Source organism: Triticum aestivum, chromosome 5D (genome assembly GCF_018294505.1).
Source record: "Triticum aestivum cultivar Chinese Spring chromosome 5D, IWGSC CS RefSeq v2.1, whole genome shotgun sequence".
Taxonomy (NCBI): Eukaryota; Viridiplantae; Streptophyta; class Magnoliopsida; order Poales; family Poaceae; genus Triticum; species Triticum aestivum.
Window position 1 is genome coordinate 541,805,663 of NC_057808.1, and position 72,089 is coordinate 541,877,751.

General features: G+C 46.2%; 2 protein-coding genes across 3 annotated transcripts; one reads left to right on the plus strand and one right to left on the minus strand.

Annotated features, from left to right (window-relative positions):
- The first annotated feature begins 10,369 nt into the window (after positions 1-10,369).
- Positions 10,370-12,156, plus strand: LOC123123648 (cytochrome P450 71A1). The gene has a single exon (XM_044544199.1). The coding sequence runs from the start codon at positions 10,513-10,515 to the stop codon at positions 12,058-12,060; it is 1,548 nt and encodes a 515-aa protein (XP_044400134.1). The 5' UTR covers positions 10,370-10,512; the 3' UTR covers positions 12,061-12,156.
- A 1,801-nt stretch (positions 12,157-13,957) lies between these two features.
- On the minus strand, positions 13,958-26,497 carry LOC123123649 (probable ubiquitin-like-specific protease 2B). Of its 2 annotated transcripts, none has more exons than XM_044544201.1 (16): positions 26,027-26,497; positions 23,680-23,950; positions 23,506-23,575; positions 23,374-23,423; positions 22,923-23,126; positions 22,785-22,842; positions 22,021-22,129; positions 21,099-21,167; positions 19,900-20,028; positions 19,127-19,327; positions 18,996-19,051; positions 18,825-18,918; positions 18,244-18,334; positions 17,157-17,276; positions 15,742-16,092; positions 13,958-15,583 (listed from the first exon to the last, which is right to left on the minus strand). In XM_044544201.1, the coding sequence occupies exons 2-16, from the start codon at positions 23,941-23,943 to the stop codon at positions 14,168-14,170; spliced, it is 3,282 nt and encodes a 1,093-aa protein (XP_044400136.1). In that variant the 5' UTR covers positions 23,944-23,950; positions 26,027-26,497; the 3' UTR covers positions 13,958-14,167. The 2 variants fall into 2 exon arrangements, with proteins under 2 accessions (XP_044400136.1, XP_044400135.1); XM_044544200.1 differs by having other exon boundaries at positions 13,958-15,628; positions 26,027-26,491.
- Positions 26,498-72,089: the final 45,592 nt, after the last annotated feature.

The window sequence follows — 72,089 nt, forward strand, 5'->3', positions numbered from 1 at the left end:
GTGAGTCCAAAGATCCATCAACATGGAGCTTCTTCATGCGTTTTATACCAATATGACTCAAATGGCAGTGCCACAAGTATGTGGTACTATCATTACTATCTTATATCTTTTGGCATGAACATGTGTATCACTACGATCGAGATTCAATAAACCATTCATTTTAGGTGCAAGACCATTGAAGGTATTATTCAAATAAACAGAGTAACCATTATTCTCCTTAAATGAATAACCGTACTGCGATAAACATAATCCAATCATGTCTATGCTCAACGCAAACACCAAATAACAATTATTTAGGTTTAACACCAATCTCGATGGTAGAGGGAGCATGCGATGCTTGATCACATCAACCTTGGAAACACTTCCAACACATATCGTCAGCTCACCTTCAGCTAGTCTCCGTTTATTCCGTAGCTTTTTATTTCGAGTTACTAACACTTAGCAACCGAACCGGTATTTTAATACCCTGGTGCTACTAGGAGTACTAGTAAAGTACACATTATAATGTATATCCAATATACTTCTATTGGCCTTGCCAGCCTTCTCATCTACCAAGTATCTAGGGTAGTTCTGCTTCAGTGACCGTTCCCCTTATTTCAGAAGCACTTAGTCTCGGGTTTGGGTTTAACCTTGGGTTTCTTCACTAGAGCAGCAACTGATTTGCTGTTTCATGAAGTATCCCTTTCTTGCCCTTGCCCTTCTTGAAACTACTGGTTTTACTAACCATCAACAATTGATGCTCCTATTTGATTTCTACTTTTGCGGTGTCACGAATAGCTCAAGGATCATCATATCTATCCCTGATATGTTATAGTTCATCATGAAGCTCTAGCAGCTTGGTGGCAGTGACTTTGGAGAACCATCACTATCTCATCTGGAAGATTAACTCCCACTCGATTCAAGCGATTGTAGTACTCATACAATCTGAGCACATGCTCAACGATTGAGCTTTTCTCCTTAGTTTGCAGGCTTAAGTAACTTGTCAGAGGTCTCATACCTCTTGACGTGGGCACTAGCCTGAAATCCCAATTTCACTCCTTGGAACATCTCATATGTTCTGCAATGTTTCAAAAACATCTTTGGTGCCTGAATTCTAAACTATTTAGCATTACGCACTGAACTATCATGTAGTCATCAAAATGTGTATGTCAGATGTTCGCAACATCCACAACCGACGCTCGAGGTTTAGCACACTGAGCGGTGCATTAAGGACATAATCCTTCTGCGCAGCAATGAGGACAATCCTCAGTTTACGGACCCAGCCCGCATAATTGCTACTGTCAACTCTCAACTAAATTTTCTCTAGGAACATATCTAAAACAGTAGAACCAAAGCGTGAGCTACGACATAATTTGCAAAGACCTTTTGACTATGTTCATGATAATTAAGTTCATCTAATCAAATTATTTAATGAACTCCCACTCAGATAGACATCCCTCTAGTCATCTAAGTGATACATGATCCGAGTCAACTAGGCCGTGTCCGATCATCACGTGAGACGGACTAGTCATCATCGGTGAACATCTTCATGTTGATCGTATCCACTATACGACTCATGTTCGACCTTTCGGTCTCTTGTGTTCCGAGGCCATGTCTGTACGTGCTAGGCTCGTCAAGTCAACCTAAGTGTTTTGCATGTGTAAGTCTGGCTTACACCCGTTGTATGCGAACGTTAGAATCTATCACACCCGATCATCACGTGGTGCTTCGAAACAACGAAATTTCGCAACGGTGCACAGTTAGGGGGAACACTTTCTTGAAATTTTATGAGGGATCATCTTATTTATGCTACCGTCGTTCTAAGCAAATAAGATGTAAACATGACAAACATCACATGCAAATCATAGAGTGACATGATATGGCCAATATCATCTCGCGCCTTTGATCTTCATCTTTGAGGCGCGGCATGATCACCTTCGTCACCGGCATGACACCATGATCTCCATCATCGTGTCTTCATGAAGTTGTCTCGCCAGCTATTACTTCTACTACTATGGCTAACGGTTAGCAATAAAGTAAAGTAATTACATGGCGTTTTCAATGACACGCAGGTCATACAATAAATTAAGACAACTCCTATGGCTCCTGCCGGTTGTCATACTCATCGACATGCAAGTCATGATTCCTATTACAAGAACATGATCAATCTCATACATCACATATATATAATTCATCACATCCTTTTGGTCATATCATATCACATAGCATACCCTGCAAAAACAAGTTAGACGTCCTCTAATTGTTGTTGCATGTTTTACGTGCCTGCTACGGGTTTCTAGCAAGAACGTTTCTTACATACGCAAAAGCCACAACGTGATATGCCAATTTCTATTTACCCTTCATAAGGACCCTTTTCATAGAATCCGATCCGACTAAAGTGAGAGAGACAGACACTCGCTAGCCACCTTATGCAACTAGTGCATGTCAGTCGGTGGAACCTGTCTCACGTAAGCGTACGTGTAAGGTCGGTCCGGGCCGCTTCATCCCACGATGCCGCTGAATCAAGATAATACTAGTAACGGCAAGTACATTGACAAAATCGACGCCCACAACAACTTGTGTTCTACTCGTGCATAGAAACTACGCATAGACCTAGCTCATGATGCCACTGTTGGGGATCGTTGCAGAAATTAAAAAAATTCTACGCATCACCAAGATCAATCTATGGAGAGACTAGCAACGAGAGAGAGGGGAGTGCATCTTCATACCCTTGAAGATCGCGATGCGGAAGCGTTACAAGAATACAGATGAAGTAGTCGTACTCGCAGTGATTCAGATCGCGGTTGATTCCAATCTAAGCGCCGAACAACGGCGCCTCCGCGTTCAACACACATACAGCCCGGGGACGTCTCCTCCTTCTTGATCCAGCAAGGGGAGAGGAGAAGTTGAGGGAGAGCTCCGGCAGCACGACGGCGTGGTGGTGGAGCTTGCAGTTCTCCGGCAGGGCTTCGCCAAGCACTACGGAGGAGGAGGAGGTGTTGGGGAGGGAGAGGGCCGCGCCAGGGGAAGGGGTGCGGCTCCCATGCGCCTCCCCACTATATATAGGGTGGAGGGGGCTGGTTTCTTGCCCTCCAAGTCCATTGGGGCGTTGGCAAAGGTGGGGGAAAGAAATCCCATCATTTCCCTTCCCCACCGATTGTTATCCCCCCTTTTTAGGGATCTTGATCTTATCCCTTCGGGATATGATCTTATTCCTTCTAAGGGGGGATCTTGGTGCGCCTTGACCAGGGGTGTGGGGCCTTGCCCCCACTACCCACGTTCATGTGGGTCCTCCCATGCAGGTGGGCCCCACTCCGGAACCTTCTAGAACCTTCCCGGTACAATACCGAAAAATCCCGAACATTTTCCGGTGGCCCAAATAGGACTTCCCATATATAAATCTTTACCTCCGGACCATTCCGGAACTCCTCGTGACGTCCGGGACTCCGAACAACATTCGGTAACTGCACACTAATTCTCATAACAACTCTAGCGTCACTGAACCTTAAGTGTGTAGACCCTACGGGTTCGGGAATCATGCAGACATGACCGAGACAGCTCTCTGGCCAATAACCAACAGCGGGATCTGGATACCCATGTTGGCTCCCACATGTTCCACGATGATCTCATCGGATGATCCACGATGTCGGCGATTCAATTAATCCTGTATACAATTCCCTTTGTCAATCGGTACGTTACTTGCCCGAGATTCAATCGTCGGTATCCCAATACCTCGTTCAATCTCGCTGCCGGCAAGTCACTTTACTCGTTTCGTAATGCATGATCCCGCGACTAACTACTTAGTCACATTGAGCTCATTATGATGATGCATTACCGAGTGGGCCCAGAGATACCTCTCCGTCATACGGAGTGACAAATCCCAGTCTCGATTCGTGCCAACCCAACAGACATTTTCGGAGATACCTGTAGTGCACCTTTATAGCCATCCAGTTACAATTGTGATGTTTGGCACACCCAAAGCATTCCTACGGTATCCGGGGGTTGCACAATCTCATGGTCTAAGGAAATGATACTTGACATTAGAAAAGCTTTAGCAGACGAACTACACGATCTTGTGCTATGCTTAGGATTGGGTCTTGTCCATCACATCATTCTCCTAATGATGTGATCACGTTATCAACGACATCCAATGTCCATGGTCAGGAAACCGTAACCATCTATTGATCAACGAGCTAGTCAACTAGAGGCTTACTAGGGACATGTTGTGGTCTACGTATTCACACATGTCTTACGGTCTCCAGTTAATACAATTATAGCATGAACAATAGACAATTATCATGAACAAGGAAATATAATAATAACCAATTTATATTGCCTCTAGGGCATATTTCCAACAGCGTGCATGGTTGCGTTTTCTTAAATGAATGAAAAGCTTTCGAGTAAAGTACATATATTGAACGGGAACCAAAAGACATCCATCATCATCCGTCGACTTGCTAGTCAGTCTCCTATACTTAACAACAAGCAAGAATGGCACTCCACTCCCTCTCCTGGTCCGCATACTTCGTCGTCGTTCTCGCTCTCGCTTCTACCACCCTCGCTGCCTCTGGCTATGACTGTAGTAGATCCTTGAGGGCGGTGACTTCCCAATGCAAGTCCGTGCTCACAAGGGTTATATCTACCGGAGACAAGAGGCTTATTGGGCTTGAGTGCTGGCAGCAACTTGGTTGTGTGAATGAAACAACATGTTCCCCCCTGGTCAACATGATTTTTTCGGATCATCAGTGCCCACGGTCACCTTCCGTGGCATAGGTGTACCTGAGTAGGCCTCTACCTCCTCTACGTGCACGTGGAGGGTAGTAGATCTGAATAATCTATGTGTGCGTGCATGGTTGCGTTTTCTTAAATGAATGAAAAGATTTCGAGTAAAGTACATAGAACCATCACAATAGCGGTGCAATTCGCCGAAAATCACCACTTTACAAAACATTGCATGTCTCACCGTGTCGAAAAATTGACAGTGGCAAAAAACACTGACGCCAAATGCTAAGCGTTTTGATGACATCACTAACTATTCAGACCCGCCCGTCAAGCCGAGTTGGAAAAATAACTGCCACATAGACACTTGGACCTAGTCTTCTTCTTCTTCTTCATTCTCTTTTCTCTCTTTGTAGCATTATGACAAACAACTCACATGCATCAGTAGCCGCGGCCATGCCTACTTCCAGGGCCGGCCCTATGCCATGGCAAAAGGTGCGGCAGCCTAGGACATGTTATAAATAAGGGGCCAATATATCTGCATATTTAAATAAATTACAAATAATGATTTGCAAATAAAAAATCAACATGGGCAGGGGACATATGCCCCCCCCCCCCCACCGGGCGCACTTCATCACGTTGTATTTATTTAATAGTTATTTATAGTTAGTACATTATAATCATTATTTGCATCATATAACCACATATAGACGGTGTATTGAGACTTTATTAACAACTAAGATTATGTTTTTATGTTAACACCTTTATATTTTTCATAGTATACAATATATATTGTTGAAAGGATATATGTTACTATGTTAATGTTCATTGTGCCTCACTCGCAATAGGGCCTCCATAATGCTAGGGCCGGCCCTGCCTACTTCCTCCTCCCTCACTCTGGTGACGTACTGAGCCGCCCCGCGTCGTCCAGATCCTGCCACCCCATGTCGGCCACCATCTACTGGCGACTCACCCCCGGCCGCTGATTCCAATGGCTTGCCTTGCCCATTCCCTTGTTCTCCCACGAGCGTGAGTTACCATGACACACTGGCCATTGTGTAGAGAACGACGACGAGGTGCAGCTCCTTCCCCGCCACTCAGCATCGCCCGCACCGTCAGCGTTTTCTCAGCCGTCATTATCTCCCGGCCATGGGGCACCAACGAAACTTGCGCGGAGTCTGGGCACGTCGGCGGCCACTACGCCCGCACCCCGGTAAAGGATAGGAGGGGAAGGGCGCCGTAGGAGCGGAGGCGACTCGCCGGTCGTTCTCCTACGGCGACGCAGAGGCATGAGGTGCATCTCCCGTGACTTTGTTTGATGCACAAGAGGTGCTTGATGTAATTCCCAGAAGAAATAGGGTGAAGGAGGAAGAAGAAGACCAAGTCAACATCTGTGAGGCAGTTTTTTTTTTCAATTCAGCTCAATGGACAGGCCCGAACAGTTAGTAACGTCATCAAAGTGCTTAGCAGTTAGCATCAGTGTTTTTTGCACTGTCAATTTTCCGGCGCGGTGAGAAATGCAACTTTTGTAAAGTTGTGGTTTCTTGCTAATCGCACCGCTATTGTGGTGGTTCCGTGCAATTTACTCAAAGCTTTCTGTGTTCTGAATCTTAGAAATCACACACTGATAATTCTATATGTACTAATTGAAGGCATTAATCCATTAACAATTACCATTGGGAAATGGATGAAAAGCTTTCTAGGTTCTACACCTACATCTTAGAAAATCGAACTTGTATTTTTTTTTTAAATTAAGATGGATATTACCTTTTTTTAATTAAGCTAGATATCACCTTGCCATCGAAGTTGACGCAAAGTACGACCAAAATGAAATGGAAAACGCTTCGTTGCTTCTCTCTCGGTCACTGGCCTCACCGGGTGCATCGCACTGTCTTCTCTCCCAGCGCTAGGAGGTTTCTACCGATAATCCTAGACCTACGAACCCACTACGTAATCCTACATAAACTTCCAATCCCACCCCCTGATTTTCAGGGGGAGGGCCTCTTCCACCCCTCCCGATCCAATAGTATTATGTTTACGTAAAACACGTAAGAGAAATTACATAGAGCCAGCAGCGGCTTGATCACTTCACTTGGACAATGTGGATGTTCTCGCGAAGCTGGTGAAGACGTGCTTGGGTTTGCCCAGAGCCTTGGTGAAGATGTCCACGAGCTGCTCGTTGGAGCTGACGAACTGGACGGTTACTGATTCATCGTCAATGCAGTCGCGGATGAAGTGATGACACACCTCGATGTGCTTGCTCCTATCGGGGAAGACATGAGTCTTGCAAAGTTGAATTGCAGACTTGTTTTCCACGTGCAGACGGGCGTTATATATATATGGATCCGTCTTGAGCACATCACCAATAAAGCCACCCGAGCCACACACCTTGGCATCCGCGGTGATGTGCTCAGCTTGAGCTTGGTATTAGGAGAGAGACACCACCTTCTGCTTCTGGCGCTGCCAGTATGGTCAATGTGCTCTTCGGCCGTCGACGTCGCCTGCCATATCATCAACCATTCTGGCCAATCAACTGAGTATTGATGGCTATGGTGGTGGAGCTGCATCCGACCTTGAGCATGCTCGCGATGTACCTCCGGAGATGCTTGATTGCGCTTATATGCTCCATGGTCGGTGCTTCCCTGAACCAGCTCACCATGCCGACAACAAAGCGGATGTCCAGGCGGGTGTGCACCAAGTATCTTTAATTTGTCCTTGTCGGACCACAATGGAGAATCGATATGTGGTTAGGGAGCGAGCAACATTAATAGAGTCGAGGAGGAGCAAACATGAAGGGTGAAATTAAAGAGATTGGATTTGTATTTTGTGGATGGAGAAAAAACAACATGTTCGGTTGAAGGGAGAAAATCTGGGTGTGTACGTAAGTTTTTGTTTTGTTTTTTTGCGGGGAGGAAGAAAACTATATGATGTGATGGCTGAAAATAACACGTTCACTTGTGCTCAATATGTATGTGCCTGTGTTTTGTGTAGAGAATATCTCTTTGGGTGTCGCCGTATATATCACATAAGTAGCAACGCACGAACTTCTAACTAGTACTACTGGTTAAGCTTGGGTACACGACACAAGCTAGGATGGTTGCACAAATGGTTGTTGCACCGTCGACCTCCCTCTTGAAGCACATCAAGTCAAAGGGGGCTCTCTCCCGTATAGCTCCACGCTCTCCCGATCTAATTGAACTAAGTTTTTAGGCTCCTAATTAGACCGGCTTTAATCTCAGTTTAATTGGCTTAGTAGAATTAGACTCCTAACTAGACGAGAAGCGCCGCTAGGTTCTCTCTCTAGTTTTCTCACAGTTCTTCTTTCTGGACGTCGAAGGTCTGTCAGACTACTACTCGGGACGCGTGGATACCTTGGACGGCTCGTCTACTTCGACTCCCGTCTCAAAGATCATCCTCGCGGCTGCGAGGTACTACTACTACCCACGTCGTCCCGATTTATTAGGTCGGGCGTTTAATTCTATTGATGGTCCCGTGGAAAGATTGGCCATGCAGGCAAGGGAGAGAAAAAGGTTGTTACATGCACGCTATTCATTGGGTACAGACACACAGGAGAGAAAAAGTGCATGCATGGGAGAGAGGTCCAAGAGATTAGCAATAAAATATCCTTGGTCATGTTCCTCCGGCTCGCGGGATTGCTTACCACATGTGTCACGTGGTCCGGCTCGCGGGACTTGAAAACTCGGGCGGAGGTTGTATAACCTAACTACGGGAATCCGCGGGAATCTTTGCGCTACACCGACTTGTCACTGCTTTCGCTACTCTGCTCATCGGTGAGTTTGACTGTTACCGCCATCTTCATAGTGTTCCTGGGTGTGACCGTGTAGCACAAAAAAATTGTGTTGCACGTTCCCCTACATAAGGGGTATCCACTTATATCTCAAGCGGCTCAACATGACTTGGTAAATTCGATTACGAAAATAAAGATATGACCATGATGTGATATATTGATACTGGTGATTTATCGGATCCCTACAATGCCAGATCACAGACAAAGTTCACTGAAATAACTGAAATCATCTAAATAGACTCTAATGATTACCTCCACTAATCATTATGAAACAATTGCTTCATATGAAGCATTGCAAAATGTGCATGGCTTAGTAGAATGATTGACCACACTCAAAATTATGTAGCTAAGATCCATCAGAATCACATATTATTATCTAGCAGGATAATATCACTTGTACCATTCAAATGCATTTGGGTTATGTGAAGTGTAATATGACAAGCAAATTACTCATAAATTATGTATCTATACAAATTATTGAAAAGTGAGGAGTTAATTTAGAAACAAAATATAGTGAGGATCTAATAGATTATTCAAAGTGTCATTACCATCTTCTACATTCCATAATCATGTCAATGGAACTGGTATAACACATCCTCCAGATTTGCAGTGTTCAAAGGGAGTAAACACCCAAATTATAACATGTTGACAATCATCAGGTTGCATATATTGTACTCTTTTTCCTTCATGATTCTTCCCTTATGATTTCTCATAAAAGGTTCTAAATGATACAAGTGTGCACATATGTCATATTAAATATAGATACAAGTGTCCACATATGTCATATTAGTTTTTCCTTATATTTTCCCGCTGGATTTTATATGAGTTCTCAATGGTATATCAGATCACATTCTTTAGCCTTATTAGTTTTCCTATCAAATTTTCTAATAACGGGTTTTAGTGAAGCAAAATATTTTAAGATCATATGCAATATTTTCAAGCTTTTCCCCACCGGAATTATAAAGGAAAATATACAAAGCACATTTATTGCTCTCTACACTAACCAATGAGTGTTCTCCCTTCTCAAAGGTTTTGTCATTTGAGCTATAGGAGACAATAACCATTATATGTTGCATCATTTTTTTTCTTATTATTTTTTCACTGGATTTAAAGAAGCTTTAGAACGTTTCTGTACAATTCTCCACATATTTTTCCACAGGTTTTTTGGTGGAGAATTTCGAGACTATAAAAGGATTTCTTAAAATGAAAGATGAATATACAAGAAGCTTTTAATGATAGATTATTCAAGAAGCGGTGTTGTGCAAGGAGAATTTTTCAGACGCTTCCCTTTTTTTCTCTCTCACAATATGTAACCGGCATCTCTCTGAGGGGTCCCTTCGACTTGTATATATAGCTTTGCATCAATGAAATCCAACACAGTTCTATCAGTTACTTCTCATTCTTCATAATAAGAATGAATGGCTGATTCTCCATTGATGCGGATGTGGATATGGACGTTGGGTCCGAATGCTCCATTTATGGGTATTATCTCCAAGACCCATTCCTCAAAAAGGAAATCTCCATTAGTGAAGTTGGTCGTCGCCATGTTGGTAGAACCTCCATTGAGGCATATCCTTCTCCCCCATAATATTGTGGCATGCTTAATTCGTCGCCATCAGTTGTCGGACCACAATGGAGAATCGATATGTGGCTAGAGAGCGAGTGACATTAATAGGGTCTAGGAGGAGCAAACATGAAGGGTGAAATAAACGAAAATGAATTTGTATTTGTGGATGGAGAAGAAAAGCGTCAGGCTAGCTAGGAGGAAGAAAATCGGGGTGTGCGGGTTGAAAACAACATGTTCGGTAGGAGGGCGAAAACCGTGGCGTGTATGTTGACAACAATTCGTAAGGGGAGGAAGAAAATTATGATGTGGTGGCTGGAAATGGCACATTCACTTGTGCTCAATATATATATGTCCCTTTTGTGTTTTGTGTAGAGAATATATGTCATCGTGGCAATGCACCGGCTTCTAACCAGTACACGACACAAGCTAGCTAGCTAGAATGGTTGCAGAAATGGTTGTTGCGCCGTTGAACTCGCCCGCGCTCATCACCGCCCTCGCCTTCCTTGTCTTGGTGATCACCCTCCTCGTCTCCACCAGGCGCCGCAGCAACGCGCCGCGGCTGCCCCCGTCGCCGCGGGGCCTGCCGGTCGTCGGCCACCTCCACCTGCTCGGGAGCCTGCCGCACCGAAGCCTCCGGTCCCTGGCCTCGTCCCTCGGCCCGGTCATGCACCTGCGGCTCGGCCGCGTGCCGACAGTCGTGGCGTCCTCCCCGGCCGCGGCGGAGGAGGCCATGAAGACCCGCGACCTGGACTTCGCCGGCCGCCCCAGGCTCCTCATGGTCGACCGCTTCTACTACGGCACCGGCGGGATCGGCTTCGCGCCCTACGGCGACCACTGGCGCCAGGCGCGCCGCGTCTGCGCCGTCCACATGCTCAGCGCGCGCCGCGTCGCGTCCCTGGGCCGCGTGCGGGCGCAGGAGGCCGCCGCGCTCGTCGGCCGGGTCCGCCGCGCCGGCATCTCTGGCGGCGTCGTGAACCTGAGCGACAGCCTCAACGGCTACTCCAACGGTGTCATCTCCCGCTGCACGCTCGGCGACGCGGACTGCGGGGTGGAGGGCGGCGGCGCGAGGCTGAGGAAGGCGTTCGGCGAGATGGAGGAGCTGCTGGGCACGGTGCCCATGGAGGAGACGGTGCCGTGGCTGGGATGGGTGGACACGGTGACAGGGCTGGAGCGGAAGGCCAAGCGCGTCTTCGAGGAGATGGACGGGCTGCTGGAGCGGGTCATCGCCGACCACCGCCAGCGACGCCGTGCCGCCGCCGCCACCGGGGACGTTGAAGACTTTGTGGACGTGATGCTGGACGCGGACGAGCTGGACACGGGCAGCATCAAGTCCATCATCCTGGACGTGCTCGCCGCCGCCACGGCCACGACCTTCGCGCTGCTCGAGTGGGCCATGGCGGAGCACATCAACCACCCGCACGAGATGCGCAGGCTCCAGGCCGAGGTCCGCTCGGCCGTCGGCCCCGGCCCCGGCGCCGGCGCCGTCGTCACGGAGGCCCATCTCCCGCGCCTGCCGTACCTGAAGGCCGTGATCAACGAGACCCTGCGGCTCCACCCGCCGTCGCCGCTGCTGCTGCCGCGGGAGACGCTGGAGGACACCCGGCTGCTGGGCTACGACGTGCCGGCGGGCACCCGGGTCCTGATCAACGCGTGGGCCATCGGCCGCGACCCGGCGACGTGGGGGCCCCGCGCCGAGGAGTTCGCGCCGGAGAGGTTCGTCGGGTACGGCCTCGGCGGTGCCGGGCAGGACTTCTCGTTCCTGCCCTTCGGCGCCGGGAGGAGGGGCTGCCCAGGGGTGGAGTTCGCCATGCTGTCCAACGAGCTGGCGCTGGCGAGCCTCGTGCATGGCTTCAACTGGGAGCTGCCCGGCGGGAGGGCGCCGCCGGTGGACATGAGCGAGCTGTACGGCATCTCCGTGTGCCTCAAGGCGCCTCTGCTTCTGGTCGCCAAGCCGTGGTCGTCCATGGATATGGATGGCGTTGAATGAGCTAGGATCGACGGTGCTTCTTTTTTCTGGATATATAATACTGCAATAATGCTAAAGGTACAAAGAGTTGCACGCAATTACACGTTGACTAGGATCCTTTTTTTTTAAATGGAGGCAAAATATTTTCCCTAGTCTATTTTAATTAAAATTTAAAAGAGTGTACAAATAATTACAACTTGATCCAACTGCACATTAAAACGAGCCCTACTCTCGCAGCATGATTGAACTCGAGTGTTTTGTGCCCGCATCCCTAGCACGACGGCTTCGGCTTTAGTCTTATATGTGATGTCACTAGATATGGGAGAAAGACCGTCACATTCTCCTCATTGCAAATTGCCAACGAAGTACGCATAACAAGGGATGTCAGTGGCGGAGCCAGAAACTGAATATAGAGAGGGCCAAAACATGTCATATGATGTTTGAGGGGGTCAAATCATCTAAACCTAGCTAATTTTGTCTAACAAATGGAGCATTAGGAGTACATATAGGTGTATTTTTTAGAGCATAGCGGGGGGGGGGGGGGGGGGGGGGCTGCCTTCGCCACTGGATGTGATCCCCTTCTTCATAATGCCGTTGAAAGGTTATCATGGAACATCGCCAATCCATGTCCAAACTGAAGTTGCACCAATGATCAATATGGATCTCGACATGGCCTAACCAAACTCTAAGCTCCTCCCAAATGCGGCGAACAAAATCTGTACTTGAACAATAGATGTGTGTCCCCAGTGTGCATAATTGACATAAGCTACAATTCAACCACTTTACTCTTTGCAATTGGTAAGCCATGGAAATCATCACTTGTACTGTGTTTCTTTAAAAAAAATAAAAATTCTTTGTGGTGTAATCTGACAAAGGCCTAGACTTGGCACGAGGGCTACCGTTTTTCAGGATTTCTTCAGACTTTTGACGCTATTCATTTAGTGATGTGATGTGATGTGATGCGCCTGTCAACTACGACGCTTAAGAGGATGAGCATGTGGCTCGATGGTTCGATGTGGCAGTGGTCACGTAGCCCGCCCAAGTTTGGTCCCTTGGATCGTCATGGGTGTCTCACTCATGATATTTTCCCCTTGTAGATTTCACACGCTACAAGGCCACAAGGAGAATGATGTACCCACCGATTCATGAAGTCACACGGGTTTGGAAGTTACCAAGATGTGTTGCGCGTGTATACAGTGGCAGAGCCAGAAAAAATTGATAGAGAGGGGCCAAGTGATGGTGAATCAGATTGAGGAGGGCTAAACCATAGAAAGAGAGACTTTTAGCAGCAACTAATGACTAATTTTGCGTTGTTTACAAGCAAATTATCAACAAATCTTGGTTGTTAGGGGAGGGAGGTTGTAGCCCTTGGTAGGCACACAGCTAGGTGCGTGTAGTGGTGTTGCTAAAACTTGTATCGATTTAACCGAGGCTAAAAAACCTATAAAGTGATTGTGACGACCAATCTCAAGATATGTCGTACCGTGTCTCTCAAAAAAAAATACTCCCTCTATTCACTATTATAAGATGTTTTAGATGAATGTTAAAAAATAAAAAAATGTTTTAGATGTTTCAATAATGAACTGAAATGAATAAACAAAAACACTAAAACATACAAGTAAAAAAGAAACACTAAAACATATCTACATGCATCCAGTTTTCCTATAATACTCCTCCCGTTCATAAGATGGTTTTAGTTCACGACAGTTATAGGAGTACCAAATATATAGTTTGTAAAGTTTCACTCTGCTCATACAAGGTTTCACTACCATCTAATCTGAAACAAATGGAAAATGAATTCAAACTGAAAGTTCAGTTGTTTCTATCATTTTGATTGGTTGTTTATTCCATTAAAAAGAAAAAGCATGCACTAAATTTACCAGTGGTTAGGAAATTGCAAGCCAGCGACGCCCACAACTAAACTGAGTAGTATAATAATAACATGCTAGAACGTTGCGTTGCAGGGCACTTCACAGCTAAATTCAGGCATACGCCAAAAGGTAGCAGGTTCAGTCAGGCAGGCAGCTAACTATCATACAGATCAAGAGGGAGAGAGGTTCTAGGAACCCTAGAGAAGTCACCTATTACAGACAAGTAATCGTCAACACTGCCAAAGGAAACCCGGATTCTAACCCAGAAACCGTGGCATTGAGGAGCTCCTCGTTCGTCGCTTATCTGTTGCCGGCGTCGGCGTCGGCACGGTGCCCTTGCGACGCTTATTGCGCCGCTCTGTCTTCTCGGCGGTAGACTCGACGTCCTCCGAGCACCTGTCCTCGGAAACTTGCATCTTCTGGTCTTCAGAGGTGCTGGCAAGACGAGGCCTTTTAGCATCGCAGGGTTTGTCCTCAGAAACTGCTTCATTCGGTTTGTCCTCTGAAGCTACCATCTTCTGATCTTCAGAGGTGCTGGCAAGAAGAGCCCTTTTAGCATCACGGGGTTTGTCCTCCCAAACTGCTTCATTCGGTTTGTCCTCGCAAACTTCCATCTTCTGATCTTCGGAGATGCCATCAGGAAGAGGCCTTTTAGCATCACAGGGTGTGTCCTCGCAAACTGTTTCATTCTTCACGCACAAGGTGCTATCAATGTCAGGCATCTCAGCATCGGTATGGTTAGTGTCAACTTCACAAGGAACTGTCTCGCCTGCTCCTGATCCTACGTTACCGTGTGCATCCACACTATCCACATGAGCTTCATCACTCCAATTTTTACTGTCACCTGACACGATGCTGCTAGTCTCTCCCTCTTTCGGCTCATGGGGAACAGCGCTGTCAATGTTTCCCTCTTTGGACTCGGGTGAAATATGCCGCATACCATCACTGATCTTATCCGCAGCGGCGCAAGTTTCCTCCATGCCAACTTCGATATCATCTTCTACCTTGAGATCCACAGAAGTCTCTTCATGTTTCGCGTCCTCAGATTCGACAGCAATTGTTGCGGGAGAATGCTCAGCAACATCATTGTTCAAATCACATACCACGGGTGAAGACTGCTCAGCAACATCATTGTTCAAATCACATACTATGAGAGAAATATCACCCTTGGCCTCCTCATCTTCAATAATGTTTCTTTCTGAAGAATGCTCAGAAGTATTCCCTTCTATATCACCAGCCGCAACAGATCCCATGACATCCGGGAGATCACATCTGCCATTGTCAGCTTCGTCTTTGGTGCTTGCTGGATCAGGTGCAATGTCAACTTCCCTGGCATCAGACATCATGACAGGATCCATATCCTCGGAAACATCACAGCAATCATACAGAACTTCATTTATGTTTGTTTCTAAGCTCTGTTCTTTGTAGGCCATTGCCGCGGAGTTAATAGAGAATGAGCCACACTTGGAATCCATAATATCATGCATCATAACTTCTGCGTGGCTAGAAATTGTCTGGTTATTATGCGAACAATCCAGCATGGATTCCTCAAAAGTGTCCTGACCTTTTACCACACAACCATCATCCTTCAACGCTTCAGCATCTTCTGGGGCACATGATCTCAGGTCAGGTTTATTATCATAATCCGCAGGAGGTGGCTCATTTTCAACAGCCTGGCTTGGCATGCAGATGGCAATATCATTGTCAGGTGGACAAACCTAACAAAAATAATGAACAGGTAAAAAATGACCTTAGAAAACAAGTTCAACAAGTTAACTACTATCGATCAATTGAAATACTAAAGAGTACTAGCCACTAACTAAAATTATACCTGTGTGTCCTGTACAGCAAATGTTGTAACCCCTTCAGTCTCTAAAATGCATCCAGGAACAGGTAGAACATTTCCAGAATCATTAAAGCAGACGGATGTGGATTGTTGCTGTGTTCCAGGAATTTGGCAAAGTGAGTCAGATTCACCAGCAGAGCACCCCTGAGCAAGGAACTCTCTAGCTGCTTCAGGCTCAGCATTTTCTCTTCCTAGATAACTTTCATCAAACTGCTCGCTACCACAGGTTAGTTCCGGAAAAGTTTGAGAAGGTACTGTCACTAGCTCCTGGATTAACTTCCGGATCAATGAACGCTTCAGAGAAGCTTCAGCGGGTTCAAACCAACCATCACTGAGCTGAAAAGTACATCAAGCATTAGAATATGGGGTTAACAAAATATCCAAAATGAGATGTGTGAAGATTACTCGAGCAGAGAGGCATCAACTAAAACTTCAGTCTCCTGCTAAAAAGATGTACTAAAAAGGCTACATGCTATATAAAGAATTTCACCAAACACCTACCACTCCAACTGGGAGGATGGAAAGGTGGGATCAAAACTCAAGAGCGCTCACATCCTACCGATCCCCATATTTTAATTAGGAAAGTGTTCCCCAAGCTCCCAACCACAAACAATTTCATAAGGCAGCAAACAGCCCATCAATGTTTTAAAGCTTTAACTTTGATAACCCCGCAACTGTACTTTTGACCTGGTGCAAAATGCCACTGTACTTCAAACTTTGATTATTCTCCAATGACTTCAAAGTTCAATTGGACTTGCAACTTATGCTTTATAATGTTCAATGGACCGCCATAGTGGCAGAAAATAGGAACCCTAACGCCAGCAAGTACCATGCACCAATTCTTACACATAGCAAGTTGCTCAAATGCATATGGAGATGGTCAGACCACAAATAACTGTGGTAAATTGACTAAGGTGAAGCTACAAGTGAGTGGCTACAATCTCGGAAAACTAGGAACAGGTGCTGTGCAGTTTCCTCCGACTTTTCATCAACAAACTTCTAACAGATGCATGCACATCTGAATTATACTCACTCCGTTCCTAAATATAAGTCTTTGGAGAGATTTCACTATGGACCACATACGGAGCAAATGAGTGAATCTACACTCTAAAATGCATCTATGTACATCCGTATGTGGCCCATAGTGGAATCTCTACAAAGACCTATATTTAGGAACGGAGGGAGTAGAATCTATGATAGTTTCTCCATTAGTGATTATGTACTAAAATATCCACACTTTGCATGGTGTTCACTATAACACCAAAATTAGCATTTACTGAAGAAAAATAAACCAAATTATATAAACAGAACAGAAAAGAAGTAGGCTGCTAATGAAATAGAGCTGGGGGCCCAAACATAACAACATCAAAATTTAAGAAAAATAATTAATTAGAACTCACAAAGGTTGAGGATACTGATATCTTCATAGGGTTGAAGCTACTGGGATAATCCATCAGAAAGCGTTCCACATAATGGAGAAGGAACAGGCCACAGTCAAATGAGTTATCTTGCTGAGGGAGCTGGACGGACAAATAGAACAAAGCTATATCACAATAAGAAAATAGATAGTGACAAATGAAACAAAAGAATTCCTTTGTTTTGTAGGCACGTATACGATATTAAAAGAAATTTCTTCGTTCTGCAGGCATGATACGATATACATTTGCAACCTTGCAAGTTATTTCAACAATGAAGGCGAAGAGCAGCTGAAAGTATTTTTCATAGAATGAAAATATGTTGGACTGGCTAACTCAACAAGTCAAACAGACTAGCTCATAGAGATAATTAACAGAAGCTCCTAACCCATTAGACAAGCAATCCCTGGACTGCAATTTCAGTTAAAACAGAGAGCCTGCAAATAGTATCTTTATTGCCTATTACATGTTCATGGGCCATTTATTTTTTGTGCGGGCATTTTTTTTCATGTGTGCATGGGTCGGAGGGTGTGTGTTCATGGGCCATGTATTTGCACTGAATTCGCTATTTGGTTGGCCATAGATTAGCAAGGATAAGAAAAAACTTAAATGCACACGCGACAAAAGCTCGTTAAAAAATTGGCAACAGGCCAAGACTGGGCATCATGACAGGATTTTGGCAAACATGTTGTTGTAAATTTTAGCTTTAAAACTTAAACCCTAATGGATAAAAGATTTTATTAATAATTCAAACCTTAACATTTTTATCGAGTTAATACTTAAGCTAAATACCTTCGACAGATATCCACACTAGTTACCATCTATACCTCTCCATGAATGGTGAGTGCAAGTGGCAATGCAACTTAAAAACAGCTCCTTGATTTATTGATCACTCATGAAAGGAAATAACAAGGGGTAGGGTTTCTCTCAGTGCTTGCCCTCTTCACAGCATCAACATTAAATGGTTCTCAGAACTAGTGTAAGTCAGAAATTGGCATCAAAAATAGAAGTACTCAACAACAATTTTACAGAAACACATGAGACTTGATACTAAAAGCTGATGTCAACAAACCTCAAGGGAGACGAATCTCAGATTTAAGAATTTGTCTGAAATATCTAATGCTGATTCAGGGTGCCTTTCCTTCCACTCTTCCCATAGATAACTGCACCAGAAAGAGTTAAACTCAGCAGATATTGGTCACCAAGTGATAAGCTAAATTGGAGTAATTAAGTGCAAAAAAGCGACATTGACTGTTTACACTTTTCAGTTATTATATACTCCCTCCGTTCCAAAAAATTTGTCTTAGATTTATCTAAATACGGATGTACCAAGTCACGTTTTAGTATTAGATACATCCGTATCTAGACGAATCTAAGACAAGAATTTTGGGACGGAGGGAGTACTTGCAAATTAGATGTATCAATCAGGCATTGATGTTGTCTACAAGTGACGCCTTTGACCATTACCTAGACCAAAATATATTAATAATAATATAATTATTTAATGTGCTTCTGACTATAGCGTCCGTTTTTTATCTGAAAAACCTAAAGACCATAAGTGGTCAAAGTTTTGAAAATATGATAGCTCATCCTAAAATAAACTAATTTGCACAAAAGCAGCACAAGATCTCACTCTTCCAGAAATGAGTTTACCTTTGAATAATGTCTTTCAGTCCACTGTGATTTCCTTTAAGAGAATCCATATGTAATATACATGGAACTTTACCATGCTTTTTTGCTTCACCATCTGAAGCAAAACAACGGGAAAGTAAAACATTACTCCATAAAAATGTTAAAAGTACCAACTTTAATTTATGTTCCCACCTTCAGATGTTTCCACTTCTCCAGGATAACAAATAACAATCAAGCTCCAATGCAAGCTGCAATGCAGAAACATAATTAACAATGCACAGAAGTTATCATTTTAACAATAAAGAAGTTAACAAGTTCCTTGCCTGAAGTTCACTGGAATAAATAGAAAATCCTTCGCAAATATGTTTATTTTTCGGGTCCACTTGCGGACACGTAAAAAAGCTGATCTACCCTCTGGAGCTCTCCCTTGATCTTTGTCAAGATCTGCCAGCTTGCGAAAAAAGAAGCTATTAAAGAAATGGTACTTGCTCTTCTCGGTGGTCTTCATTCTTGTGCTCAAGTATCTGCAAATAATAAATAAACGCATAGTTGTAATTACAAATGAGTAAAATGCACTCCAGAGAAATGTGAAGTTAACAGGCACATGCTGAAGTATGGTAACTAAACACATCAGAAATAGAAATTCATCTTTCTATGATATTTAAATCCATAATGAAATCAGATTTTCTTCAAAGCCAACAACTATGTAGTTGTCCATGAGAACTGTATGGCATTGTTATTCACAAAAAATACTGTCATGCAATGCATGAAACAAGCAGAGCCATGTGGTTACTGTAGCTTTCACAGGATTGTGGCATACATTTGTTTCACAGGTAACTGATTTGGTAAGTAACGTTCAAAACAATAAAGAAGATATTACAATAGCATCATAAACAACTTAAGAAAACATAAATACGGAACTGCATCTGCATGTAGCAAAGCAGGTGATCTGATCTACAAATATAACAATGGCAATTACAAATATTACAATAGCAATTGCGACAGCACAAAAAGTGTAATTGGACAGCACCATTTAACAACTAAGGCTATAAAATAAAGGATGATTGTGCAGACACCAATGAAAGGTTCAACCTACTTGATATAAAAGTCAATTATTGTGTCGTTGACAAATGTTTCAGGTAGAAGCAAATCAACATCTCTGCTGCTAATAGAAACAGCATCCGGATCTCCTTTAGGATAGATAACATCTTCAAAGTCGTCAATGCTGAAACGATTAACACGAATAACGAAACAAGTTTAAGCATAGCAAGAACAAAATATAGATCATGGTAGACACTCAGTTAAATTTCAGACATTCATAAGGTTATAAATAGCTCGCAATATTAGCATTATTGGTTTTTTAGACCCTAATCACTAAACCATGCTTCAATGTCCCGCTACAGTTGCGACGGCAAGTATAGGTTCAAATAACTCTGATTTGTCTTAGCTAGCTAGTGACAGCCCCACTATTCCATCTAAGTACCTTTTGCCAAAACTACAAGCTAAATTTCATAATCAACTTCATTAAAGGCCTCAATACATCTATTGAGGGCATAGATTATGAGAACCTATCAAAAAACTAGTCTCTTTTTTAACCCTTTTTAACAACTATATTTCTTAGTGATTATTACTCCCTTAGTCAAACTTGTGTGTGTTTGACCAAGATTATAGAATAAAATATCGGCATCTACAATACAAAATAAATAAAATATGAAAATACTTATAATGATGGATCTAATGATACAAATTTGGTAATGTGCCTATTGATATTTTTTCTTAAAAACTTGGTCAAACATGCACATGTTTGACTTTTGAACAAACTAATACACTTATATTTGGAACGGAGGGAGCATTTACTATTTAGTCTGACGAAAATTGTGTTCCTATGATAATGTGTCAAAACTTGCTTGCATGATTCATGTAGTGTAAATATTAATTATTTTCTATTAAAATAACAAAAGATTATACATAATAGCTATGCTTTAAGTAGCTTGGCCAGGACCTCGCCGTCAAAACTGAGATCTAAAAACTTGGAGATTACAGAAGACATTAGAACATAATAGGTGAAACTAGTACAATGGATAAAAACATGCATAGCAATAACATCGCTTCTACTCCCTCCGTCCCCTAGTGTCAAAAACGCTGTTATATTATGGGACTGAGGGAGTACATGACAAAAGCTAATTGTAGTGCCATATGCTCATGGATGCTTCTAGATAGTTCAGATAGTTCATAGAGGCAAAAAACAAAAATTAAAAACAGATGGAGAGAATACATGACAGAAGTGCAACATACCCAGAAAAGTACTGTTTCGGGAAAAATAAACTTGGGTCAGTGCTCCGGTTCTCCAACGCAAAATCCTCTCTGACAGTGGCATGCCATCGCATAAGAACATTGTTATAGAAACAACAACATAACCAAAGACTGTACATATATGTTTTGTAACTCGGAGCAAACTGCACATTAGAAGTGTAAAAAGATACAGATATAGCAAAACTGTCCAACCACGAAATCAGGCAAATATGTGACAAGTCCAACAGGGTAAGAACTTTTCCGCCAAAATCATGTATAATGTCCTGATCCATCCATCACAACCTATGTCCACCTTTAAGATTTGATATCCATATTCAAACCCCAGACAAACAGAAAACCAAACCCTTAGCTGAAATAACCCAGCTAACCAGCATTTGCAGCATGTCTAATTTCGTGAGTTCTTGAGTAAAAGAATAACACATTGCAATATAACTGTTTCATATAGTGATTTAAAGTGCATGGTCTATTCTCTACAATACGAATAAAATCATATATTATTAACACTTGACAGTGATATCTGATATCAGTATCAGGCAAAAATATATTTGTTTTCTCTATATCTGGTGGTTATGGCTTATTAAATATGAGAACAAAGTTCTGAACTCAATCTACAAGTTAGTCTTCCTAAAATATGGGAAGTATCTGGTATGGACAGCATTTTTCACTGGCATATGTTTAACAGCCCAATTTACATGGTTCAATAATCAGCATTAGTATTTGCATGATCCTTATCTGTGGCTCAATAGGAGGGGGAAATAACAAAAAATAATGTGTCTAATGTAATGATGCATTGGCATGAACCTAGTAACTCTTCTATGCTGTGGTCAGAAATGTTATTTGACTGAAATCAACACATACATGAATAAAAGGTCAGAATAAAGCATAACATCAGCTCAAAGCTTACGATGGACTGTTGTTCCAGATGTCACGATATCTTGATGCCATATGACAGATCTTCTCTTGTTTTCGTGGCCACTGTGGATCTGTAAGAATAAACTCCACTCTAATAGGATCTATAGAGTACAAAAAAGACAAAAAAAAAATTAGTTCGATATACGCAAACGCCAAACGATATCGAAACCTCACAATATTAACATTCAATTCATGTTAGCTTATTAAATTATTCATGCATGCATTTGTGAACAGGTCACGACGACGGAGAGGAGAGGTGGAACTTCAGGCACAGCATCTCAAGTGGCAGGAAATTATTCATGCACCAGTCTTCCCAGCATCATTTACCTTCCTATTCAAAAGTACTATGCGCATGCAATCAAGCCTTTGGTTGGTACAGTCAAATAAATGTCTGCGCTATTTGTATAATCTTACTATTGCATGACACATTTTCTGCCAAGGACAAAAAGAAAATTAATAAGGAGCTCTACAAATGTTTTGTGTATTCAGATACTTTTGTTAAGCAGTGGACGATAATAATCAAACAAATAAACTGTTGTTTTGTTGATGCTATTCAACTTTTCAGAAGAACAAAAGACATGCAATACTGATAAATTCTAAATTAACAACAAAACACACCCCATAAACCAACACAGCTTTATTTCATGCCATGCCATGCATCATACATTAGCCGAGATGTCATCTCTCATTGGAACATAGTGAAAGCATACTAAATCTGGGATACAATAAAAAGACCAGAATGCCCAACGTAATTACCTGAACTTTCGGTCTCTGCACTGGGTCTAATAAGGAGAGTTACAGAGGCAGATATAACCTGGTTAAAAGGGTAACTGATATTAAGCTATACAAATTAGAACAGAAAGTAACAAACAAAAAGTAAAGAGAATTACATACACTCTGAGTCCATTGACTATTAATGGAAATGATGTCACAAACATCCCAACATAGAGCTATCGTCTTATCATCTTCATATGGATCACAATCCGAATGTTCAATTTTGAACCCATCTGGTGAAAAAATTAAGTGAGGCTGATAATGCAGGGCCGTGTCGCACATCACAAAGTCAGGTTTAAGCACAACCGCCCCTTCTTTATCAACCTACAAATACAGGAAACAAACAGAAATGATAAAAGTACCCAACTACATACTCCAAGATGACATTTGAATCATGTTAGTAGGCCAATAGCTGGCTGTAACTTAACAAATGTAAGTTTTACAGAGATGAATTATCCGTTCTACTTCATTTCGATCATTTCTCCAAAATTTCTAGCTTGCTTAAGAATCCAAAACTGTATTCAATAATACGAATTACTCAAGTGGTCTACAAGGCAAGGAGGATACATACCATTTCACCCAAAGCATTGTACATATTTTCCAAATTTGGTTCCATGTAACCTGAAATTGCACAGATATATATTAGCAGACTCCCATAAAAAAGGCACGAGCATTGGCTATGGGTACATTTTACAGGGTATACCGTAATTAGTGGTGGATGAAGTTTCAGGACTAGATGACAAGTTTTCTTCATCGGAATCAGAATATGTTCCCTGATGCCAACCCAAACGAGAAACCAAAAAAGATTAATACATGGAAATGGAATAAATAGTTGCATCAAAAGACAAATATTAACAGTATCTATATCTGGCTGAACCTCAAGGTGCTGCGTACTGCCATGTCTAACTTCCTTCACGGCCTGAATTCCTGACATCATCCTTGTATCTTCGTATCCATCTAAGCAAGCATAGGAATTGCCAGAACCACTGTGCATGGCTGTAGTTGCCATAACCACATCAAATTCGGTTTTGTGGGATAGATCCTGATTCATTTCAGGAAATTCAGTTGCATATGATTCTTCACCAACATGAGTATCATGCAAGCCAGTGAATTCCAAACCAGAGATCTCAGTCTGATTCATCTGCAACCTGTGAATTACAACACAGTGGAAGAGGGTATAGAAGCAATTAGATATTATTTGACCGACAATCATAGATTACTCGTTGATATGCAATTGCAGTTGATATGCAATAAACATACAACAACAAAATAAATAAGGCCTTGTCATCTTCATTATTATGATTGACCACTGAAAGATTGAATGAAAAGAACTGGATGCACAGGCCAAGAAAAACAAGCATCAATAATAGTATCTAATTTGTAATGAATGTGAAACATCAGAACTATATCAAGAGTTGTAAATTCTCAAAACCACAACACTGAAGTGGGTGCACAGGAGCAGCTTACTTTCGTTCTATAACATTAATACATTATGCTCTAATGTTATTAAAGTACCGTCAAAATATATGACAAGGAATCTAATAGGAACGCTCTGCAGCATTTGAACAAACAGAATACAAGTTACAACCTTAGTGAACATTCTCGTATGAGTTTGTATCGCTAGCTTAAATTGCTTAGCTGGGCTAGATAAATGGATGACGACGGGTGCTAGTTGCAATTACCTGTGGTATATTTGAGCCAACAGAATTTGTCTTGCAATCTTAATAAAATAGCCTCTTAAATTGCTTAGCTACGCCAGATTCACCTAGCTCATTTGAGCTATAGCTCATAGAAGCAAGGCTCGTCGTTTGGTGGCATGGAATCTAAAAACATAAAACACAGAGCACACCTTGAAAAATAACTCAGCTTCTTTGGATCTATGTTTGTTGGATGCATGGGGAAAGAAAATCTGCAGAGATGAACTGGGACAGGAATAGTCAAATACGACCCCGCAGCTGCTGCTGCATGCCCTTGATAGACAGAGGCCAAGACAAGGGCACATCTCCAGATATCGATGACTCCTCCATGATTTTCTTTTCTGCTTTGCCAGTGCAAAAGAGCATCCCATGTAGCCACCCCATTATGATTCGCTTCTGATTTTGGCGTTTGCATGCGTCTGCAATACGAGAAGTCGAGAACATCACACCCGCATGAACCGCACCCTCCTGTTCCGCTTCTCTTGGCCACGGGCACTGCGGCAACGCCCACGCGACTCGGCAGCTGCCGGCCAGAACCAAATCAATGCGGCCAGACTGCCAGAGGACACAGCCAGACTCGCAAGGCACAGCCTAGGCCGATCAAAGCCACAGCCGGCAACTAAATGACCAGTACAGTCACCAGGCCCATCAACACCACAAGCAAGGAGCACTAACACGGTAATTTTTTCTAACCATCTTTGCGTCAATTGTTCGTTCTTCAATTTTGCCCCATGATTATGAACTTGTAGCCAATAGACGGTAGACCAAACCCTGATTCAATCTAATTAGGGTAACCTAAATTCAGCTAGGAAATTTTCCATATTTTACGTGTAATTTGCATTTATCCCGATTCAATCTAATTAGGGTAAACTAAATTCAGCTAGGAAATTTTCCATATTTTACATGTAATTTGCATTTATCTAAAGTAGTTTATTAAACCTCTGTGTCTGACAAAGTATTTTGGAAATTGGAAATGCAAGACATCTTTTTCAAGTAATTTCCTCCTTTGTTTCATCAATACAAATATATCATGAGCATTTTTGTATTTATACTGGTCTTCTATTCCGTCCGACAATCTATGCTAGAAGTAAAGGGACACACATTTATTTAGTAAACCGTTACTTGAAGAAAATTACGGCGCATATTAAAATGGAGCATCGGGGTGGTATTACCTCTAGCACCGCCCCTGTATCTATCTACCCTACCCCAAATCGCTTGGGACGAAAGAAAAATCAAATCTTACCAAAGGGTAAGAAATGCAATCTGGACAATTGCATACACATAGGTAGAACACTGCCGATATTCATAGAACACTTTCTTCTACCATTCTTGAAAGTACGCATACACATCTAGTTTCTGCTACAGGAACGCACACTCATCTGACTCATGTAACCGGAAAACACGACCGGTCATAGAAATTTCGTCACGAGCATTATTAAAAAAAATTAAACATTAATTCCGGCTCAGCAATCGGCACAACTTTCGAGAGGATTGGGAAGTTACAACAGGACGGGAGATTGGATATACCTGATTCAAGTCGCGGAGGGGGCGACGGGGCAGATGGAGGCGGCGGCGGTGTCCTTTGACCTTCGGTCGGGGAGGAGGGGGTAGGGTTTGAGGAGGGGTGGCGACGGGGTACGGGAGGGACGAGGTCGGCAGCAATTCCCTTGGCCTGGCGTCGGGGACGTCCCGCTCCCGCTGGTGGCGGTCAACGGCGGCGGCGACGGATCTCGCGGTTCTAGGGTTTCCGCCGAGGGGAGGAGGGCCCGCGAGGCGTGGGTGGAGACGAGGTCGCCGGCGAGCGCAGCGGGGGGCTGCCGGTCCGCCGGAGGGGTTGGGGGGAGAGGCGGAGGCTACCGGGGCGGCATGGAGAGATGGATCGCCCTGGTGGCGGTGGGGCGGAGGAGGAGAGGAGAGGCGGATGGCGGATGGGCGAAGGGGAACGGGTCAGACGAGAGAGAGACGACTCGGCTGTGCCCCAGTGGCAATTGCGGGGTAATTATACCGCAAAGGAGTAGCTACTCTCCAATGCCTTTGATCACGAGGAAACAGGTTTCCGGAGGGTTTTATCACGAGGAATCGGTGATGGGGGAGGTTCTCTAAATCTTAAGTCCTTTTAATGGTGCGGAGCGAAAAGCTGATGAACGGTTTTAAGACCATGTCGCTCTCTGTATTTAAAGGATTATTATTGTTCTGTTCTGAGACATGTGCATCTAGTACTTTTAAAGATTGATTTATTTATGTCTATGATACATAACAAATGGAAAGATACGGCGGTTGATACTCTGGCAACGCATCTCTGGGCGTTAATGAATGTGGATCGGGACAGGACCCTTCGGACGAATATTTATTTTCTATATCCGTTTCTTCGTGCTGAAATAAATATCCCGCGTACGAGTTTTCATGTTGATGTGAGGCTAGCTCGCCATGTTGTGCATGTCCAACAATAAAGGGAGAATCACGTGGCACAATAGAAAGCGCGCCTTTTTTTCTTCCCCGTTGGATGAGCAAGAGCCCCCCAAAAACTCGATCTCCACAAACATCTCTCCCTCCGTTTCCCAGGTGTTTTGAATCAAGTTGAACGAGTGTTAGATTAGCACATGGGAGCTGGTTTGTCGTCATTTTATCCACGATGATTAGCGCGTCTCCGGATGGATTAAACAACTACTCGCATACAAATTTAGAGATACAACCGAGTGGGGATAAGGAAAGACGGGCCAAGACGAATGGTTATGGTGAAGGACAGCTGGAGCACTACAATGAATGAGTTAGGTGGAATGGGCCTCGAATGGTTCAAAAGGTACATACAGAAATACAGAAATTAATACCATACACTACTCATCAAAGGAACGTGAGTTTGACATCAACTTCAACCAGTTCCTAAATGTGAGCCTTTAAAATGGGTGTAGCGTGACAAGCGGATGAATGAATACCAAGTGTACAACCCCCCCCCCCCCAATACATAAACCATTACTATCGCTTTGTTTTGGAATATGATCATCTAAAACTTTTGGAGATCTTTGCATGTAATACATAATAATTACAAAGATTTGTCGACTGATACGCTGACAACGCATCTCTAGACATTAATGAGTACAGGCTGGAACAAAATTGATCGTCCAGATATTTATTTCCCATATCAACATCTTCTTCTTTTTTGAGCAAATACCAACGTCTTCCTACAATGTCCAGTGGCAATTGTGGGATAATTATACCACAAGTAACAACTATAGCTGCCTACTCTATAATGTGTTTGATCAGAAGGGTTTTTCCTTTCTTGATGAGGGTTTTATTACAAGGAATTAGTGATCAGGAATGGGTTTTCCAGAGTTACTCCGACGGGTTCTTTGAATTTTTATTCGTCGTAATGGTGTAGAGTGAAAAGGCGATGAATGATTTTTAAGGACGGGCTCTCTGTATTTAGACCATTATTTTTGTCCGGTTCTAAGACAAGTGCATCTAGTAATTTTGAAGATTTATGTTTGTGATACCTAGCAAATGTAAATATACCCTGGCAACACATATCTAGACGATAATGAGTGCAGATCGCAATAGAATTCTTCAGACAAATATTTATTTCTTGTATCCATTTCTTCGTGCTGAAATCAATAACCCGCGTATGAGTTTCCATATCGATGTGAGGTTAGCTCGGCATGTTGTGCATGTCCCAAAATGAGGGGAGAGGGGGAGGGCAATTGGAACTTTGAGGTGTCCGACGGATCATAACTATATGGGGCTCGAATGGTTTGGAAGGTACATGTATATGACTTGTACCGGTCCAATACAAAATTAATAATATATTGCTCATTGGAGGAACATGAGTTTGAGAACAACTAAAGCCGGTTCATAAAGTTGAGCCTTTATAATATGTGTAAAGTGAGCGAACGAATGATCACTGAGTGTACACCTCCCCATACCTAAAACCATTACTACTGCTCTATTTTTGGGATATGATCATTTAATACTTTTTGAGATCTTTGCATGTAATATGTAATAAATACAAAGATATGTCGACTGACACCCTAGCGGCGCATCTGTAAACGATAACCGACATAGCGAAGGAGAGGAGTGTGAGACAATGGTGGAGTGTGGTATTATTCTTCCCCACTAGACGAGCAAGGAGCCTTCCCTGAAAATCAATCCCCATTACATCCATACATCCATTGTCCGAGTATTTATGGATCCAGTCGACCAAGTGTTAAACTAGCACGGGAAATTGATATGCCTTCGTTTATCCATGGTGATTAGCGCATCTCCGACTAGATCAAACAACTACTTCCAGATCAAGCTAGGGATAGAATTGTGTGAAGGATAAGGAAATGGAGTGGAGATGAAGAAGAACGTTCGTGGAGGAGGCTAGCTGGAGCACTATAGCCAATGTGGTAGGTGGACATTTGTAGTGAATGAGGTAAATGGGAAGGGCGATTGGGACTTAGGGGTGTCGAGTAGACCAGAGCTGTGTGGGCCCTGGATGGTTTAGAATGTATATCAAATGCATTCGTAAAAATCCCACTCGTAGAAAATCAATACATTAATTAATGGTACACATTATCCCCAGGAGGGTCTGGATTCCTAAATTTTGAGTTATTATAATGGGCATAGAGTAAAAAGCGGAAGAATGGTTTTGGAGGGCAGCAATTGGCCGTATCTAAGATATTCTTATTGTTTTGTGGGATATATGTATTCAATACTCTTGATGAAGACTTATGTCTGCGATACGTAACAAATGTAAAATATACCTACTAATACTCTGACAGCGCATCTCTAGACGTTAATAAGTACAAATTGGAACGGGATTCTTCGATCAAATATTACTTCCTATATCAGTGTCCTCGTGTTGAAATCAATAAACCACGTACGAGTTTCCATATTGAAGTGGGGTTAGCTCGACATGTGTGTCTATCACACAGCAAAGGGGAAGCCATGTTACACAAGGGAGAGCGCAATGTTCTTATTTATTGGCTAGATGAGCAAGGAGCGTCCCCCAAAACTCGATCTCCACTAGATCTCTCCCTCCATTTCCCAGGTATTTTGAATCCATTCAAGTGAGTGTTAAATTAGCACAGGGGAATTGATTTGTCGTTCTTTTTATCGGTGGTGATTAGCGCATCTTCAAATGGATCGAATAACTGCTTATAGATCAAGTTGGGGATAGAACCATGTGAAGGAGAAGAAAAGTGAGACAGTGAAGAACGATTGTCGTAAAGGATGGCTAGAGCACTGCAATGAATGCGGTAGGTTGGCATTTGTAGTGGATGAGGTAGATTTTTTTAGGCAATTCAAGTGGATGAGGTAGATGGGAAGGGCAACTGCAACTTTGGGATGTCGGAACTACATGGGCCCCGAATGATTTAGAAGGTACATCTATATGATTTGCAGCGAGCCAATACAAAATTAATACCATACGTTACTCACAAGAGGAATGTGAGTTTGATAGCAACTCAAGTGGATTAGTAAATTTTGAGCCTATGTAACGGGTGTAGGGTGAGAAGTAGTTGAATGACTCACAAGTGTATACTTACCCATACTAGAAGAACGCCTGTGCGTTGCAACGGGGCCATCTTAACTTTAAAAGTTCAATATCAATTATGTTAATATTACATTTAATATCCTCATACATATTAAGTGATATTGACAACCTTTTTTACCATCAAATTCTCACACACACACCCTCTCCCTCCCTCTTCCTCACTCTCTCTCCCCTCTCCCTCACTCGGGAGGTGGGACTAAAATAAACCCGGAACGGAGACTACCAACTGAGACATTAGGAGTAGAGATCATTTACTTGATAAGAATAAATAGAAAACGGTGTTAAAAAGGAGAAACAGATTAGAATACATTAAAAAACCAAAAGGACGATGTAAAAGGGGATTCGCCCTGCCCCCTGGGCCTTGCCACCGAATCAGCTCAGCGGTCTAGTCCCCGCGCGGTCGTCTTCTCCTGTTCCCCGAGCCGCGTCGCTACAGAGCCGGGCTCCCGCCCGGCCACCTCGCTGGCATCGAAGGGGAATGGATAAGAGCAACTCTAGCAGACCCCGCATCCGGCGCAAACCCGCATAATTCCGGCGATTATACGGGCTCGACCCATTTTTCTGGCCAGACCAGAGCCCGCATCGGTGTCCGGCCCGTAATTTTTTTTGCCGCAGCCCGCAAACGCAACCCCCGAGCCACTATAACTGCGGGTTTGCGGGGCAGATGCGGGTCGAAACCCTATCCTCCCGCCGCCGCGTTCCCCTCCAATTCCCCACCGCGCCGCTCGATTTCTCGCCGCCGGCGAGCCTTGAACCACCATGGCCGACTCGGGGGATGAGGCGGAGCGCCGTCGCCGCGCCAGATCTGACGCCGCGCGCAAGCGGGGGGCGCGTCGGTGGCTCAACCTGGGTGCCCGGCCGCCGCCAGCATTCGACCGGTGCGAGCTCGACGAGTTCGAGCTCGAGCTCGAGCGCGCCCGGCGCCGCCGCGCCTCCTCCGGCAACTGGTCCGCGGGGAGCTCATCCGGCCACTGGTCCGCGGGGAGCTCATCCGCGGGCGCATCGAGCTCGCGGCTCGTTCCGGTGAAGAGGGAGCCGGAGGAGGCCGTGCCCGATGCGCCGCCGCGCCGAGGCGTCATCGGACCGGAGGACTACCTCCCACCGGGGTAGGAGGAGCTCCTCGAGCGCGTCGTCCTCGAGCGGTCGGCGAGGGAGCTGCAGGAGATGGAAGAGCGCATCCGGCGCGAGCTCGAGTACGAGCGGCTCTTCCTCGATTCGGAGCCGTATTTTCTTTCTTGCACCCTGGCTGCTGTACGTACGTGTACATGCTACGTGCGCGCTTCTACTACGACACGTACGCGCCTCTACTACGACGCGTGCGTGCCTCTACATCCACCAGTATATATGTACGTACACGTTCGCGACCAGAATGACAACGCTACGTACGCTTCGACCAGGTGGGTCCCGACTGTCAGGCACTTCCTTGCATGCGAAGATGTAGCTGTGGGTCCCAGCAGTCAGGAGGGCGAATCATTTTGTTTTTTTACCCGGACGCACTTCCTTGCGTGCGAAGGTGTAGCTGGTGGGTTCCACCAGTCAGGGGGGAAACGTTTTTTTCACGAAATACGGTGGCCCGTCCGATGGGTCCCCGCTGTCAGGTGGAGAAATAATTATTTTGCGCGTAATAAGGAGGCACTTCCTTGCTACGGCCGTGGACCCAGCTGTCAGCGTCTCCACGCACAGTACTCTTCCGATGGAAGTCGGTCGTTGACCACATTGACCACGCCGCGCCGAGAGCACCACGGCGGTGGACGACGGCGAGGCCTAGGAAGGGGACGACACGGAGGCAGGGAAGACTCGGCAGTTGTTTCCCACGCGGAGGGGAGTACGACTGTATGAGGGTTTACTGGTTCGTCTGCCGTCGCCGGAGAATAACAGCAGGTGTGGGTGAGTAGAGGGATGGCTAGGCCAGCGATGGGAGTACGGTGGGGCGGTGAGGCCTGCGCGGCAGCACAGCCGGCCGCAGGGAGGAGGGAGCAGGCAGTCCCGCCGGTGCTTGTTTGAGCGGCTGGAGCAGGAAGAGCAGAGATTGAAGAAGCACGACGGCCATTGGATGGACATCCAACAGTCAGTGCTTGTGCGTCAACTTTTTTTTAGGAAAGCCTCAAATCTCTGGAAAACAGCATACAACCCATCTGCCATTATTTCTAATAATTTACAGCCCATTTGCTAATTCTTAAGGTTTTTTTGGAGCCCATATTCTTTTTGTTAGCATTACAGCCCATATTGTGGCCACGGTTAAAAAATTGTACGAAATTTTGCATATTTCGGTGCGGTTCAAACTGTTTTTAATCCCGAATTTTCGACTCATATTCAAACTGATTTTAAAAATAAATGTATATCAATATAAAATCCAACAAATTCTCCACGCATAAAAATTAATGTAATTTAAAATCTTGAAATGAAAAAAAAAGATATTTGAAACTAATTGCCGGTTTGATGTGTTTTAAAAATGTACAGCCCATTTCTCATTACTGATGGGCCATTTTCTCGGCCAGCCGAATGAAAACTCTCCTCGCCTTGAAAGATTTGCAGCCCAACAGGCCTGACAAAGGGACTTACTTGGCAAATCACAAAAAAACTGGGCTGTGGCCGTGGACCCAGCTGTCAGCCTCTCCACGTACAGTACTCTTCCGATGGAAGTCGTTCCTTGACCACGTTGACCACGCCGCGCGGAGAGCACCACGGCGGTGGACGACGGCGAGGCCTAGGAAGGGGACGACACGGAGCCGGGGAAGACGCGGCAGTGGAAACCCGTGCGGAGAGGAGTACGAGGGTTCACTAGTTCGGCTGCGGTGTGAGGCTGCCGTCGCCGCAGGGCCTGGCCAGCAGTGGGAATAGTAGGGGGCGGTGAGGCCTCTGCGGCAGCACAGCCGGCCACGGGAGGCAGGAGCATGCGGCACGACCGGCGCTGCTTTGGGCGGCTGGAGCAAGAAGACCAGAGGTTGAAGAAGCACTACGGCCGTTGGATGGACATCGTACGGTCACTGGAGCTAGAATCGTTCATATTGACTAAGTTGACAAAGCCCTTCGTCCCCGTCAACTTAGTAGGCCCACAAGTCAGCCTCCCACCAAGGTGGGTCCCAGCTAGCCGGGGGAGTATTCATTTTTTGTGCGTAATAAGGAGGCACTTCCGGTGGGTCCGAGCTGACTGCGGGGGGAACGTTTTTTCGCGAAATACGGTGGCCCGTCCGGTGGGTCCCAGCAGTCAGGGGAAATGATTTTTTTCGCAAAATACTGGTGGCCCGTCCGGTGGGTCCCCGCTGTCAGGTGGAGGAATAATTATTTTCCGCGTAATAAGGAGGCACTTCCTTGCGGCTGCCATGGACCCAGCTGTCAGCCTCTCCATGTACAGTACTCTTCCGATGGAAGTCGGTCGTTGACCACATTGACCACGCCGCGCCGAGAGCACCACGGCGGTGGACGACGGCAAGGCCTAGGAAGGGGACGACACGGAGCTGGGCAAGACGCGGCAGTGGATGCCCACGCGGAGAGGAGTACGAGCGTTCACTGGTTCGGCTGCGGTGTGAGGCTGCCGTCGCCGCAGAATAACAGGGGGTGTGGGTGAGTGGAGGGATGGCCTGGCCAGTGGTGGGAGTAGTATGGGGGCGGTGAGGCCTCCGCGGTAGCACAGCCGGCCACGGGAGGCAGGAGCAGGCGGCACGACCGGCGCTGCTTTGGGCGGCTGGAGCAAGAAGACCAGAGGTTGAAGAAGCACTATGGCCGTTGGATGAACATCATACGGTCACTGGAGTATTGACTAAGTTGACAAAGCCCTCCGTCCCCGTCAACTTAGTAGGCCCACAAGTCAGCCCAACAATATGGTGGGTCCCAGCTAGCAGGGGGTATTCATTTTTTTGGGCGTAATAAGGAGGCACTTCCTTGCGTGCGAAGATATAGCTGGTGGGTCCGACCTGTCAGCGGGGGGAACATTTTTTTCGCGAAATACAGAGGCCCTTCCTGTGGGTCCTAGCTGTCAGGTGGAGGAATCATTATTTTGCGCGTAATAAGGAGGCATTTCCTTGCGTGCGGCCGTGGACCCAGCTGTCAGCCTCTCCACGTACAGTCCACTTCCGATGGATATCGTTCATTGACCACATTGACCAGGCCGCGCCGAGAGCACCAGGGCGGTGGATGACGGCGAGGCCTAGGAAGGGAACGACACGGAGCCAGAGAATACTCGGCAGTTGTTTCCCACGCGGAGGAGTACGAGGGTTTACTGGTTCTCTGCCGTCGCCAGAGAATAACAGCATGTGTGGGTGAGTAGAAGGATGTCTAGGCCAGCGATGGGAGTACGGTGGGGCCGTGAGGCCTACGCGGCAGCATAGCCGGCCGCGGGAGGAGGGACAGGCAGTCCGCCGGCGCTTGTTTGAGCGGCTGGAGCATGAAGAGCAGAGATTGAAGAAGCACGACAGCCGTTGGATGGACATCCAACAGTCATTGCTCTCGTGTGTTGACTAAGTTGACAGGGCGTTGCGTGTGCGTCAACCTTTTTTTTATGAAAGCATACGCGTCAACCTATAGTAGGCGCACAAGTCAGCCTCAAATCTGTGGAAAACAGCATACAGCCCATCTGCCATTATTTCTAATAATGTACAGCCCATTTGCTAATTCTTAAGAATTTTTTTGGAGCCCATCTTCTTTTTGTTAGCATTACACCCCATATTGTGGCCACGGTTAAAAAGTATACGAAATTTTGCATATTTTGATGCGGTCAACTATTTTTAATCCAAAAATATCGATTCACATTCAAACTATTTTGAAAAATAATTTATATAAATATAAAATCCAAATAATTGTCCACACATAAAAATCAATGGAATTTAAGATCTTGTAATGAAAAAAATTGAAACTAATTCCCGGTTTGATGTGTTTTAAAAATGTACAGCCCATTTCTGGGCAAACCGAATGAAACTCTCCTCGTCTTGAAAGATTTGCAGCCCAGCAGGGTCGATAAAGCAAGTAGGCCTTGTATGGGTATTTCTAAAAAAAATAGAACTGGGCTAGCCATTTTCAGCAAGAAAAAACACAACTGGGCTCATGATATGGTAAACATAAATAAAACCCTGGCTAGACGGGCCACAGCCCCCGCACAGCCCCGTTGTTACCCTGATCCCTCGCTAAAACTAGTATAAATAACAACTGCTTGTTCCTCAAAAAAAACTGCGCGACTTGCTGGGTCCCTGGTGTCAGCCGCTCGTAGTGTAATTCTCTCGTTTATTGACTACGTTGACAATGGCGTGTGTTGGAAATATGCCCTAGAGGCAATAATAAATGGTTATTATTATATTTCCTTGTTCATGATAATTGTCTATTGTTCATGCTATAATTGTGTTATCCGGAAATCGTAATACATGTGTGAATACATAGACCACAACGTGTCCCTAGTAAGCCTCTACTTGACTAGCTCGTTGATCAACAAATAGTCATGGTTTCCTGACTATGGACATTGGATGCCATTGATAACGGGATCACATCATTAGGAGAATGATGTGATGGACAAGACCCAATCCTAAGCATAGCTCAAAGATTATGTAGTTCGTTTGCTAGAGCTTTTCCAATGTCAAGTATCTTTTCCTTAGACCATGAGATCGTGTAACTCCCGGATACCGTAGGAGTGCTTTGGGTGTACCAAACGTCACAACGTAACTGGGTGACTATAAAGGTGCACTACGGGTATCTCCGAAAGTGTATGTTGGGTTGGCACGGATCGAGACTGGGATTTGTCACTCCGTATGACGGAGAGGTATCTCTGGGCCCACTCGGTAATGCATCATCATAATGAGCTCAATGTGACTAAGGAGTTAGCCACGGGATCATGCATTACGGTACGAGTAAAGAGACTTGCCGGTAACGAGATTGAACAAGGTATTGGGATACCGACGATCGAATCTCGGGCAAGTAACATACCGATTGACAAAGGGAATTGTATACGGGATTGATTGAATCCTCGACATCGTGGTTCATCCGATGAGATCATCGTGGAACATGTGGGAGCCAACATGGGTATCCAGATCCCGCTGTTGGTTATTGACCGGAGAGGTTTCTCGGTCATGTCTGCATGTCTCCCGAACCCGTAGGGTCTACACACTTAAGGTTCGATGATGCTAGGGTTGTAGAGATATTAGTATGCGGAAACCTGAAAGTTGTTCGGAGTCCCGGATGAGATCCCGGACGTCACGAGGAGTTCCGGAATGGTCCGGAGGTGAAGAATTATATATAGGAAGTCCAGTTTCGGCCACCGGGAAAGTTTCGGGGGTTATCGCTATTGTACCGGGACCACCGGAAGGGTCCCGGGGGTCCACCGGGTGGGGCCACCTATCCCGGAGGGCCCCATGGGCTGAAGTGGGAAGGGAACCAGCCCTTAGTGGGCTGGGGCGCCCCCCTTGGGCCTCCCCCTGCGCCTAGGGTTGGAAACCCTAGGGGTGGGGGGCGCCCCACTTGGCTTGGGGGGGAAGCCACCCCCCTTTCCCCTTGGCCGCCGCCCCCTTGGAGATCTGATCTCCCAGGGCCGGCGCCCCCCCAGGGGACCCTATATATAGTGGGGGGAGGGAGGGCAGCAACACCACAGCCCCTGGCGCCTCCCTCTTCCCCTGCAACACCTTTCCCTCCCGCTTGTGCTTGGCGAAGCCCTGCCGGGATCCCGCAACATCCACCACCACGCCGTCGTGTTGCTGGATCTCCATCAACCTCTCCTTCCCCCTTGCTGGATCAAGAAGGAGGAGACGTTGCTGCTCCGTACGTGTGTTGAACGCAGAGGTGCCGTCCGTTCGGCACTCGGTCATCGGTGATTTGGATCACGGCGAGTACGACTCCATCAACCCCGTTCACTTGAACGCTTCCGCTTGCGATCTACAAGGGTACGTAGATGCACTCCTTTCCCCTCGTTGCTAGTATACTCCATAGATGGATCTTGGTGATGCGTAGGAAATTTTAAAATTCTGCTACGATCCCCAACAGTGTGAGCCCCAGATGTCCAACCATTAGGAGGAACCATATTTTTGGGCTTGTACTATAGAGGCACTTGCTTGCGTACTGCCATGACGCTGGTGGGTCCCTACTGTCATCCTCTCCACGTACAGTCATCTTCTTGTTCCTCTCGGTTGTTGACGACGTTGACAACGCAAGAGGGCGGCGCACCGCGCACGGCGAGCGAACCAAGGCCGCAAGGCGGAGGACGACGGCGAGGCCTCGGACGGAACGAACAGGAGCCGTTGAAGATGCGCCGGTCCAGTCGTAGGCGGAAGGGAGTACGAGGGTTGACTGGTTCGGGCGCGGGTGCGTGTTAGGGCTGACGTCGCCGGAGAATAACAGGACGTGTGGGGGAATAGAGGGAGGGACTGGCCAACGTTGGAGGGTACGTACGGTAGGGCGGCGGAGGCGCAGCCAGCCATGGGAGGCGGGAGCAGGCGGAGCCGACGGGGTGGTTTGGTTTGGGCGGCTGGAGGAAGAAGAAAAGAGATAGAAGATACACGACAGATGTTGGATGTCAATCCAACGGCTGGTAGGCAGAATCGTTTGTTGACTGGCTAGTAAGTTGACACCACCTTGTATAGGCTATTTCCTCGCGGGTCCCAAATGTCAGAATTCAAATCTGTCACGGTCATGCAGCCTTTCCTATGAAAATTTACAGCCCATTTGATGTGCTAGTTCGAAATAAGTTTGTGGGTGCTGGTGGGGGCTAATCACTTGGCTTCTGTAATGCACAGTGAGCTCAAGCAGCCAGCGAGAGTGATGTTATTTCCCTTGGTTGGGATTTGTTACAATACTTCGCTCTAAATTAAACGAATGGCAAGCCATTTGCCTTGTTTCAAAGAAAATATGACAGTCACAACCGAGTTGAAAAGGGCAGGAACATCTAACTCCAGCTTACAAACTGTACAAAAGCACGAGGGTTAATTGTTCATCAGGTTTACAAAAAAACCAGATTGAAAAGGGCAACAACATCTAACTCCAGCACTGTTTTCGACAGTCACAGTCAAATGGATCGGTCAAGTCCATAGAATGAACATCCTGGGTCGTAAAATTTACTGGATTATGACCACAATATGTTGTAAATAGAAGCCCGACACGTTCAGAAGCTCTTTTGCCCACCTGAAACTCCTTTTTTTGCTCTTCGACATACCCATCCGTCAAAACCATGCTGCTGATAAACTTAAGCCTGATGGACAATAGTAACCTCGCATTCAGCAGGAAGAATGTGACAAATCTTGTGTTTGCACGGTTGGCTACATATCGTTCTAGCGTTATTGTCTTCAATCGAATCTCATGAGAAGTGAGAAAATCCCGATGCTTACGAATCCACCGATTGGTTATAACTTTCTTACCCCGTCCTGTTGCCTAAATAGACATGAAGATTGAAAACAGTTAAGGTCTAAAAGAAGAGTGTCGAAAGAGCAACAGCTGAACGGTTAATTCTAGTACACTATATGCGGGCTTCCAATGTGCGTGAAATTATCACCTTTATATACAACTTCTCCAGACATGGAAAGCATTGAAGCAAGCCAATAATCTTGTTCAGATCAAAACTATTCATTTGGATATATAAGATCTTGACAGAATCCAGCACCATTGATAGGCCATCCATAAAGAAACTCTTCATTGAGCATAGAACATAATATTAGTACAAAATGTGTACTCCAAGATGATATATAAATTATGCGCAGAAATTTAAAATGCAGCCTATGGTTACAAGTGTAGATGATAATATAAAGTACCTGAAGAACTGTGGAGCCAAACACCATATTGAAATGAGCATAGGGATCATGTATTACACCCAAGGTCTCCAGTTTAGGCGCAGAGAGGACGGTTATTTGCAACGGTGAATAACTAGAATCAAGGATCAACCTTTGAAGTGAAGGGGCATCTTGGATGATGAGCTGCCTTCCGTCAAAAGAAATTCCAATTCTTACAAGGTTAGGCGACTTTATTTGGAGACAACCGATTCTAACTGTGAAAACAAGCACCAAGCACTCCAGCGTAGGGCAACTGGAGTGGATGATGCTGTGCAATGAGGCCTCTGATATACGAACCCGCACAAGTGAAAGTTTCTTGAGAAATGGGAGTCGAAGGTTTAGTACCAGATTGTCTGGTAGGTAGCACAGCGCAAAGGTGGCGGTGTGGAGAGAGGACGAAAACCGCGAGATGGACATTGGTGCTGAGGGCACAAGTTCATGGCGTTCGGTATGTGGTATGTGATTTCCAGGGGAATAGTAGAACTCAAGCAGCTGTAGTTCTGTGAATTCAGGGGATTTCAGCCAGGCGTCCACCGTGCAGGGCATGGTATGCTTGCTCAGGTAGCATGACGGGATGCAGAGGCTTTGAACGGAGCCTTGTTGGGAGGAGATGATGGCTCTGGGGATTTCAAAATCATTGAAGAGAGATAGCTGACGACAGTCGAGATTAAGGGGCACGGCGCGCCATAGAGGGCGCCACCGAATTGAGAGGACTTGGGTGCGACAGCAATCCTTGGTGGGGAGAAGCGAGATGATCTCCCCAAGGACGGCGTCCGGGAGATCGCTGATGCGGTCCACCCGAGATTCTACGGGTTCCTGGGATCCGGTGGGGGCGGGGTCGCCGCTTCTCCCCGTGCTGCTGGGTGAGGGATCTACAACAGGCGTCGCCGCTGGCGGGAGCCTCATCTTCTTGGCGCTGGGGTTAGCCGACTCCATTTTCCTCGAGGGCGTCGCGTCGCGCTCACGGATTTGAGTAGAGTAACGAATGACGAGCCTAGTTGTAGTGCGAGCGAAGAAGAAGGGGAGCTGGGGGTTTTCTGTAGGAGTGAGGAAGAAGGGGAGCTGGGGTTTTCTGTAGGAGTGAGGTGAGGAATTTGGGGGTACGAGTGGAGCGAGCTGACGTGAGGTGGGTGGGAGCGAGGAGGAAGAAGAGCACCCAGTGTGGATGGGCTTTTGAATTGATTTTACTATTTACTAGTGTGGATGGGTTGTTTTGTCTTGGGCCCAGAGAAACAATTACTACTAGTACAGTGGAGACACTCTACAGCTACCCAGAAAAACAATTACTACTAGTACAGTGGAGACACTCTACCGCTTCTGGCTCCTCCTAGGTCATTGAAACGTCTCCCTCTACTGAATGCCGTTATACTTTTGCTCACCGACATGCGGGCCATGCAGCGCGCGGGCCCAAATGCCATCCACCAAATTAGAAGGCAGTATGCAGGCGGAGAGTCACCCCGGTCGTAGCGCGGCAGTAGCGAGCCGTCGTATCACAAAACCCCACCTCCCCGCAGTCTAAGTTTGACGGACGAAGCAACCATCATTTCACTCTTCGCTGAATCCCCTTCTCCCTCACCGTCTTCAAGAAAGGCAACACTCGCATCTGCCACTGTTCTTCTCTCCGAACGAAGGGAAGGTAAGCGGATCCGTGATGTTGGTATATTTTCGTTCAGAAAAAAAAGAACTTTTGCAAAGCAGTAACCGATCCTCACTCTCTTTTTTGTTTCATTGTCATTGCGATTGTGTTTTCCTTTCAGTGGTCTCCTAGTATTCGTCAGTTTCATGATGGACCAAGGAGAACCAGGCAAAGATCTGCCGATATTGGAGCAGACGCGGGAGGCTGATCCCCACGAGACAGAGAGCTCCAAGAAGATGGAGGCAACCACCGAGCTGACCCCAGATACGCTCACGGCCACTACTGAGATGGTCAATGCCCCGTTTGAGGTTACAGCCCCAGTGGCACTGCAGGAGCAGTTTTCCCCCTTCGAGGATGTGTCCCCCCCCCCCCGCTGAGCTGCCCAAGGTGATTTCCTTCTTTGCCGATCTCGATTGTGGTTTTTCATCTAAGTATGTGGTGATTTTTTTAGAAAAGGAAGTATGTGGTGATTAATAATGCAAAATTTTATTAGCTTCGATGCCATGCTATACATAGTGGTTTAAATAACTTGTGTTTCTTATACTGAAAAGTAATTTAGAATTTGTTTCTGTTTCAATTAGATCCCTGATGCAGACAAGGATTGTGTGGTTGTACATGTCACTCGCTATGAGGCGGACGACCTGAATATACGCACTGGGAAAACAGAGTTCTTAGGCTATTGGATCCTGGAAGCCATTTGCGGTTATACCAATGAAGAGTTGTAGTCCAGCCTCACTGTTGTCAGGCGTGTTGTCCAGGGTGTACTGAAGCACAAGAAGTTCAAAGCTACTCCTTCGTTTGTGAGGCATACTGTTCTGGTCAAGCTTACGCAGGAAGATGACGTGGCATGCCTCCACAAACAAGTTTATCAGTGGCAAGGCCACAAGGTTGTCTTCATGAAGGTTCACAGGATTGAGCTGATGCGGGACGTCCTCGATGATGTTCATGGCAAGGTCCGTCTTGTGTCCAACCCAAATTAGATCGAGGCATGAAATAGTTGCCCCAGCTAGTGTTTAATAGTAGTTTGGATTGTGTCTAATTATCCGAACCTTGCCTGTTATCGACCCCTCTGGGGCTAGTACTCTGTTTGAATCCGTCTATGGGAACTGCTGCTACTTTTCTGTGCCCGTGAATCATGTGAGAACCATCGTAATTGTTGCCGAAACAGATGCGTCCTCACTAGTTTTTTCATGAATATGGCATGGTAAGACATAAGTTGTCACGGTTTATCATACGAGCTGTGTGTTACAGCCCCAGTGGCACTGCAGGAGCAGTTTTCCCCCTTCGAGGATGTGTCCCCCCCCCCCCCGCCGAGCTGCCCAAGGTGATTTCCTTCTTCGCCGATCTCGATTGTGGTTTTTCATCTAAGTATGTGGTGATTTTTTTAGAAAAGGAAGTATGTGGTGATTAATAATGCAAAATTTTATTAGCTTCGATGCCATGCTATACATAGTGGTTTAAATAACTTGTTTTCTTATACTGAAAAGTAATTTAGAATTTGTTTCTGTTTCAATTAGATCCCTGATGCAGACAAGGATTGTGTGGTTGTACATGTCACTCGCTATGAGGCGGACGACCTGAATATACGCACTGGGAAAACAGAGTTCTTAGGCTATTGGATCCTGGAAGCCATTTGCGGTTATACCAATGAAGAGTTGTAGTCCAGCCTCACTGTTGTCAGGCGTGTTGTCCAGGGTGTACTGAAGCACAAGAAGTTCAAAGCTACTCCTTCGTTTGTGAGGCATACTGTTCTGGTCAAGCTTACGCAGGAAGATGACGTGGCATGCCTCCACAAACAAGTTTATCAGTGGCAAGGCCACAAGGTTGTCTTCATGAAGGTTCACAGGATTGAGCTGATGCGGGACGTCCTCGATGATGTTCATGGCAAGGTCCGTCTTGTGTCCAGCCCAAATTAGATCGAGGCATGAAATAGTTGCCCCAGCTAGTGTTTAATAGTAGTTTGGATTGTGTCTAATTATCCGAACCTTGCCTGTTATCGACCCCTCTGGGGCTAGTACTCTGTTTGAATCCGTCTATGGGAACTGCTGCTACTTTTCTGTGCCCGTGAATCATGTGAGAACCATCGTAATTGTTGCCGAAACAGATGCGTCCTCACTAGTTTTTTCATGAATATGGCATGGTAAGACATAAGTTGTCACAGTTTATCATACGAGCTGTGTGTGTTTTGATAAAATAGAGCACTCGTTCGAGAACCGTGCGCCGATGTATACATAAGTACTTGTAAACACTGTTGGTGCTACCCCACTTGTAAGCAGTTGTGCAAAACACGGCACATTGGCTCAGCTCGCTTCAACACTAGGCTATTGACCAGCTAACAATCAACAATCTGCTGTCTGACATATAAGCAACTATGTATCTTGTTACAGTGGTTCATGCAGTTAATTGAGGCCACAATGTAATAAATTCCAAACGTTCACATGCTAGTCCAGCGCTCATGTGGAACACTCACATTAAACTCGTCTTCATAAAAAACTTGAAAAGCATAAGTTAAGCAATTTTATACATCTCAATGATTCATAGAACATAACAAACATATACTAGTTCATAGCAAAAGACAAAGTTGTGAGAAGGTTTACAAATCAGGAAAAAACAAGCAAGGCTTCTCTGAGCAAAGGGCCTCCCGGCAGGCTTAAATTTCCTGGAGTTCACTCTGGTTTTTTCTTGTTGCCACCATCCAGGGTTAAGTTCTCTCATTCCAGAATAACCAATTATAATTGTGGTCCCAACTGTAATGCTGAACTGAACCATGCAGTGTACTGACCAGCTGAAATGCTTGTGCATTCCACGAAATTTAAGCACCGCTATTTGCAGAAATAAGCAGACCACAATGCCTCTTGTCCACGCACCTATCCAAAAAACCGCCGTGCAGCCGTGCGAGCTAGTCCTCGGTCCATGGATGAACTGGTAGAAAGTGCATTCCGGACTACGATGCAGTTGTTTTCGCTCGTCCCTGCACTGCAATCAGGAAGTAAACTGTATGAATCAGCTTCTTTTAGATTGCGTTGGTCATTCTACCTTAGTTACTAGTACCAATGTAGGGATACCTTGAAGACGGGAGGTTAGACGACGGCAACGAGGGATAGCCATCTCATTTTGCGCAGTTGTACTAAAACTGAGGTGTGTGCTTTTGATCGCGCGGATAGAAACGATACGGAGACAGACATCCCGAAACGATATGGAGACAGACATCCCTGTTTGCGCAAATACGAAATACGGTTATTTAAACAGTGACAGATATTACTACTTTCCCCCGTTTCCTCTTAGAACCAAGTCCTAGATTCATGCTACAGCTTTCCCACTTTCTTCCCTGTTTGAACCAACGTTTTGAGTCGACTGTATGAACTAGCTTTACTTCTAAAAATAGTAGAAGTCTAGGTGGCTTTGGAATGGCGGACGGAAGTAGAAAAGGATCCACACGAAGGGAGCTGGGGCAGTAGAGCAAGGCAGGTTTCGAAGGAATATATACCTAAGGTTCGTCGGCATGTGGCAAAGACGGCGTCGGGAGGCCGCATCTTGGCCACAATACCGCAGGGAGGAAGAAGGGGTCGGAGGCCCTCCCGAGCCGGCGCTCTCTCGGAGAGAACGGCACGGCCGCCGATCGGGACGCGCGGGCAGCCGTTGGTCTCCTCCCTCGCCGCCGACGACAGCGTGAACGATGCACCTACACCCCTGCCCCGGTCGAGGTTGTCCGGCCGGATTTGTGACCAGCCGTGAGCTGAGAGAGAGTGTGGCCGCCTATGTGTTGCTTAGATCTGGAGAGCATGAGAGAGTGAACGAGAGGAACCCTAGTAAAGCAAGCGCTAAGGCTCCTGCTTTTATATATAGTGGAGTGATTTTGTTGTACCAGCTTAAAAAAATGCGCTCCTACGTGTACCCGCGAGTGGGTGTGAGAGAACTAGTGCGTGCGTGCACCGCTTCTCTTCGTGAGAGTACAATATACTATGCCCAAAGAACGTTCGCCGCAAGAGTAATAGTATAAGTGTGTGACGTGTGAGCTAAAATAAAATGTGCGCGTCGTCTTTTGTTTTTTAGAAGTTCTGAGGGTAGGGTGTGAAGAGCACATATGTGCGTGACGTCTACCTGCAGATAGACGGTGGGTGCGACGTGCGAGTCTGCGAGAGGACTCGGGAGAGTCGTGACTCGTGAGGGCGCGTGTGCGTGAGAGAGAGGGGGGCACGTATCAATGAAATGCATGTGTCCGTAAATCATTATCCAACAAACGTTTGCCACAAGCCTTTTCCTGACGAACGCCGTAAGAACCGTTAGATCGGCATCCAACAGTGTCAGTTTTGCCATGTCATTTAATAGAACAGCCACTCCTCCTACACACAAATCTTCCACGTGAGTGTTAGCAACTGCCGTATGCTCCCTCCCTTTCGAAATGCAGTGCATATAGCTTTATTGAAAATTCGAACCTCGCAAACTTTTACCGAGTTTTCGTGTACCAAATTGCACATGTAGAATACCATGTATATATCATTTCATTCATCTTCGAGAGGTAACTATAAAGATGGGTGAGGAGTCTACAAAGAAAGACCATCGTATCACCCGCAACAATTTCAAGCATCCTTTAGTGTCGAGGAATATCATAGGAACTCTATATGATATGATTTTTATAGGATTTTTTTCCTTCAGAGCCAATTGGTTCATAGGAATAGATTCATATACTCCACATTTCAAAGGAAATAAACATGATATCATTTCTATAGCTTTAGAGCCACTTGGTTCATATGAATGGATTCCTATACTCCCTTAATTTCAAAGGAAAATAAACATTAGCGTATATTCAATAGAAAAGTTCCTATGATATGAACCAAATTACATCTCTTTTCTAATCTCTCCTCATAGGAATTGAGATACATGTCATCTCTAGATTCAATAGAAAAGTTCCTATGATGTGAACCAAATGACATCTCTTTTCCAATCCCTACTCATAGGAATTGAGATGCTCCATGTCATCTCTTTCCCTACAACTTCCATGTATACATCTTCTATTCCTAAATAGATAGTACAACCCACTAGTAGCTTTTTTCCAAAACATGCAACTATGGCACAAGAACTATATAGTGTGCCAATAACTTTGAAAGATGGTCGCTAGATGAAGCTAACCCGACAGTGCAGAGATAGGCAAATCCGAGCACTACTGGCCGTTGGATATCATCAACATTCCACCAGATCTGCCACATGTACAATTTAGAAGACTACATGGTTGAACTTAAGCATAATGCACAAACCTCAAAACACAAGCACTTCTCCTTTGTTCTAGAATCTTCTGTATCATAATTGATTTTTTTCTAAATGAATTGCCATTATTTGTTTTTTACTTTATGATTTACAATGCACAACCCCATGAATCTTAACATTTTTATAAAACTAATTGATTTTGAATGAGATGAACTATAAGAACTAAACAAACATCTACATCATGCATATATGACTCAAAGCTTTACATGCTATAGTGTGTATTTATTCGTAATTTGGTTTCGAAATCTCATGCGTTCAATACATGTGTACCTTACTAGTTTTGAGTAGAGTAGAAAATTTCACGCAGCCCCGGGTATATCAAAATGCAGGGCCCATGCATCATTGCCTTTCGGTCGAACCTACGTCCACAATTTTTTGTACGTACTATATCTCCACTGGTCCCCGAACCCAAAATGCTGCCTCGTTCCCGTAAAACCAAGCGGCCCACACATATTTAAGGCGTCGACTCGAACCCGTTTACTACGACGTGGCCCCGCACGCCGTAGTACTCCTACAAACCCTACCGCCGCACTCATCATCAGTTTTCTTCAAGAGGACGAGGGAGAAGCCGATTTGTAGTGGAGGCGCTTTAAAAAAAAAGATCTGTAGTGGAGACCCCTACCCTAGGGTGCCCTAGGTAGCTGCCGCACGCATCATTGTTTTCTCTTTTCTTTATGCTCTTGCGCCCTAGAGTGAAATGATGGTTGCTTCGTCCGTCCAGCTTAATGCGGGAAAGGTGGGGCTTTGTGATTTGACCCCTCATCGCTCATTTTCTACTACTGCGACGCTACGACCGGGGTGCCTCCAATTCCAACCGCTGCTCCGAACTGTAATTTGGTGCATCGCACGTGGAACAAGACGGTGGATGAGCCACATGTCGGCCAAAGGGGTCCTGTTAAGTGTGTCGCCATTTCGTGTGCGGACTGACCCTGCTTGAGTTGCTACGCCAACACGACAGGAGTAGCCTACCACTTGGTTTTGCTCCTTGGTGAATCCCGACTATATTGATCTAAAAAGATACGTGCTGAACTACCCTCTCCGTCTCGGTTTTTTTATTTTTAGGCGTCTCGGTTTATAGGGCCTGCACGTAGTTCTAGGTCATCCATTTGACTAACTAAATATGAGTTACTATGTCACAAAAAGTATATCATTGGATTCTTAAGCGGATGTAGTTGTATTTAAAAGTCGAGGGCGGGGCTTTTCCTGCGCGGTAGGCGGGGCAGTTCCGCCTAGTCGGTTCGACAGAGACGCGAGAAGATGAGGGAGTAGGCTGCTGCAAACGTAGGGCTGTGTGATTTGACAGCGAGTTACTGCTGGACAGGTGGGGCCCCGTGATTTGACTTGCCATTATCATTTTAACTGCGGCTCTACGACCGGCGTGAGTCTCCCGATTCCTGACCACCTCCATACAGGTGCCTCTCCCAATGCTCCACCATGTAGTAGAGGCTGGCTCTTGCATGAGAGCCCACTTCTCCACTTTTTCCTTGCCTCTCTTTCCTTCACATATGCAAAAATGCCATGTAAAGCGCACTATTGTACTTACTTTTACTTGCTCCTACAGGTGCTTAAGCTTGCCACATAGGCATAAAGTCTGATGTGGCAAGTTAATCAAGAAGAGAGAAACTAGTTTGGTGACACAAGGAAGAAACGGTGCTAAGCGCGTGTACCTAGGTGAAAAGACAATTTTGAGTCTATAGCTAATTAAATGAAGCAAACTTAGCAACACCATTTCATTGGAAGAGGTCACTCCTTGGCAAATGCAATGAATACTAGTACTCCCTGTGTCCCATAATATAAGAACGTTTTTGGCACTACAGTAGTGTCAAAAACGTTCTTATATTATGGGACGGAGGGAGTACGAAGAAAGAGATAGAGAGGAGTAAAAAAACACTTATAGCCAACCTTATAGCCAACCTTGTTGTAGTATGAGTGACTAAGTGATGACTATGTATGACATGCCAACATCAGGTAGCCTAACGCACCGTGTTAAATCTCCAAGGGCGCGACCGCGCGAGCGACGCGACGGTCGTGGTAGGCGCGACCATGATACGGGCTGCTGGCAGCCCTTGGATCTGAGATCAAACGGTCGCATGCTAAGTTGCTGAAAATTTGCAGAATAACCCTCCAGGATAGGATATTCACCCATAGGTCTAGAATCACGCCATGCAACTGTTCGATCTCAGATCCAAGGGCTCTCGGAAGCCCGTATCATGGGAGAATGGAAAGCCACTACCCTGCCGTTCGCACGCTGGCAGTTCGCTCCTACTCGTCCCCGCACGTCCTACAATACTACGGCGGTTCGCTCCTAGTCGTCCCGTCCATTCACATCACGGTAGTTCCACTAATCCTAACCCTCCTCCCAAATCCATGGCGTCCCAAATCTCCACGATCGGCGGTGAGTACAAGGTTAGAACCATCACCGGCGATGAGTTCGACGTCATCTACACCCGTTCTTCCGCGACGGTGAAAGGATGCCTTTCTCGCTTCAGACGCATGTTCAAAAACTCAGATGATGAGTGGATCGCTGGGCTAGATGTTGAGTACACCATGTTGGAAATATGCCCTAGAGGCAATAATAAATGGTTATTATTATATTTCTTTGTTCATGGTAATTGTCTATTGTTCATGCTATAATTGTGTTATCCGGAAATCGTAATACATGTGTGAATACATAGACCACAACGTGTCCCTAGCAAGCCTCTAGTTGACTAGCTCGTTGATCAATAGATAGTCATGGTTTCCTGACTATGGACATTGGATGTCGTTGATAACGGGATCACATCATTAGGTGAATGATGTGATGGACAAGACCCAATCCTAAGCATAGCATAAAAGATCGTGTAGTTTCGTTTGCTAGAGCTTTTCCAATGTCAAGTATCTTTTCCTTAGACCATGAGATCGTGCAACTCCCGGATACCGTAGGAGTGCTTTGGGTGTGCCAAATGTCACAACGTAACTGGGTGACTATAAAGGTGCACTACGGGTATCTCCGAAAGTGTCTGTTGGGTTGGCACGGATCGAGAGTGGGATTTGTCACTCCGTGTGACGGAGAGGTATCTCTGGGCCCACTCGGTAATGCATCATCATAATGAGCTCAATGTGACTAAGGCGTTAGTCACGGGATCATGCATTGCGGTACGAGTAAAGAGACTTGCCGGTGACGAGATTGAACAAGGTATTGGGATACCGACGATCGAATCTCGGGCAAGTAACATACCGATTGACAAAGGGAATTGTATACGGGATTGACTGAATCCTCGACATCGTGGTTCATCAGATGAGATCATCGTGGAACATGTGGGAGCCAACATGGGTATCCAGATCCCGCTGTTGGTTATTGACCGGAGAGGCGTCTCGGTCATGTCTGCATGTCTCCTGAACCCGTAGGGTATACACACTTAAGGTTCGGTGACGCTAGGGTTGTAGAGATATGTGTATGCGGAAACCCGAAAGTTGTTCGGAGTCCCGGATGAGATCCCGGACGTCACGAGGAGTTCCGGAATGGTCTGGAGGTGAAGAATTATATATAGGAAGTCCAGTTTCGGCCACCGGGAAAGTTTCGGGGGTTACCGGTATTGTACCGGGACCACCGGAAGGGTCCCGGGGGTCCACCGGGTGGGGCCACCTATCCCGGAGGGCCCCGTGGGCTGAAGTGGGAAGGGAACCAGCCCCTAGTGGGCTGGGGCGCCCCCCATGGGCCTCCCCCCTGCGCCTAGGGTTGGAAACCCTAGGGTGGGGGGCGCCCCACTCGGCTTGGCGGGGAAGCCACCCCCCCTTCCCCTTGGCCGCCGCCCCCCCACCCTAGATGGGTCTTGGCCGGCGCCCCCCCTCCCAGGGGGCCTATATAAAGGGGGGGGGAGGGAGGGCAGCAACTTGACAGCCTTGGGCGCCTCCCTCCTCCCCTGCAACACCTCTCCCTCTCGCAGAAGCTCGGCGAAGCCCTGCCGAGACCCGCTACATCCACCACCACGCCGTCGTGCTGCTGGATCTCCATCAACCTCTCCTTCCCCTTGCTGGATCAAGAAGGAGGAGACGTCGCTGCACCGTACGTGTGTTGAACGCGGAGGTGCCGTCCGTTCGGCACTCGGTCATCGGTGATTTGAATCACGGCGAGTACGACTCCGTCATCCACGTTCATTGGAACGCTTCCGCTCGCGATCTACAAGGGTATGTAGATGCACTCCTTTCCCCTCGTTGCTAGTATACTCCATATATGCATCTTGGTGAGCGTAGGGAAATTTTAAAATTATGCTACGATTCCCAACAGTGGCATCATGAGCCAGGCCTATGGGTAGTTACTATGCACGAGTAGAACACAAAGCAGTTGTGGGCGTTGAGTTTGCCAATTCTTCTTGCCGCTACTAGTCGTATCTTGTTTCAGCGGCATTGTAGGATGAAGCGGCCCGGACCGACCTTACACGTACGCTTACGTGAGACAGGTTCCACCGACTGACATGCACTAGATGCATAAGGTGGCTAGTGGGTGTCTGTCTCTCCTACTTTAGTCGGAACGGAGTCGATGAAAAGGGTCCTTATGAAGGGTAAATAGAAATTGGCAAATCACGTTGTGGTCATACGTAGGTAAGAAACGTTCTTGCTAGAAACCTACAAACCACGTAAAAACTTGCAACAACAATTAGAGGACGTCTAACTTGTTTTTTGCAGCAAGTGCTATGTGATGTGATATGGCCAGAAGATGTGATGAATGATATATGTGATGTATGAGATTGATCATATTCTTGTAATAGGAATCACGACTTGCATGTCGATGAGTATGACAACCGGCAGGAGCCATAGGAGTTGTCTTTATTATTTTGCATGACCTGCGTGTCATTGAATAACGCCATGTAAATTACTTTACTTTGTTGCTAAACGCGTTAGCCATAGAAGTAGAAGTAATCGTTGGCGTGACGACTTCATGAAGACACAATGATGGAGATCATGATGATGGAGATCATGGTGTCATGCCGGTGACGAAGATGATCATGGTGCCCCGAAGATGGAGATCAAAGGAGCATAATGATATTGGCCATATCATGTCACTATTTGATTGCATGTGATGTTTATCATGTTTTTGCATCTTATTTGCTTAGAACGACGGTAGTAAGTAAGATGATCCCTTATAATAATTTCAAGAAAGTGTTCACCCTAACTGTGCACCGTTGCGAAGGTTCGTTGTTTCGAAGCACCACGTGATGATCGGGTGTGATAGATTCTAACGTTCGCATACAACGGGTGTTGACGAGCCTAGCATGTACAGACATGGCCTCGGAACACACGCAATACACTTAGGTTGACTTGACGAGCCTAGCATGTACAGACATGGCCTCGGAACACGGAGGACCGAAAGGTCGAGCATGAGTCGTATAGAAGATACGATCAACATGGAGATGTTCACCGATCTTGACTAGTCCGTCTCACGTGATGATCGGACACGGCCTAGTTAACTCGGATCATGTTTCACTTAGATGACTAGAGGGATGTCTATTTGAGTGGGAGTTCATTTAGTAATTTGATTAAATGAACTTAATTATCATGAACTTAGTCTAAAATCTTTACACTATGTCTTGTAGATCAAATGGCCAACGTTGTCCTCAATTTCAACGCGTTCCTAGAGAAAACCAAGCTGAAAGATGATGGCAGCAACTATACGGACTGGGTCCGGAACCTGAGGCTCATCCTCATAGTAGCCAAGAAAGATTATGTCTTAGAAGCACCGCTAGGTGAAGCACCAATCCCAGAGAACCAAGGCGTTATGAACACTTGGCAAACATGTGCTGATGATTACTCCCTCGTTCAGTGCGGCATGCTTTACAGCTTAGAACCGGGTCTCCAAAAGCGTTTTGAGAAACATGGAGCATATGAGATGTTCGAGGAGCTGAAAATGGTTTTCCAAGCTCATGCCCGGGTCGAGAGATATGATGTCTCCGACAAGTTCTTCAGCTGTAAAATGGAGGAGAACAGTTCTGTTAGTGAGCACATACTCAGAATGTCTGGGTTGCACAACCGCTTGACTCAGCTGGGAGTTAATCTCCCGGATGACGCGGTCATTGACAGAATCCTCCAGTCGCTTCCACCAAGCTACAAGAGCTTTGTGATGAACTTCAATATGCAGGGGATGGAAAAGACCATTCCTGAGGTATATTCAATGCTGAAATCAGCGGAGGTGGAGATCAGAAAAGAACATCAAGTGTTGATGGTGAATAAAACCACTAAGTTCAAGAAGGGCAAGGGTAAGAAGAACTTCAAGAAGGACGGCAAGGGAGTTGCCGCGCCCGGTAAGCCAGTTACTGGGAAGAAGTCGAAGAATGGACCCAAGCCTGAGACTGAGTGCTTTTATTGCAAGGGAAGTGGTCACTGGAAGCGGAACTGCCCCAAATACTTAGCGGACAAGAAGGCCGGCAACACCAAAGGTATATGTGATATACATGTAATTGATGTGTACCTTACCAGTACTCGTAGTAGCTCCTGGGTATTTGATACCGGTGCGGTTGCTCATATTTGTAACTCAAAACAGGAACTACGGAATAAACGGAGACTGGCGAAGGACGAGGTGACGATGCGCGTCGGGAATGGTTCCAAGGTCGATGTGATCGCCGTCGGCACGCTACCTCTGCATCTACCTACGGGATTAGTTTTAAACCTCAATAATTGTTATTTAGTGCCAGCTTTGAGCATGAACATTGTATCTGGATCTCGTTTAATTCGAGATGGCTACTCATTTAAATCCGAGAATAATGGTTGTTCTATTTATATGAGAGATATGTTTTATGGTCATGCCCCGCTGGTCAATGGTTTATTCTTGATGAATCTCGAACGTGATGTTACACATATTCATAGTGTGAATACCAAAAGATGTAAAGTTGATAACGATAGTCCCACATACTTGTGGCACTGCCGCCTTGGTCACATTGGTGTCAAGCGCATGAAGAAGCTCCATGCAGATGGACTTTTGGAGTCTCTTGATTACGAATCATTTGACACGTGCGAACCATGCCTCATGGGTAAGATGACCAAGACTCCGTTCTCCGGAACAATGGAGCGAGCAACCAACTTATTGGAAATCATACATACCGATGTGTGCGGTCCAATGAGTGTTGAGGCTCGCGGAGGATATCGTTATGTTCTCACTCTCACTGATGACTTAAGTAGATATGGGTATGTCTACCTAATGAAACACAAGTCTGAAACCTTTGAAAAGTTCAAGGAATTTCAGAGTGAGGTTGAGAATCAACGTGACAGGAAAATAAAATTCTTACGATCAGATCGTGGTGGAGAATATTTAAGTCACGAATTTGGTACACACTTAAGGAAATGTGGAATAGTTTCACAACTCACGCCGCCTGGAACACCTCAGAGAAATGGTGTGTCCGAACGTCGTAATCGCACTCTATTGGATATGGTGCGATCTATGATGTCTCTTACCGATTTACCGCTCTCATTTTGGGGCTATGCTTTAGAGACTGCCGCATTCACTTTAAATAGGGCTCCGTCGAAATCCGTTGAGACGACACCGTATGAATTATGGTTTGGGAAGAAACCTAAGCTGTCGTTTCTAAAAGTTTGGGGATGCGATGCTTATGTCAAGAAACTTCAACCTGAAAAGCTCGAACCCAAGTCGGAAAAATGCGTCTTCATAGGATACCCTAAGGAAACTATTGGGTATACCTTCTACCTCAGATCCGAAGGCAAGATCTTCGTTGCCAAGAATGGGTCCTTTCTGGAGAAGGAGTTTCTCTCGAAGGAATTGAGTGGGAGGAAAGTGGAACTTGATGAGGTGATAGTCACCCCTTCCGAACCGGAAAGTAGCGCAGCGCGGGAAGATGTTCCTGTGGTGCCTACACCGACTGGGGAGGAAGTTAATGATGATGATCATGAAGCTTCGGATCAAGTTACTACTGAACTTCGTAGGTCCACAAGGACACGTTCCGCACCAGAGTGGTACGGCAACCCTGTCCTAGAAATCATGTTGTTAGACAACGGTGAACCTTCAAACTATGAAGAAGCGATGGCGGGCCCGGATTCCGACAAATGGCTAGAAGCCATGAAATCCGAGATAGGATCCATGTATGAAAACGAAGTATGGACTTTGACTTACTTGCCCGATGATCGGCGAGCCATAGAAAACAAATGGATCTTTAAGAAGAAGACGGACGCGGATGGTAATGTGACCATCTACAAAGCTCGACTTGTCGCTAAGGGTTATCGACAAGTTCAAGGGGTTGACTACGATGAGACTTTCTCACCCGTAGCGAAGCTGAAGTCCGTCCGAATCATGTTAGCAATTGCCGCATACTATGATTATGAGATATGGCAGATGGACGTCAAAACGGCATTCCTTAACGGCTTCCTTAAGGAAGAGTTGTATATGATGCAGCCGGAAGGTTTTGTCGATCCTAAGAATGCTAACAAAGTATGCAAGCTCCAGCGCTCAATCTATGGGCTGGTGCAAGCATCTCGGAGTTGGAACATTCGCTTTGATGAGATGATCAAAGCGTTTGGGTTTACACAGACTTATGGAGAAGCCTGTGTTTACAAGAAAGTGAGTGGGAGCTCTGTAGCATTTCTCTTATTATATGTGGATGACATATTGTTGATGGGAAATGATATAGAATTCTTGGAAAGTATAATGGCCTATTTGAATAAGTGTTTTTCAATGAAGGACCTTGGAGAAGCTGTTTATATATTAGGCATCAAGATCTATAGAGATAGATCAAGACGCCTCATTGGTCTTTCACAGAGTACATACCTTGACAAGATATTGAAGAAGTTCAATATGGATCAGTCCAAGAAGGGGTTCTTGCCTGTATTGCAAGGTGTGCAATTGAGCACGGCTCAATGCCCGACCACGGCAGAAGATAGAGAAAAGATGAGTGTCATCCCCTATGCCTTGGCCATAGGGTCTATTATGTATGCCATGCTGTGTACCAGACCTGATGTAAACCTTGCCGTAAGTTTGGTAGGAAGGTACCAAAGTAATCCCGGCATGGAACACTGGACAACGGTCAAGAATATCCTAAAGTACTTGAAAAGGACTAAGGATATGTTTCTCGTTTATGGAGGTGACGAAGAGCTCGTCGTAAAGGGTTACGTCGACGCTAGCATCGACACAGATCTGGATGACTCGAAGTCACAAACCGGATACGTGTATATTTGAATGGAGGAGCAGTAAGCTGGTGCAGTTGCAAGCAAAGCGTCGTGGCGGGATCTACATGTGAAGCGGAGTACATGGCAGCCTCGGAGGCAGCACAGGAAGCAGTCTGGATGAAGGAGTTCATTACCGACCTAGGGGTGATTCCCAACGCGTCGGGCCCGATGACTCTCTTCTGTGACAACACTGGAGCTATTGCCCTTGCGAAGGAGCCCAGGTTTCACAGGAAGACCAGGCATATCAAGCGTCGCTTCAACTCCATTCGTGAAAGTGTTCAAAATGGAGACATAGATATTTGTAAAGTACATACGGACCTGAATGTAGCAGATCCGTTGACTAAACCTCTCCCTAGAGCAAAACATGATCAACACCAGGACGCAATGGGTGTTCGATTCATCACAATGTAACTAGATTATTGACTCTAGTGCAAGTGGGAGACTGTTGGAAATATGCCCTAGAGGCAATAATAAATGGTTATTATTATATTTCTTTGTTCATGGTAATTGTCTATTGTTCATGCTATAATTGTGTTATCCGGAAATCGTAATACATGTGTGAATACATAGACCACAACGTGTCCCTAGTAAGCCTCTAGTTGACTAGCTCATTGATCAATAGATAGTCATGGTTTCCTGACTATGGACATTGGATGTCGTTGATAACGGGATCACATCATTAGGTGAATGATGTGATGGACAAGACCCAATCCTATGTTGGGAATCGTAGCATAATTTAAAATTTTCCTACGCTCACCAAGATGCATCTATGGAGTATACTAGCAACGAGGGGAGGGGAGTGCATCTACATACCCTTGTAGATCGCGAGCGGAAGCGTTCCAATGAACGTGGATGACGGAGTCGTACTCGCCGTGATCCAAATCACCGATGACCGAGTGCCGAACGTACGGCACCTCCGCGTTCAACACACGTACGGTGCAGCGACGTCTCCTCCTTCTTGATCCAGCAAGGGGGGAGGAGAGGTTGATGGAGATCCAACAGCACGACGCCGTGGTGGTGGATGTAGCGGGTCTCCGGCAGGGCTTCGCCGAGCTTCTGCGAGAGAGAGAGAGGTGTTGCAGGGGAGGAGGGAGGCGCCCAAGGCTGTCGGTTGCTGCCCTCCCTCCCCCCTTTATATAGGCCCCTGGGGGGGGCTCCAGCTCCAAGAGATGGGATCTCAAGGGGGGGGGGGGGCGGCGGCCAAGTGGGGGGAAGGGGTGCCTTGCCCCCCAAGGCAAGGGGGAAGCTCCCCCCCTAGGGTTTCCAACCCTAGGCGCATGGGGGGAGGCCCAAGGGGCCCCAGCCCACTAGGGGCTGGTTCCCTTCCACTTTCAGCCCACGGGGCCCTCCGGGACAGGTGGCCCCACCCGGTGGACCCCCGGGACCCTTCCGGTGGTCCCGGTACAATACCGGTAACCCCCGAAACTTTCCCGGTGGCCGAAACTCGACTTCCTATATATAATTCTTCACCTCCGGACCATTCCGGAACCTCTCGTGACGTCCGAGATCTCATCCGGGACTCCGAACAACTTTCGGGTTTCCGCATACATATATCTCTACAACCCTAGCGTCACCGGACCTTAAGTGTGTAGACCCTACGGGTTCGGGAGACATGCAGACATGACCGAGACGCCTCTCCGGTCAATAACCAACAGCGGGATCTGGATACCCATGTCGGCTCCCACATGTTCCACGATGATCTCATCGGATGAACCACGGTGTCGAGGATTCCATCAATCCGTATGCAATTCCCTTTGTCAATCGGTATGTTACTTGCCCGAGATTCGATCGTCGGTATCCCAATACCTTGTTCAATCTCGTTACCGGCAAGTCTCTTTACTCGTACCGCAATGCATGATCCCGTGACTAACGCCTTAGTCACATTGAGCTCATTATGATGATGCATTACCGAGTGGGCCAGAGATACCTCTCCGTCACACGGAGTGACAAATCCCAGTCTCGATCCGTGCCAACCCAACAGACACTTTCGGAGATACCCGTAATGCACCTTTATAGTCACCCAGTTACGTTGTGACGTTTGGCACACCCAAAGCACTCCTACGGTATCCGGGAGTTGCACGATCTCATGGTCTAAGGAAAAGATACTTGACATTGGAAAAGCTCTAGCAAACGAAACTACACGATCTTTTATGCTATGCTTAGGATTGGGTCTTGTCCATCACATCATTCTCCTAATGATGTGATCCCGTTATCAATGACATCCAATGTCCATAGTCAGGAAACCATGACTATCTGTTGATCAACGAGCTAGTCAACTAGAGGCTTACTAGGGACACGTTGTGGTCTATGTATTCACACATGTATTACGATTTCCGGACAATACAATTATAGCATGAATAATAGACTATTATCATGAACAAAGAAATATAATAATAACCATTTATTATTGCCTCTAGGGCATATTTCCAACAGTCTCCCACTTGCACTAGAGTCAATAATCTAGTTACATTGTGATGAATCGAACACCCATTGCGTCCTGGTGTTGATCATGTTTTGCCCTAGGGAGAGGTTTAGTCAACGGATCTGCTACATTCAGGTCTGTATGTACTTTACAAATATCTATGTCTCCATTTTGAACACTTTCACGAATGGAGTTGAAGCGACGCTTGATATGCCTGGTCTTCCTGTGAAACCTGGGCTCCTTCGCAAGGGCAATAGCTCCAGTGTTGTCACAGAAGAGAGTCATTGGGCCCGACGCATTGGGAATCACCCCTAGGTCGGTAATGAACTCCTTCATCCAGACTGCTTCCTGTGCTGCCTCCGAGGCTGCCATGTACTCCGCTTCACATGTAGATCCCGCCACGACGCTTTGCTTGCAACTGCACCAGCTTACTGCTCCTCTATTCAAAATATACACGTATCCGGTCTGTGACTTCGAGTCATCCAGATCTGTGTCAAAGCTAGCGTCGACATAACCCTTTACGACGAGCTCTTGGTCACCTCCATAAACGAGAAACATATCCTTAGTCCTTTTCAGGTACTTTAGGATATTCTTGACCGCTGTCCAGTGTTCCTTGCCGGGATTACTTTGGTACCTTCCTACCAAACTTACGGCAAGGTTTACATCAGGTCTGGTACACAGCATGGCATACATAATAGACCCTATGGCCGAGGCATAGGGGATGACACTCATCTCTTCTATATCTTCTGCCGTGGTCGGGCATTGAGCCGTGCTCAATTGCACACCTTGCAATAAAGGCAAGAACCCCTTCTTGGACTAATCCATACTGAACTTCTTCAATATCTTGTCAAGGTATGTACTCTGTGAAAGACCAATGAGGCGTCTTGATCTATCTCTATAGATCTTGATGCCTAATATATAAGCAGCTTCTCCGAGGTCCTTCATTGAAAAACACTTATTCAAATAGGCCTTTATACTTTCCAAGAATTCTATATCATTTCCCATCAATAGTATGTCATCCACATATAATATGAGAAATGCTACGGAGCTCCCACTCACTTTCTTGTAAACACAGGCTTCTCCATAAGTCTGTGTAAACCCAAACGCTTTGATCATCTCATCAAAGCGAATGTTCCAACTCCGAGATGCTTGCACCAGCCCATAGATTGAGCGCTGGAGCTTGCACACTTTGTTAGCATTCTTAGGATCGACAAAACCTTCCGGCTGCATCATATACAACTCTTCCTTAAGGAAGCCGTTAAGGAATGCCGTTTTGACGTCCATCTGCCATATCTCATAATCATAGTATGCGGCAATTGCTAACATGATTCGGACGGACTTCAGCTTCGCTACGGGTGAGAAAGTCTCATCGTAGTCAACCCCTTGAACTTGTCGATAACCCTTAGCGACAAGTCGAGCTTTGTAGATGGTCACATTACCATCTGCGTCCGTCTTATTCTTAAAGATCCATTTGTTTTCTATGGCTCGCCGTTCATCGGGCAAGTCAGTCAAAGTCCAGACTTTGTTTTCATACATGGATTTCATGGCTTCTAGCCATTTGTCGGAATCCGGGCCCGCCATCGCTTCTTCATAGTTCGAAGGTTCACCGTTGTCTAACAACATGATTTCTAGGACAGGGTTGCCGTACCACTCTGGTGCGGAACGTGTCCTTGTGGACCTACGAAGTTCAGTAACTTGATCTGAAGCTTCATGATCATCATCATTAACTTCCTCCCCAGTCGGTGTAGGCACCACAGGAACATTTTCCCGCGCTGCGCTATTTTCCGGTTCGGAAGGGGTGACTATCACCTCATCAAGTTCCACTTTCCTCCCACTCAATTCTTTCGAGAGAAACTCCTTCTCTAGAAAGGACCCATTCTTGGCAACGAAGATCTTGCCTTCGGATCTGAGGTAGAAGGTATACCCAACAGTTTCCTTAGGGTATCCTATGAAGACGCATTTTTCCGATTTGGGTTTGAGCTTTTCAGGTTGAAGTTTCTTGACATAAGCATCGCATCCCCAAACTTTTAGAAACGACAGCTTAGGTTTCTTCCCAAACCATAATTCATACGGTGTCGTCTCAACGGATTTCGACGGAGCCCTATTTAAAGTGAATGCGGCAGTCTCTAAAGCATAACCCCAAAATGAGAGCGGTAAATCGGTAAGAGACATCATAGATCGCACCATATCCAATAGAGTGCGATTACGACGTTCGGACACACCATTTCTCTGAGGTGTTCCAGGCGGCGTGAGTTGTGAAACTATTCCACATTTCCTTAAGTGTGCACCAAACTCGTGACTTAAATATTCTCCACCACGATCTGATCGTAGGAATTTTATTCTCCTGTCACGTTGATTCTCAACCTCACTCTGAAATTCCTTGAACTTTTCAAAGGTTTCAGACTTGTGTTTCATTAGGTAGACATATCCATATCTACTTAAATCATCAGTGAGAGTGAGAACATAACGATATCCTCCTCGAGCCTCAACACTCATTGGACCACACACATCGGTATGTATGATTTCCAATAAGTTGGTTGCTCGCTCCATTGTTCCGGAGAACGGAGTCTTGGTCATCTTACGCATGAGGCATGGTTCACACGTGTCAAATGATTCGTAATCAAGAGACTCCAAAAGTCCATCTGCATGGAGCTTCTTCATGCGCTTGACACCAATGTGACCAAGGCGGCAGTGCCACAAGTATGTGGGACTATCGTTATCAACTTTACATCTTTTGGTATTCACACTATGAACATGTGTAACATCACGTTCGAGATTCATCAAAAATAAACCATTGACCAGCGGGGCATGACCATAAAACATCTCTCTCAAATAAATAGAACAACCATTATTCTCGGATTTAAATGAGTAGCCATCTCAAATTAAACGAGATCCAGACACAATGTTCATGCTCAAAGCTGGCACTAAATAACAATTATTGAGGTTTAAAACTAATCCCGTGGGTAGATGCAGAGGTAGCGTGCCGACGGCGATCACATCGACCTTGGAACCATTCCCGACGCGCATCGTCACCTCGTCCTTTGCCAGTCTCCGTTTATTCCGTAGTTCCTGCTTTGAGTTACAAATATGAGCAACCGCACTGGTATCAAATACCCAGGAGCTACTACGAGTACTGGTAAGGTACACATCAATTACTTGTATATCACATATACATTGGGTGTTGCCGGCCTTCTTCTTGTCCGCTAAATATTTGGGGCAGTTCCGCTTCTAGTGACCACTTCCCTTGCAATAAAAGCACTCAGTCCCGGGCTTGGGTCCATTCTTTGACTTCTTCCCAGTAACTGGTTTACCGGGCGCGGCAACTCCCTTGCCGTCCTTCTTGAAGTTCTTCTCACCCTTGCCCTTCTTCAACTTGGTGGTTTTATTCATCATCAACACTTGATGTTCTTTTCTGATCTCCCCTTCCGCTGATTTTAGCATTGAATATACCTCGGGAATGGTCTTTTCCATCCCCTGCATATTGTAGTTCATCACAAAGCTCTTGTAGCTTGGTGGAAGCGACTGGAGGATTCTGTCAATGACCGCGTCATCCGGGAGATTAACTCCCAGCTGAGACAAGCGGTTGTGCAACTCAGACATTCTGAGTATGTGCTCACTAACAGAACTGTTCTCCTCCATTTTACAGCTGAAGAACTTGTCGGAGACATCATATCTCTCGACCCGAGCATGAGCTTGGAAAACTAGTTTCAGCTCCTCGAACATCTCATATGCTCCATGTTTCTCAAAACGCTTTTGGAGACCCGGTTCTAGGCTGTAAAGCATGCCGCACTGAACGAGGGAGTAATCATCAGCACGTGATTGCCAAGCGTTCATAACGTCTTGGTTCTGTGGGATTGGTGCATCACCTAGCGGTGCTTCTAAGACATAATCTTTCTTGGCTACTATGAGGATGAGCCTCAGGTTCCGGACCCAGTCCGTATAGTTGCTGCCATCATCTTTCAGCTTGGTTTTCTCTAGGAACGCGTTGAAATTGAGGACAACGTTGGCCATTTGATCTACAAGACATAGTGTAAATATTTTAGACTAAGTTCATGATAATTGAGTTCATCTAATCAAATTACTTAATGAACTCCCACTCAGATAGACATCCCTCTAGTCATCTAAGTGAAACATGATCCAAGTTCAACTAGGCCGTGTCCGATCATCACGTGAGACGGACTAGTCAAGATCGGTGAACATCTCCATGTTGATCGTATCTTCTATACGACTCATGCTCGACCTTTCGGTCCTCCGTGTTCCGAGGCCATGTCTGTACATGCTAGGCTCGTCAAGTCAACCTAAGTGTATTGCGTGTGTTCCGAGGCCATGTCTGTACATGCTAGGCTCGTCAACACCCGTTGTATTCGAACGTAAGAATCTATCACACCCGATCATCACGTGGTGCTTCGAAACGACGAACCTTCGCAACGGTGCACAGTTAGGGTGAACACTTTCTTGAAATTATTATAAGGGATCATCCTACTTGCTACCGTCGTTCTAAGCAAATAAGATGCAAAAACATGATAAACATCACATGCAATCAAATAGTGACATGATATGGCCAATATCATCATGCTCCTTTGATCTCCATCTTCGGGGCACCATGATCATCTTTGTCACCGGCATGACACCATGATCTCCATCATCATGATCTCCATCATTGTGTCTTCATGAAGTCGTCACGCCAATGATTACTTCTACTTCTATGGCTAACGCGTTTAGCAATAAAGTAAAGTAATTTACATGGCGTTATTCAATGACACGCAGGTCATGCAAAATAATAAAGACAACTCCTATGGCTCCTGCCGGTTGTCATTGTCATCGACATGCAAGTCGTGATTCTTATTACAAGAATATGATCAATCTCATACATCACATATATCATTCATCACATCTTCTGGCCATATCACATCACATAGCACTTGCTGCAAAAACAAGTTAGACGTCCTCTAATTGTTGTTGCAAGTTCTTTTACGTGGTTTGTAGGTTTCTAGCAAGAACGTTTCTTACCTACGTATGACCACAACGTGATTTGCCAATTTCTATTTACCCTTCCTCAGGACCCTTTTCATCGAATCCGTTCCGACTAAAGTAGGAGAGACAGACACCCGCTAGCCACCTTATGCATCTAGTGCATGTCAGTCGGTGGAACCTGTCTCACGTAAGAGTACGTGTAAGGTCGGTCCGGGCCGCTTCATCCTACAATACCGCCGAAACAAGAAAAGACTAGTAGCGGCAAGAAGAATTGGCAAACTCAACGCCCACAACTGCTTTGTGTTCTACTCGTGCATAGTAACTACGCATAGACCTGGCTAATGATGCCACTGTTGGGAATCGTAGCATAATTTAAAATTTTCCTACGCTCACCAAGATGCATCTATGGAGTATACTAGCAACGAGGGGAGGGGAGTGCATCTACATACCCTTGTAGATCGCGAGCGGAAGCGTTCCAATGAACGTGGATGACGGAGTCGTACTCGCCGTGATCCAAATCACCGATGACCGAGTGCCGAACGTACGGCACCTCCGCGTTCAACACACGTACGGTGCAGCGACGTCTCCTCCTTCTTGATCCAGCAAGGGGGGAGGAGAGGTTGATGGAGATCCAACAGCACGACGGCGTGGTGGTGGATGTAGCGGGTCTCCGGCAGGGCTTCGCCGAGCTTCTGCGAGAGAGAGAGGTGTTGCAGGGGAGGAGGGAGGCGCCCAAGGCTGTCGGTTGCTGCCCTCCCTCCCCCCCTTTATACAGGCCCCTGGGGGGGGCGCCAGCCCCAAGAGATGGGATCTCAAGGGGGGGGGGGGCGGCGGCCAAGTGGGGGGAAGGGGTGCCTTGCCCCCCAAGGCAAGGGGGAAGCTCCCCCCTAGGGTTTCCAACCCTAGGCGCATGGGGGGAGGCCCAAGGGGGGTGCCCCAGCCCACTAGGGGCTGGTTCCCTTCCACTTTCAGCCCACGGGGCCCTCCGGGACAGGTGGCCCCACCCGGTGGACCCCCGGGACCCTTCCGGTGGTCCCGGTACAATACCGGTAACCCCCGAAACTTTCCCGGTGGCCGAAACTCGACTTCCTATATATAATTCTTCACCTCCGGACCATTCCGGAACCTCTCGTGACGTCCGGGATCTCACCGGGACTCCGAACAACTTTCGGGTTTCCGCATACATATATCTCTACAACCCTAGCGTCACCGGACCTTAAGTGTGTAGACCCTACGGGTTCGGGAGACATGCAGACATGACCGAGACGCCTCTCCGGTCAATAACCAACAGCGGGATCTGGATACCCATGTTGGCTCCCACATGTTCCACGATGATCTCATCGTATGAACCACGGTTCAATCAATCCGTATGCAATTCCCTTTGTCAATCGGTATGTTACTTGCCCGAGATTCGATCGTCGGTATCCCAATACCTTGTTCAATCTCGTTACCGGCAAGTCTCTTTACTCGTACCGCAATGCATGATCCCGTGACTAACGCCTTAGTCACATTGAGCTCATTATGATGATGCATTACCGAGTGGGCCCAGAGATACCTCTCCGTCACACGGAGTGACAAATCCCAGTCTCGATCCGTGCCAACCCAACAGACACTTTCGGAGATACCCGTAATGCACCTTTATAGTCACCCAGTTACGTTGTGACGTTTGGCACACCCAAAGCACTCCTACGGTATCCGGGAGTTGCACGATCTCATGGTCTAAGGAAAAGATACTTGACATTGGAAAAGCTCTAGCAAATGAAACTACACGATCTTTTATGCTATGCTTAGGATTGGGTCTTGTCCATCACATCATTCTCCTAATGATGTGATCCCGTTATCAATGACATCCAATGTCCATAGTCAGGAAACCATGACTATCTGTTGATCAACGAGCTAGTCAACTAGAGGCTTACTAGGGACACGTTGTGGTCTATGTATTCACACATGTATTACGATTTCCGGACAATACAATTATAGCATGAATAATAGGCTATTATCATGAACAAAGAAATATAATAATAACCATTTATTATTGCCTCTAGGGCATATTTCCAACATCCTAAGAGTAGTTTCGTTTGCTAGAGCTTTTCCAATTTCAAGTATCTTTTCCTTAGACCATGAGATCGTGCAACTCCCGGATACCGTAGGAGTGCTTTGGGTGTGCCAAACGTCACAACGTAACTGGGTGACTATAAAGGTGCACTACGGGTATCTCCAAAAGTGTCTGTTGGGTTGGCACGGATCGAGAGTGGGATTTGTCACTCCGTGTGACGGAGAGGTATCTCTGGGCCCACTCGGTAATGCATCACCATAATGAGCTCAATGTGACTAAGGCGTTAGTCACGGGATCATGCATTGCGGTACGAGTAAAGAGACTTGCCGGTGACGAGATTGAACAAGGTATTGGGATACCGATGATCGAATCTCGGGCAAGTAACATACCGATTGACAAAGGGAATTGTATACGGGATTGACTGAATCCTCGACATCGTGGTTCATCCGATGAGATCATCGTGGAAAATGTGGGAGCCAACATGGGTATCCAGATCCCGCTGTTAGTTATTGACCGGAGAGGCGTCTCGATCATGTCAGCATGTCTCCCGAACCCGTAGGGTATACACACTTAAGGTTCGGTGACGCTAGGGTTGTAGAGATATGTGTATGCGGAAACCCGAAAGTTGTTCGGAGTCCCGGATGAGATCCCGGACGTCACGAGGAGTTCCGGAATGGTCTGGAGGTGAAGAATTATATATAGGAAGTCCAGTTTCGGCCACCGGGAAAGTTTCGGGGGTTACCGGTATTGTACTGGGACCACCGGAAGGGTCCCGGGGGTCCAGCTATCCCGGAGGGCCCCGTGGGCTGAAGTGGGAAGGGAACCAGCCCCTAGTGGGCTGGGGCGCCCCCCATGGGCCTCCCCCCTGCGCCTAGGGTTGGAAACCCTAGGGTGGGGGGCGCCCCACTTGGCTTGGCGGGGAAGCCACCCCCCTTCCCCTTGGCCGCCGCCCCCCACCCTAGATGGGTCTTGGCCGGCGCCCCCCCTCCCAGGGGGCCTATATAAAGGGGGGGAGGGAGGGCAGCAACTTGACAGCCTTGGGCGCCTCCCTCCTCCCCTGCAACACCTCTCCCTCTCGCAGAAGCTCGGCGAAGCCCTGCCGAGACCCGCTACATCCACCACCACGCCGTCGTGCTGCTGGATCTCCATCAACCTCTCCTTCCCCTTGCTGGATCAAGAAGGAGGAGACATCGCTGCACCGTACGTGTGTTGAACGCGGAGGTGCCGTCCGTTCGGCACTCGGTCATCGGTGATTTGAATCACGGCGAGTACGACTCCGTCATCCACGTTCATTGGAACGCTTCCGCTCGCGATCTACAAGGGTATGTAGATGCACTCCTTTCCCCTCGTTGCTAGTATACTCCATAGATGCATCTTGGTGAGCGTAGGGAAATTTTAAAATTATGCTACGATTCCCAACACACCACAGTCCTGGGACGAGAGAAGGATCTAAAGGACGAAGAGAGGAAGAAGCCCGCCGTGATCCAGGTTTGCGTACATAACGTTTGCTTGGTCTACCACATATGCCATGCCGACGTTGAGTGCCAAGATTTTAAGAACTTCCTCAAGGACAAAACAGTGAAATCCGTTAGTGTAGACTTTAAGAACGACAAAGAAGTCCTGGGTCGGATAGGCCTCGTTGTAGGCAACCCCTTCGACCTCCAGAAGAATCGGCTGGTGCCCTCTCGTCAGCCTTCAATGCTGACCCTGGTAGGAGCCATGGTTCATCCTTCGTACCGTAAACTGGAGAAACCTCATTACACGTTTCATCGTCATGCATGGCAGCGGAATGTACTAGATATAGACCACATCCACTACGCTGCAATGGATGGCTACCTTTATTTCAATATCTACAAGGGTTGGATGAAGAGCAACAGCCAAGTGTGCGGTTCAAGCAAAGAAGTATCGGCCAAGAGGAAGAGGGACAAGGACAAAGTCGAGGACGTGGACGAGGACTCCGAGTAAGGTGGCAGTGTCGTTGCTCATGGTGGTTCTAAACTTCTAATGCAGTGTCTACCGGATTAGTTGCATAGTTTAATTTCAGGTGTGCTTAGTTTAATTTGAGGGGTGTGTTGTGCTGAGCCCCCAGCAGAACTATGTTATGTTTCTTCTCGTTACTTTAACTCTTCAGTATGTACATACTACTAGTATTTCTTTAATAGAATTTAGCACCCCAATTAAGCACGTACTAGCTTTTTTAATAGTACTATATGCATAATTTGGCGACGAGCGCTCTCTATATGTACCACCTTTTTTTTAATTTCAATTTTTGCTCCATGGCGCAATCCATCGATAGTACTACTGTACAAAAGTATACATTTTTTAAAAGGCTAGAGTACTGTTCATCACATATATAGCCAGTTAAATTCTCAACCTAGAACGACGTGCATGCCATGTAGTAAACTGATACGGAGGAAGTATAGTAAAAATGAGGTGATTTTACCGAGCGATCGGCGGGGGAGCATGGCCTGTCATGCGGTCCCACGTGTCATGATGTACCAAGGCGATGCGCGTGTCCCTCTTGAGGCAGAAGCAATACTACGTGGTTTGAGATGATGGCGAACCGAAGTGTGAAATAATGGTTGCTTCGTCCGTCTGGGAAGGTGCGGCATTATGATTTGACGTCTCATTGCTCATTACTACTACTGGGCCGGTACGAGTGGGGTGCGTCCCCCTGCTGTTCTGCACTGTTATTTGGTGCTTGACACGTCGACCCGGTTGCTATATGTCCCACATGTCGGCGACAGGAAGTACAGAATTCATGAAAGGGAGCGTCGACGGAGGAGTATACTACAGAATTCATGAAAGGGAGCGACTTAGTTTTGGAAAAATCTGTTTTTACGGAGTACGTACCCACTAGGGTTTATAGGGCTCATCTAAAAAACATTCGTTTTTCCGTTTGATAAGTCTCAATTCTACTATACTAGTAGTAGTACCATTACATGTTGGATTTCGAGGTGCGTTAGATCACCAGACGCAAGCAGTGTCAGGAGGAAACTAACCAATGCATGTACAAGTTCATGGAAATTTAGTGGTCATTCATGCATTCGTTCTAATTAATGCCTCGGTAAACATAACTTCTCGAGAAAGACGAGCGTACTAATTACTTGTGCAAACTACGAAATTAATTCGACCACTCACCGTCTACCTTGGTTGGAGAGATTTTGAAATTGAGCCATAAACTGGATAGGAGGGAGTAGTAACTTTTGTCTTGATTACTATTTGTGGCCTTGTATAAATGCAAAATGTATTTTTTTATAGTGGCCTTGTATAAGTAAATGGAGGGAGTACTAACCAAAGTACGTAGTAGGGACGAGGAGTAAACGGAGGGAGTAGTAAAATTTTCTCCTCGTGCTACGAGCCACCACGCGCGTGGGCGAGGGAGCGGGCGTAACGGCGTACAGTAGTAGTAGTAGTAGTAGTGTAGTACTGGTAGTAGTACTCGTAAGCAAGCTTCACCTCATCCCGCGAGCCACCGCGCCCGTGGGCGGGGGAGACGGCGTACTAAGCAAGCTTCTCCTCGTTCTGCGAGTTGACGGGACACATCAAAAGTACTCCAGTGTATAGAGCCTTGCCTCTAAGGTAGGCCCCACATGGTTTGCCTCTTTTTTTAATTTAACATAACGCATCAAGTCGCAATTTGTTTGTTCACCCGTGGTAGATGATCCTCCCTCCACCAAGTGGACAACCAGTACATGTGCCAAATTACCACGTGGGCTGCCTTTTTCGTACAGAAATGAGCTCCACCGTGTACCCGCGTGGGTGTGGTTGGGAAAGAGACGGGAGTACGTGCGCCGTGCGTGCACCTCTTCTCTTCGTGCACGTCCCCCACCTACGTGGGTGTGTGTGAGAGAGATACAAACCTAGACATAATGCGCCGTCCATCCCCATGCCTCCGCCCAGTCCGACCACCAGTCACCACCACGCCCCACTCCTCCTCACCTTATCTCTCATCTTTCTCCCTCCATTTTTATATACAAGGGGCCACTATCAAAATTACAATTTGCAGATATACAAGGCCACTAACACTAATCGATGCAATATTAATGGTGTTTGCCTCGTGGTACTAGCAAAGGAGGACATTAATTATCCCTTGCATGCATGCGGGAGTTTGTAAAAAAATGCATCTTGATGTTCCGTGCAATGCACAGGCATCTTGCTAGTCCATGAAAACAACACATGGCAAAATTCCACGGCGAACGAGGGATTTGAATCTGTTGGGAGGGGCTGTTTGGATCTTGCCCGGGGTAGCCAAAATATTGGCGAGCACCGGGACTTTAACCTTGGTGAGCTCGAGAAACCATTGTCCTCTAACCATCCAACCACATGTTGGTTAGCACGACAAAATGTATGTGGTGACCGTGATGAGCTTATTCTGAAGTCCAGTGACCATATCGTGCTTTCGCTTCAAATACAATGACCGTAAGTGTCGTCAACAAAATACGGAGCACGCATCAAATGCAAAGTCCGTCAGTGTCATCAGCAAAATATGAAGACGTATCGTGAGCTAGATACCGTTGTACTATTGTATATGCTTATTTTCTTAGTGGCCGATTGCGTGTGTGGTGTGGTGGGCACATCATTTCTAGTTGTGGTGGGTCAACATGAAGACTAATGGGTCGGTTCCATCCTGCGCCACATATAGGTTGGACCGAGACGTGTTATACGAAGACCCATGTGGAGGACTCGGCGTACAACACGAAGCTACCCCACTGGTGATAAGCCGACTATATATGATTTGTAACCCTAGGCCCTTAGTATGTTATACAAGCTTGGGGCTAGTTCGTCGATAGTATACACACACGCACAATGCCTGGTATTCACGTGTACTTTGTACACACCCCTATCACTAATATACAGTACCAGGAGTAGGCTCTTTCTTCAACTGCAAGGGTCCGATCCGAACTAGGGTAAAACTTTGCCTCGTATTACCATCCAGCCTAACAGCCAGGGATATCCTACCGAATGATATGATGAAATCATATCTGCCAACTACTAAGAGAGAGGTGTGTCGGGGGGGAGGGGGGGCAATGTGTGCGAGAGAGGCCTAAAGATAATGTGCATGCGAGAGACACGTAGGCACATATATGTGCGTATAGAGGGCTAGTAGAGACCATGCATGTGTATATATGCATGTGAGAGAAATAGTGTTTTCCAACTGAGATTAGTGAAAAGAGTGGTACATAGTAGTCAGAAAGAGAGAGAGAGAGAAACAGAGAGAGCATGTGCGTGAGACACCCCGACACCCTGAGAGAGATTGTGAGCATGTGTGAAAGAGAAATGCCGATGCATATAAAGTGTGTGCACTTATGCGTTAGATAGAGAGATATATAACGCGTTTGTGAGAACGGGGCGAGGCATAGTGCATCTACGTGTAAAAGGCGGTTCTACGCATTAAATTAAAATATAAATGGCATTATTATTTTTGGATGAGATCATGAATTTTGCAAATTGCGTATGGACGAAAATCGGTCTATCAGACACCCATACTCTATTGAATTCTAGCATGTGCATGTGTTTATTTCATATTATTGATCCATAGAGTGAGAGCGGTTTGAAATACAGGCAATGGATGCTTTTGCAATTCATATATAAACATTATGTAGTGCACTCCATGTTGTTAGTGTGAAGCACTTTATACATTTGTCACTTGCATGGATACATTCCAAATTGCTAGCTACGAAATAGAATACATGTCGAATTCAACATAAAGGGGGTTTCGAAGATTCGAATTCATAGGATTCATCTATTTGAACCCGAGATAATGGCATTTGTAAATCAGATGTAAAAGGGGGCATCAATCTTTGTTGTGAGTTTGAACATGCTATATATATATTCATACGCATATCTAACTTTTTTTTTGCAACCAAGGAGATTATATCTGGAACCATGCATGAACTGAGGTAAGTTGCATATTTTTTAATATATACTCGTGTACAATGTATATTCAAATGTACCCCCTCCATTCCAAAATAATCGTAGTTTTAGGATTTTCAAGAGTAAAGATTTGTGAAGTTTGACAAATCCTGAAAGTTCAATTCAAGAGAACCGAAAACGTTAATGCTTCTGCTCCCAAATATTGAACGAAGCGCCAAATAGGCCTCTGGTCACCCGAAACCGCGCGAGACTAATGTTTTGGTGGTAGGAAATTACTGTCCTGACTCTGGCCCGTGTAGCCTATCGGCCCGATGTCCAATGTCTAAACCGGGGTAGGTTTGTAACTTCACCAAGACGCCAGTCTCAACCGCCTCCGAGAAGCATTCATACGCCGTGGGCGCCTAACCATGCGCTCGGCCGAAATCTGTCCCGCCCACATTTGGGACACCTGACATGACTGTCCTACCCCCAACCCGCAATATGTCCGAAATTTTAGATGGGGGCAAAGTTTGTAACTTTCCCCAAATTTCAAACAAGCGCGTCTCAAACCGAAACATTGTCCCCCCTTAGTTCCCCGCCTCCCTCCATTTCCCCATTCATACTCCGTGGGCGAGAAAACGCCCTCTCCACCAGCCGCGAAACCCCAGCCTCCTCCGTCCTCCACCCCCTAGCGGCCAATCCACCGCCGCCCTCCTCCATCACGCCGGAGACGGTACCCCGATGTCGTCGTCTAACGCAACCGCAACCGCAATGCCCTCAAGGACTTAGCAGCTGAAGCCGAGGCAGAGCTGCCTCCACGACGCCGACGCCGACGTGCGCCGTACCAGAACCACTCCCACCACGCCGTCATGCGCCTCACTGCTGCGGCTCCACTGTCGCAACCGTCCACCGCACCGGAGCTGTTCCCGCTACGCCGTCATTCACCGCCTCGGATCTGCTTCCCCGCCGCCGACAGACGGCCACCGCACCACACTCAACAACTTGGCCATGGGTTCGTCCAAGGCTGCACCGTCCTCCACAACTTCTGGTTTCCGGCGAACAACAAGAAGATCGTCGGAAAAACAGAAGGAGGACACAGCACTGCCAACAGAAAGAGGTACTCCTCTTCCCTTATTCGTGCAAATCTTACGTCTCCGCTCACACCGTATTCATCCCACGAAAGAAACTAGTTGAGCGCTTCTTACTGTATCTTCTTCGTGATACTAAATGCACAAGGTTTCCTCCCTTTTACTATTTCACCTTCGCTAGAGGTCAGTAGCCCGCCTGGATTTCAATTCAGGGTCCGTCGAACCGCAATTAAAAGAAGCAGCACCCGCTTAGGCGCGCGGAGCACCTAGTCCGCCTGTTCCCCGGGGAAGTGGCGCATCGGTGTCTATCATAGGGGTGTGGGGCGCAGGAGCTGCTTGCGCCCGATCTGGAGGTCGGCGGGGCTTGAATGGATGGTCGGGGGGGTGTGGTGAGGTCGAGGGGAGGGCGCAGGCAGGGGAGGAATACTGGGCCGGTGGTCGCTGGCGTTTCGAGGAAGATCGTCAACACTGACTGGCTGGAGGTAGATGAAGGCGATCTGCCCATTCTTTGTACATCGGACGGTGCAGAAAAAAATGGACTGACCTATTTGCTTTCAGTCGACTGTTATTTTCATAGAATCCTGTAGTAATTTAGTGTGCCATGCATGTTGTAGAGCTATCATATGTCTCCCGTCATTTATTTCTCACCGACCTACTATCTGCTACCTTTACACTGTACTAATTGTGCACACACTTCACCCATACTCACAGTATTGTTTTTTATGCATGGGTATTTCAGACTCTGACGCAGTGTTGATGAATGCCGAAAAAAAGACAGAAGTTGCTCCAGTGTAATTTGAAGATAAGCACTAAGCGTTTCAGCGCTCTAATGGGTGTAGTGTCAGCAGTTGGAGACAGTAAACGTAGCTCTGCAGTTGATG

Excerpts from the sequence above, each read along its gene's own strand:
- LOC123123648 (XM_044544199.1), top strand. The coding sequence starts at position 10,513 with ATGGTTGCAGAAATGGTTGTTGCGCCGTTGAACTCGCCCGCGCTCATC.
- LOC123123649 (XM_044544200.1), bottom strand. The coding sequence starts at position 23,943 with ATGAATCAGACTGAGATCTCTGGTTTGGAATTCACTGGCTTGCATGAT. Across the intron at positions 19,328-19,899 it reads ATAATTGACTTTTATATCAA|ATACTTGAGCACAAGAATGA; the intron begins GTAGGTTGAACC and ends TATTATTTGCAG. Across the intron at positions 16,093-17,156 it reads TATCAGTATCCTCAACCTTT|CTCAGTGATGGTTGGTTTGA; the intron begins GTGAGTTCTAAT and ends TGTACTTTTCAG.